This window comes from Bubalus kerabau, unplaced genomic scaffold (genome assembly GCF_029407905.1).
Source record: "Bubalus kerabau isolate K-KA32 ecotype Philippines breed swamp buffalo unplaced genomic scaffold, PCC_UOA_SB_1v2 scaffold_42, whole genome shotgun sequence".
Taxonomy (NCBI): domain Eukaryota; kingdom Metazoa; phylum Chordata; class Mammalia; order Artiodactyla; family Bovidae; genus Bubalus; species Bubalus kerabau.
This window is the reverse complement of record NW_026577896.1, coordinates 2103619-2175043: the sequence shown is the minus strand read 5'-3', so window position 1 is coordinate 2175043 and position 71425 is coordinate 2103619.

The following is a 71425-nucleotide window of genomic DNA, read 5'->3' as shown; positions in this document are numbered from 1 at the left end:
GAAAGATGTCCTGACCTAGGAGGGCCATGAGAGTCTATAGATCCAAACAAAATTGGGTACCAAGGAAACTTTTTTCCTTGGAACCCGGAAAGCTGGTTCTTTGCATATGCAATGACCAACAATTAGCTTGTTACCCAAGCCTGCCTCGCTGCCACCCACACTCCCCCCCCCCCACTCCCCAGGAAAACGGCTCAAAGAAATATTTTAAATCTCAGGCGGAAAACTGGAAGATGTCTTGTCTGTCTGTCTGGATTAAGGTATGTGTCAGTGTGAGCCTTGTGTTTTTTGATAATATTGCTCAAGTTCTGAGTTCTGATTTCAATGGTCTCAAGACAAGGCAGCCCTTCCAAATCAAACTGCTGGAAATACAAGAAAACATTGACCTAAATGAATGTCAGAGTCCCGTGAACTGGGAACTAGTCAATATTAAATATCTAGTATTTTTGGTTTTGCTCCTCCACTATAGACATGTCTAAGAGTCAACAACATTAAGCACAACATGTTCATAGTGCCTAGGTTTCTTTTGAGGTAGAAATTGCTCTATTGTTATATGTGTCACAAGCTTGTCAGCAAGAAAGTACCTGGAAACAGCAACAACCAATGTAAAAAATGTAAATGTGATATGAGCTTTTAGATAAACTCTTAACAATAATTATACTCTAAAATATCCGCCTCTCATAGTCTTGATTGAAGGCAGAGGAGAAGGGGATGACAGAGGATAAGATGGTTGGATGGCATCACTGACTCAATGGACATGAGTTTGAGCAAGCCCCTGGACTTGGTGATGGACACGGAAGCCTGGCGTCCTGCAGGCCACGGGGTCCCAAAGAGTCAGACTCGACTGAGCAACTGAACTGAACTGAACTTACAATCGTTCCTCCAGGTGTTTTGGTTACCTGAGTTTCTATCCTGGTGCTAAACTAAGTGACGACAGTGTATTGAATAGCTAGGTCACTTCCAAATAAATGAAACTTCTTAAACATTCACGACTTGAAAGGACCTCCCTTTTACACAGAAACAAAAGAGATTTTTGACTCTGCATGAATAGTGACTGGCACCATCCGAACATATTAAATGTAAGAAAGCAATTTTTTTGTTTTGTTTTGTTCTGTTCTTGCAGGAAGCGGGGTGGGCGCTATTATCACTGATAGGTATGCTCACCAATCTATCAAATGCCAATATAAGAGTGAGTTCTTGGTTGCTGAAGGGAAATGTATGACTTGTTATTACAAGAATGTATGGAATGCAATCACACTTTAAGAAGGAAAACGAAGTAGTTCTGTCTTAGAGGTGGCATTTTCAGGACGGGAGAAGCAAAGGAATGGGTACAGAATGGGATAAGGAGGTTGTAGGGAAAGTAGGCCCCCAGAAAAGAGTTTTGTGCCTAGCACAAGTTTTCTTGAGATGTTGAACTGCCTTTGCTAATGGAGTTTAAGTTTCTTTACCTCTTAAGTGATCTCTTCTAGGTTGACCTAGAACAGAAATCTTTTGTTAGCTTTGGCTAAGAGGAGAAGTATTGTTTCACGGTGACATATGTGATCCTACCTGACTGTTCTCATCCCCTTTGATATCTATGCACTGCTGCTGCTGCTGCTGCAGCTGCTAAGTGGTTCAGTTGAGGCCGACCCTGTGCGACGCCATAGATGGCAGCCCACCAGGCCCCGCAGTCCCTGGGGTTCTCTAGGCAAGAACACTGGAGTGGGTTGCCATTTCCTCCTCCTATGCATGAAAGTGAAAAGTGAAAATGAAGTCGCTCAGTGGTGTCCGACTCTTAGCCACCCCATGGACTGCAGCCTACCAGGCTCCTCCGTCCTTGGGATTTTCCAGGAGTGGGGTGCCATTGCCTTCTCCCATATCTATGCACAAGCCTGCCTAAATAATTGACTTCTAGCCAACTTTGGGATGCCCATGACCACCCACCCTTACCAGGCAACAGAGAAGAGAAAAACACTTACCACAGGAGGTTCTGATAAGGAACAAGGAACTAACAAGCTCCCACCTACCAGGAATCTGCAGAGGTCAACAAGAGGTCAGCAAGAGATGAGAGACTGCAGTCCAGAGGTCCTAGCTACTTCCATCTAGCAACAAACACCCAGCATAGTCAAAACGATTTCAATGTTAAAGAATAAATAAATAAATAAATAAAAGGACAGAAGTTCTTTGAACACATGTCTGAATTTAGGGGTGAGGCATTACATATGTGTCCCAGGATAATCTTAAAGTGTCAGAAAGTAAAGAAATTAAAGACAACTATCAAGCTGTCCAAACTGATAAAAATGAATGATTACACAGTTTTATCTGTATACATTAGCAGATAATAATCTGAAAAGGAATTTTAAAAAATTCCCTTTCAATAATATCAACATGAATAAAACACTTTGCCATGGATGTAACGAGGATGACAAGACTGGCACACTGGAAATTATACACCCTGGCTGAAAACTATCCTGAATACATGGACAGATATTCCATAACGATGGAAAGACTTAAGATGGCAATACCATGGAATGCATCTTTAATCTGAAATGAAGATTTGATATGATTTGATCGCTCAGAGCTTTTGTGTCATCAAGTGTTATTAAAGTATTAAAGAGATAGAGAAAGCTGCTGACTTAGACTCGAGGCGGTGTGGGGGGGGTAGTAAGAGTACCCCCTGCTGGTCTTTAGCCAGATATTCTACAGGCACTAGCAGTCAGCTAAGGAAAGAAAGGAACTGTTTCAGGGAATGGCACCAGGCCCTTCCCCCACGACATGCATTGAGATAATATTGGCAGCAGGTGAGTCATCCCGGGCCAAAACTTGATTGACATGAATCTTGAAGAAAGGCAGTATTGCAGGCAAATATATCATTTCCTTAACATAGATAAGGAGAACAAGCTAGGAGGAAAACATGCTGTTTTGTTCAAATCACTTCTGAGCCTTTTGGGGGAACCGACCTGAAGCCAGAGTCTAGTGGAAATACATAGGATATTTACATCGCTTAAGACAAACATTTTCTTAGGAAAAAATGCATTGCTTAGCTCAAGGTTTGTCTGCGAAATTCTTACACATCAGGAGATGGCTCCGAGCTGGGTTTCCACACACAAGAACATCCATGCAAAGGACAAGCCTGCACAGCCCATCTGCCCTGCTCCCGCACAGCCAGCAGCATTTCCAAGTGACCTCCTAAGGCCTTCCCCAAAATACAGGGGCACTTCTGGGTTTCCTGTTTCCCTCACTTCGAACACTTTTCTTAAAAAAAAAAAAAATCCTGCACACTTCTTGATAGAATGCCACAGTGCAAGGAATACAGTCCTTCAATATTTAAACCTCCATTTGCAAAACACTTGGAGCTTGGTTTTGTTTTGTTTTGTTTTTTAATTACACCACCACATAATTTAAAGCTTTTACACGTTCTAATTATTCAGTTCCAAAACACCAAACTTTTATTGCACAGGGTCCTCATGAAAAGGCCCACGCAGCTGGACAACCACAGATTCTGCCATGAAAGGGCAGCAAGGTGCCCACCCCCTTCTTTGCTGCCTGGGCGGCCACCAGGGTTTGAAATCCATGCACCCTACTAAGTTTCTAGGGTGCAATTCGTGGACCCTTCCCTTTCCCATCCCAGCAGGTGCTCAAGGGCCCGCTGGCTTACAAAGTGCCAGAAGCAGGGCTGGGCCAGCCGGCCAGAGTTCAGGGTTCTGTCCCTTGGACTTCCAGCGGAGACTAGGCTGCTTGGAAAAACCGCACAGACTCTGAGATTTTTCAGCAGAGGGGTGGAGCGGTAAAGGCCTTGACCCCAAAGGCAAGGCTTTTCTGTGACCGCCAGGTTGGGGAGCTCCGAGAATGTGCCAACAGACGGCGGAATACTTGGTTCCCTGCTCCACGGAGTCCCAGTTCCCTTACCTGTGGTCTGCAGCCCTCCGCTGCACCCACGGGATGGCGATCCTTGGGGACCCAGGAGCGGACGAAATGGGCGTTCCCAGCCGCAGTTGCAACCCCCGAGAGCACAACTGGGAACCCCTCCCCATCCCCCCCATGAGCCGACCCCCGCCCCGCACCGCCAGGGTTAGCCCCGCCCCTGCCGCGCTCCCTGCGCGTTCCCAGCCGCAGTGGCGACCCCCGGGAGCACAACTGGGACCGACCCCCACCTAAAGCCATCGGAATCTCGACCCACGCAGCCCGGGTTTACCCAGTCCCGGGTGCGCTCCCGGGGCGTTTTCAGCCTCAGTGTCCACCTCCGAGAGCACAACTGGGAAGCCCGCCCCCACCCCCGCCAGAAGCCGACCCCCGCCCCACGCCGCCCGCGTTCGCCCCGCCCCTGCACGGTCCAGGTACCTTCCCAGCTTCTAGCGTTCACGCCCGGGTAGGAGCAGGATGTAGGAGTATGGGAGATGTGTCTGGAGCCTGACAGCCTCAGCTCCGCTCTGGCCTGCCCTTTGGACCTAGGAGCCAGGCCAACTTGCAGAGGGCTTAGGGCCCCATTGTATGCAAACTACCAAGGCCTACCGCAAGGAGAGCTCTGTCCGAGGGAATGGAAGCGCCCCAGGCTGCATTCCCAAGCTGTTGTTTAGCCGCCCAGACTCAGCGCTGCACAGGGGTAATCAGGCTCTCTGTGCCCGCAGCTTCACACACAGGTGTGTCTCCGTAGGAATCAAGAAAGATCCTGACAGAGTGAGGTTCATTAGAGCTATACTAAAGAGCAAAGGCTTGTCCATGTGGTCTTGCCTTCCCCTGTGCCTTTGGCTCTCCAGGCTCGGCCCCAGCTCCGTGGAAACAACCCCTGAGAAAATATCTTCAAGATCCACTTTTCCCAGTGTCTGGGAACCGGGGTTCATAGGAGGAGAGAAAAGCACGCCTCCATAGGGAACGAAAAGGCAGCCCACCTGCCTGTGTTTTGAAGCCTCTATTTGGAAGGAATGGGTTAGCTTCTCCTAAAGGAGACCTCCAGATCTGCTCAGAAGTCGGTAATTCCAGAGGCAGGGTACTGGTTCCTGACTGCCCTTTGCTAGCCTTGCAAAGATATTCCTAGATTCTAGAGTTATTTTCCATGAAGGAGCAGGCTTCGGGAATGTGTCAGACGGGACTGGCTCCTTATTGACCTCAGCTCAGCTATTGCCTTTCCATTCAAACTAGGGCAAGGCCCTACTTTATGAAGGGTAAGGGTCTTCTTCTTTGCAAACTGCCAAGGGCTACAGCAATGAGACCTCTGTCAAGGTGAGGGAAGCCTAAGAGGATGGATTCTCAAGCAGGTGCTTTGCCACAAAGCATCAGCACCCCACGGAGAGAATCAAGCTCCCTGTGCACCAATGTTGGGAGTGTAGCTTCACACACAGAGTTGTCTCTATAGGAGCCAAGAATGTTCCTGAGAGATTAGGTTCACTAAACCTCTCCTACAGAGCATAGACCTGTCCATGTGGTTTTGCCTTCCCCTGTGAGTTGGGTCCTCGAGGTCCGCCACACCTCCGGGGAAACTGTCCCTGAGAAAAGATCTCCAGGAACCGCTTCGCTAAGGCTGGGAAATGCTGTTCACATGAAGTAAGGCAAGCGAATCTCCTGCAGAGAAAAAGAGGCCTTACAGTCCCTGGAGGAGCAGGCTGCCAGAATGTGTGAAACCTGACTGTTGCCTTACTGGCCTCAGCTCCACCATTGCCTGTTCATCCGAGCTAGCACCCAGGCCTACTTGGAAAAGCGTTTGGGTGCAGATTTCTACAAAGTGCCAAGGGCTACAGCAGTGAGAATTATCTCGGTGGTAAGGGAGAGCATTTTATGGATTCTCAAGCTGTTTTCTGAATGACAGCGTCAAAATGAACAGAGAGAATCAGGCTCTCTCTGCCCCTATGTTAGGTACACAGCTTCACACACAGAGGTGTCTCTGTAGGAGCCAAGAATGCTCCTGAGAGATGAGGTTCACTAGAGGTCTGCTACAGAGCATAGACCTGTCCATGTGGTCTTGCCTTCACCTGTGCCTTTGGGCCCCGGGCTCGGCCCCAGCTCCGTGGAAACAACCCCTGAGAAAATATCTTCAAGATACGCTTTTCCCAGAGGCTGGGAACTGGGGTTCATAGGAGGAGAGAAAAGCAAGCCTCCTTCGGGCACGAAAGGCAGCCAACCTGCCTGTGTTTTGAAGCCTCTATTTGGAAGGAATGGGTTAGCTTCTCCTAAAGGAGACCTCCAGATCTGCTCAGAAGTCGGTAATTCCAGAGGCAGGGTGCTGGTTCCTGATTGCCCTTTGCCAGCCTTGCAAAGACATTCCAACATTCTAGAGTTATATTCCATGAAGGAGCAGGCTTCGGGAATGTGTCAGAGGGGACTGGATCCTTATTGGCCTCAGCTCAGCTATTGCCTTTCCATTCAAACTAGGACAAGGGCCTACTTTATGAAGGGTAAGGGTCTTCTTCTTTGAAACTGCCAAAGGCTACAGCAATGAGACCTCTGTCAAAGCGAGGGAAGCCTAAGAGGATGGATTCTCAAGCAGGTGCTTTACTACAAAGCATCAGCACCGCACGGAGAGAACCAAGATCCCTGTTCCCCAATGTTGGGAGTGTAGCTTCACACATAGAGTTGTCTCTATAGGAGCCAAGAATGTTCCTGAGAGATTAGGTTCACTAAACCTCTCCTACAGAGCATAGACCTGTCCATGTGGTTTTTCCTTCCCCTGTGAGTTGGGTCCCCGAGGTCCGCCACACCTCCGGGGAAACTGTCCCTGAGAAAAGATCTCCAGGAACCGCTTCGCTGAGGCTGGGAAACGCTGTTCACAGAAAGTAAGGCAAGCGAATCTCCTGCAGAGAAAAAGAGGCCTTACTGTCCCTGGAGGAGCAGGCTGCCAGAGTGTGTGAAACCTGACTGTTGCCTTACTGGCCTCAGTTCCACCATTGCCTGTTCCTCCGAACTAGGACCCAGGCCTATTTGGAGAAGCGTTTGGGTGCGGATTTCTACAAAGTGCCAAGGGCTACAGCAGTGAGAATTCTCTCAGCGGTAAGGGAGAGCATTTTATGGATTCTCAAGCTGTTTTCTGAACGACAGGGTCAAAATGAACTGAGAGAATCAGGCTCTCTGTGCCCCTATGTTAGGTACGCAGCTTCACACACAGAAGTGTCTCTATAGGAGCCAAGAATGTTCCTGAGAGATGAGGTTCACTAGAAGTCTGCTACAGAGCATAGACCTGTCCATATGGTTTTGCCTTGCCCTGTGAGTTGGGTCCCTGAGGTCCGCCCCAGCTCAGGGGAAGGAGCCCCTGAGAAAAGATCTCCAGGGACCGCTATTCCCCCAGGCTGGCAAACGCAGTTCACAGGAGGTAACACAAGCGAGCCTCCTGCAAGGCACAACAGGCCTTAGTCTCCCTGGAGGATCAGGCTGCCAGAGTGTGTGAGACCTGACTGGTGCCTTACTGGCCTCAGCTCCGCCATTGCGTGCTTCTCCGAACTAGGACCCAGGCCTACTAGGAGAAGGGTTTGGGTATGGATTTCTAAATACTGCCAAGGGGTATAGCAATGAGAACTGTGTCACGTGTAAGGAAGAGCATTGTATGGATTTTCAAGCTGTTGTTTGAACGACAGCTTCAAAGCTGCACAGAGAGAATCAGACTCTGTGTCTCCATGTTCGGTACACAGCTTCACAGACAGGGGTGTCTCCATAGGAAACAAGAACGTTCCTGACAGAGTGAAGTTCACTAGAGCTCTCCTAGAGAGCAAAGACTTGTCCATGTGGTTTTTCTTCCCCTGTGCGTTTGGGGCTCCAGGCTCGGCCCCAGCTCCGTGGAAACAACCCCTGAGAAAAGATCTTCAAGATCCGCTTTTCCCAGAGGCTGGGATGTGGGGCTCATAGGAGGCGGGAAAAGCAGGCCTCCTTCAGAGAGCAAGAGGCAGCCAAGCGGCCTGCGTTTGGAAGCCTCAATTTGGAAGAATGGGTTAGCTTCCCCTAAGGGAGACCTCCAGATCTGTTCAGAAGTCGGTAATTCCAGAGGCAGGGTTCAGGCTCCTGACTGCCCTTTGCCAGCCTTGCAGAGACATTCCTAGATTACAGCGTTATTTTCCATGAAGGAGCAGGCTTCGGGAATATGTCAGACTTGACTGGCGCCTTATTGGCCTCAGCTCAGCTCTTGCCTTTCCTTTCAAACTAGGACAAGGGCCCACTTTATGAAAGGTAAGGGTCCTCTTCTTTCCAAACTGCCAAGGGCTACAGCAATGAGACCTCTGTCAAGGCGAGGGAAGCGTAAGCTGATGGATTCTCAAGCAGGTGCTTTGCCACAAAGCATCAGCACCCCACGGAAAGAATCTGGCTCCCTTTGCCCCTACGTTGCGTGTGTAGCTACACGCACAGAGGTGTCTCGATAGGAGCCAAGAATGTTCCTGAGAGAGGAGGTTCACTGTTGGGGGCCAGAGTGAGGCACTCCGCCCATGGCAAAGGTCATGAGGAAGGAGGCTCGACATACGCAAAGGTGGGATCGAGCCTCAGGAGTCCCCCTGGAAATCCTCGAGCATCTACCCCCATAACCAGAGCCTGCCTACCTTACTACTTTGTGCTCTCACCTACACCTCTGACTTTACGGGGGGCTGTCCCCCACCACCTCTTTCGGAGAAGGAGTTAACCTAGAGCTCCAGTTGATAAAAACCCCTGGGTGTGACAAGAGTGTTTTAACCTACAAACTCCTCTGAAGGTTCTCTAGCCTGCCTGACAGACTTGTCCGGCCACATGTGATTGCTCACATCCTCCCAACCATGAGAGGCACGAGATGCTTTAAACCTTCTAAAAACAGGTTCCTTAGAAAAGTTAGAAAATTATTAGTAAAAGTATAATGGGCTGATTAGAAATCATATTGGTGAAGGGTTTTTCATTTGTTGAGCTGATGTTTACTGCTAAGTCTCCACATCCCCTGCCCTTATACACATTAATGAATATATAGAAGAAATAAGTATTAACCTTTGATATAAATCACGTTAGACCTTAGGCTAAGTAAATTCTTTCCTTAACTAAAACCCACTACACCCTCACCCTATAGGAATGTAACTTTATTTGGGTGGCGTCTGTTTTAAGAATAATCACCCCTGGAGAAATAAGTGTCCTGGTTGACTGACCGCTGTCACAAGGATAGGGTCGTAAATTGTCAGCAGGCCCCCCGGCCAGAAGATGATGTAACACCCCTAAGACCTCTGTATACTTTTGTATGAAGCACCTGACTTTGATAAAAGTCAGGACTGCTGACCCCACGTGACTTTTGCATAACATCTCAGTGTATAAAAGTAGACCATGGAAAATAAAGAATTGGGATCAGTTTCTCGAAATACTGGTCTCCCCATGTCTCTCTCTCTCTCTCACTCTGGTTGAGTCTCCATCTGGAGCGCGGAACCCACCAAGCTTACTAATTTTGCCTGGGCTTCTAAGATCCGACCGGGGAGGCCTCAGTGTCTCCTCTCCTTCGGGAGAACGGAAGGACGCCTGCGGCCTACGTAAGTGGTGCAAGCTTCTTGTCTTGAAGTTTTATTGGTCCCCCGCGTAAACCAAGCTACTCAGCCTCTTTTCTCCACTGAATTTTCCTACTGAGCTATCCTCATTTTATTACTCTTTATATCCTTAATTAACGTTTAATTAAGCAGTTGTTCCCTGACCCTCGCCTACGCCGTCTCTGCTTCGAATACCCTGGATCAGCTGGGGCTGGACCCCGGCAGTTCACTAGAGATCTCCTACAGAGCATAGACCTGTCCATTTGGTTTTGCCTTCCCCTGTGAGTTGGGTCCCCGAGGTCCGCCCCAACTCCGGGGAAACAGCCCCTGAGAAAAGATCTCCAGGAACTGCTTTCCGCCCAGGCTGGGAAACGCTGTTCACAGGAAGTAAGGCAAGCGAGCCTCCTGAAGGGAAATAGAGGCCTTACTGTCCCTGGAGGAGCAGGCTGCCAGAGTGTGTGACACCTGACTGGTGCCTTACTGGCCTCAGCTCCGCTATTGCATGTTCATCTGAACTTGAACCCAGGCCTACTTGGAGAAGTGTTTGTGTGCCAATTTCCAGAAACTGCGAAGGGCTACAGCAATGATAACTCTCTCAGTGGTAAGGGAGAGCATTGTGTGGATTCTCAATTTGTTGTTTGAACGACAGCGTCAAAGCTGCACAGAGAGAATCAGGTCTCTGTGTCTCTATGTTGGCAATGCAGCTTCCCACACAGAGATGTCCCCATTGGAGCCAAGAACATTCCGCATAGACTGAGGTTCACTAGAGCACTCCTAGAGAGCAAAGACTTATCCATGTGGTTTTCCCTTCCCCTGTGCGTGTGGGTCTCTGGGATCAGCCCCTGTTCCTTGGAAACAGCCTCTGAGAAAAGATCTCCAAGAACCTCTTATCACCCAGGCTGGGAAGTGGAGTTCACAGGAGGTGGGATAAGCAAGCTTCCTTCGGCAAGAAGAGACAGCCAACCGGCCTGTGTTGGGAAGCCTATATTTGCAAGGAATGGGTTAGTTTCTCCTGACCGAGACCGCCAGATGTGCTGAGAAGATAGAAATTCCAGAGGCAGGGTCGAGGTTCCTGACTGCCCTGTGCCAGCCTTGCAAAGACATTCCCAGATTCTAACTTTATTTTCCATGAAGGAGCAGGCATCGGGAATATGTCAGACTTGACTGGCGCCTTACTGGCCTCAGCTCAGCTACTGCCTTTCCATTCAAACAAGGACAAGGGCCTACTTGGTGAAGGGTAAGGGTCTGCTTCTTTCCAAACTGCCAAAGACTACAGCAATGAGACCTCTGTCAAGGTGAGGGAAGCCTATGCGGATGGATTCTTAGCAGGTGCTTTGCCACAAAGCATCAGCACCCACGGAGAGAATCAGACTCCCTTTGCCACTATGTTGGGTGTGTAGCTTCATGCACAGAGGTGTCTCTGTAGAAGCCAAGAATGTTCCTGAGAGATGAGGTTCACTAGAGCTCTCCTACAGAGCATAGACCTATCCATGTGGTTTTGTCTTCCCCTGTGAGTTGGGCCCCCGAGGTCCGACCCAGCTCCAGGGAAACAGCCCCTGAGAAAAAATCTCCAGGAACAGCTTTGCGCCCAGGCTGGGAAATGCAGTTCACAGGAGGCAAGGCAAGCGAGCTTCCTACAGGGAAAAAGAGGCCTTACTGCTCCTGGACGATCAGGCTGCAAGAGTGTGTGAGACCTCACTTGTGCCTTACTGGCCTCAGCTCCGCCGTTGCCTGTTATTCCGAGCTAGGACCCAGGCCTACTTGGAGAAGGGTTAGGGTGCGGATTTCTACAAACTGTCAAGGACGACAGCAATGAGAATTCTCTTAGCAGTAAGGGAGAGCATTGTATGGATTCTCAAGCTGTTGTTGGAATGACAGCTTCAAAGCTACACAGAGAGAATCAGGCTCTCTGTTCCCCTATTTTGGCTGTGCAGCTTCACACACAGAATTTGACTCTGTTGGAGCCAGAAATATTCCTGAAAGACTTAGGCTCACCAAAGCTGTCCTCCAGAGCAAAGACATTGGATGTGGTTTTGCCTTCCCTTGTCAGTATGGGTCCCCTAGCTTGGCCCCAGCTCCAGGGATACAGCCTCTGAAAAAAATCTTCCAAGAAGCGATTTTCCTCCAGGCTGTTAAGCGAAATTCGCAGTTTGCAAGTTAAGGAAGCCTGCTTCGTGGAAGAGCAAGCAGCCAACTGGACCTGTGTTAGGAAGCCTGTATTTGAAAGGAATGGGTTAGCTTCTACAGCGGGAGAACCTCAGATCTGCTCAGGGGACTGAAATACTAGAGTCAGGGTCGAGGTTCTCCCTTGTCCTTTGCGCACCTTGCAAAGACATTCCTAGCTTCTAGCGTTAGTGTCCCTGTAGTAGCAGGCTGCAGGAGCGTGTGATAAATGACTGCCGCGTTCCTGTCCTCAGCTCCACTATTGACTTTCTATTCGAACTAGAACCCAGGCCTACTTTGAGAGGGGTTAGGGTCCAGTGTTTTCAAACTGCCAAGGGCTACAGCAATGCGAGCTCTGTCAGAGGTAAGAAAAGAGCAATTGGTTGGATTCTTCAGCTGCTGCGTGGCTGCACAGCTTCCACGCCGCATGGAGAGCATGAGGCTCCTTGTGGCCCTATTTTGGGTATGCAGCAACATGCACACAGAATGTCTGTGTTCAATTATGTACAGGCTTATGAACACTAGAGCTCTCCTACAGAGCAAAGACCACGCAGTGGGCTCCAAGAGATACCTGTCGCGACTCGAGAAGAGAGTGGAGTCCTTTGCTTCCCCTCGAGATGAGGCCTGACTCCCCGGGTGAGTATGGAATGCAACCCCAAATCCCTGTCGCCTATGGAGAGGAACATTAAGTCCTGGATACAAGCCTAGATGAGGTCTAGTTTGCCCTTCAGTGAATGGAGCCCAATCCCCAGCTCTCCCTGGCAACTCGAATGGAAGATTAGACTTCCTGGGCCAACACAAGAGGAAGCCTGAATTCCCCGTCGTAACTCGAGAATCCCACCGAAACTCGAGAAAAACCACGTGCTTCCCTCGTCATCGCAAGATGAGGCCCTTTGTCCGCTACAGCATCTCAAGAGAAGTCCCACGTTCCATCCTGAAGTGGGAAACGGTACTTGGCACCCTTGATGCGACCCCAAAAGTTCCGCGACATACCAGACTCACTCAAGGGGAACACCGAGGTTCCCGGAACCACTTCATCTGAGCCCCTTCTCCTCTCCTGATTGCGACAGGAGGGTCGACTCCCCTTCTCTGTCTGCAAGGGGTTCCCGACCTTCCGGGCGCACCTCAGGATGAGGCCGGTCTCATGAGGAAGTTCGAGACATAGCCTCGTGGGTGGTGCCACATGTCGAAAAACCCCAATTTCACGGTCCACTCTTGAAAAGAACCCGATGCCAGCACACCTCTTTGAAGGAAAACCTGTGGATGAAGGCACAACACGAAGGGGCACTGACACCCGCGTGCATCGTCCAGAAAAACCCGCAGGTCCCACAGACATTTCGACAAGTGGCCTGTCACCCTGTAAACAACTCGAAAGGCAAACGAAGGTCCATTCCTCAACAGAACACTAGGTGTGACTCTCTTGTCCCTATTCTGCAGGGACCATGGGATCCGAGTCAGAAACGGAGAGCAAGCCTGAGGTTCCTGCGTCCACTCGAGATGAAGCCCTCTTCCATTGCACCACAACCAGTGGAGTCCCGAGAGGCCCCTACCAACTCCACAGTATCCCTGAGTTCTCAGAGGCACAAAAAGAAGCTCCCTGAGGTCACAGGCACAAGTCGAGGGACCCCTGGGTTTTCTGCCATGACTCGAGAAAGACCTTGAGAGTGCTTCAAAATGTGTTGAGTCGCGATTCCACTACCATGACTCGAGAGCCATGACACGCTACCCCTCGCCAGGCGCATGGAGACCTGACTAACCTGGCACTGCACGAGAGGCTCCATGAGTTCCTCATCGTACCTCGTGAGGAAACCCACACTGGCGCGGCAGCTCGAGGAAACACATGAGACACCCCCGTCCTCGCGAGCTGAGGGCCTTCTTTTCCTGCATGGCATGGAGACCAATCACGAGTCCTCTCTCCAAACTGAAGAGGAGGCTGGACTCCCTTGAAGCCGCTCAGGGGGCTTCAAGAGATCCGCGTCACGACTCGAGAGGAGAGCGGAGTCCTTGGATTCCCCTCGAGACGAGGCCTGACTCCCCGGGGGAGCCTGGAATGCAACCCCGAGATCCCCGCCTATCCTGGAGAGGAATATTAGGTCCCGGACACACGCCTAGGTGAGGTCTCTTGGCCCCGCAATGACTCGAGCGCAACCCCCAGCTTTCCCTCGCAACTCGAGGGGAAGATTGGGCTTCCCAGGGCCAACCCAAGAGGAAGGCTGAGATCCCCATCGTAACTCGAGAATCCCGCTGCAACTCGAGAAAAACCAGGTGGTTCCCACCTCTTGGCAAGATGAGGCCCTTGCCCGTGACGGCGTCTCAAGGGAAGTCCCCTGTTCTGCCCTGAAGGGTGAAACGGTCCTTGACAGCCTACCTGCGACACCCAAAAGTTCCTCGACACGCCGTGTTCCCTCGAGGGGAACACCGAGTGTCCCGGCACTGCTTCATCTGAGACCCTTCTCCCCTCCGGAACGCGACAGGACAGTCGATTCCCCTGCGTGGTCTGGAAGGGGTTCCCGGCCTTCCCGGCACACCTCAGGATGAGGCCGGTCTCACGAGGAAATTCGAGACGAGCCACGTGGGTGGTGACACATGCCGAATGCCCCCGATTCCCCGGTCCGCTCTTGAGAAGGACCCGAGGCCAAGACCCCTCTTCGAAGGCAACCCTGTGGGTGAAGGCACAACACGAAGGGGCACTGCCACCCCCGTGCATCGTCCGCAAAGACCCGCGGGTTCCACACACAGCTCGACGAGGGGCCTGAGACCCCCTGAGCAACTGGAGAGGCCAGCGGGGTTCCCTTCCTCAGACAAGACGAGGCCTGACTCTTGTGTCCCAACTCTGCAGGGACGCTGCGGTCGGAGTCCGAAACGGAGAGGAAGCCTGAGGTTCCTGCCTCCCCTCGAGGTGAGGCCCTCTTCCGTTGCGCCAGACCCAGCGGAGTCCCGAGGGGCCCCGCCACCTCCACAGGATCCCTCGCCTCTCAGAGGCACCCTGGGAAGTTCCCTAAGGTCCCCAGCAGAAGGCGAGGGAAACGAGGGATTCCCGCCGCCCCCCGAGAAAGACCTCGAGAGTGCTTCTTCAACGCGTCTCGAGGCCCTAGTCCCCTCCCGTGACTCGAGAGCCAGGACGCGCTCCCCCTCGCCACGCGCATGGAGACCTGACTTCCCTGGCGCCGCACGAGAGGCTCCCTGAGATCCTCGTCATGCCTCGGGAGAAAACCCCCACGGGCGCTGAAGCTCGAGGAAACCCCTGAGACGCCCCCGCCCTCGCGAGCTGAGGGCCTTCATTTCCTGCATGGCCTGGAGAGCAATCCCGGGTCCTCTCTCCAAACGGAAGAGGAGGCTGGACTCCCTTGAGGCCGCTCAGGGGGCTCCAAGAGACCCGCGTCGCGACTCGAGAGGAGAGCGGAGTCCTTGGCTTCCCCTCGAGACGAGGCCTGACTCCCCGGGGGAGCCTGGAATGCAACCCCGAGATCCCTGCCTTCCCTGGAGAGGAATATTAGGTCCCGAACACACGCCTAGGTGAGGTCTCTTCGGCCCTGCAGTGACTCGAGCGCAACCCCCAGCTTTCCCTCGCAACCCGAGGGGAAGATTGGGCTTCCCAGGGCCAACCCAAGGGGAAGGCTGAGATCCCCGTCGTAACTCGAGAATGCCGCCGCAACTCGAGAAAAACCACGTGGTTCCCACCTCTTGGCAAGATGAGGCCCTTGCCCGCGATGGCGTCTCAATGAAAGTCCCCTGTTGCGCACTGAAGGGCGAAACGGTCCCTGACAGCCTTCCTGCGACCCCCAAAAGTCCCCCGACACGCCGGGTTCCCCCGAGGGGAACACCGAGGGTCCCGGCACCGCTTCCTCTGAGCCCCTTCTCCCCTCCTGATCGCGACAGGAGAGGCGATTCCCCTGCGTGATCTGGAAGGGGTTCCCGGCCTTCCCGGCGCACCTCAGGATGAGGCTGGTCTCACGAGGAAATTCGAGACGAGCCACGTGGGTGGTGCCACATGCCGAACGCCCCCGATTCCCCGGTCCGCCCTTGAGAAGGACCCGAGGCCCGGACCCCTCTTCGAAGGCAACCCTGTGGGTGAAGGCACAACACGAAGGGGCACTGCCACCCCCGTGCATCGTCCGCAAAGACCCGTGGGTTCCACACACAGCTCGACGAGGGGCCTGAGACCCCCTGAGCAACTCGAGAGGCCAGCGGGGCTCCCTTCCTCAGACAAGACGAGGCCTGACTCTCCCGTCCCAACTCTGCAGGGACCCTGCGGTCGGAGTCCGAAACGGAGAGGAAGCCTGGGCTTCCTTCCTCCCCTTGAGGTGAGGCCCTCATCCATTGCGCAGACCAGCGGAGTCCCGAGGGGCCCCGCCACCTCCACAGGATCCCTCGCCTCTAAGAGGCACCCTGGGAAGTTCCCTAAGGTACCCGGCAGAAGGCGAGGGAAACGAGGTTTCCTGCCGCCCTCCGAGAAAGACCTCGAGAGTCCTTCTTCAACGCGTCTCGAGGCCCTAGTCCCCTCCCGTGACTCGAGAGCCAGGACGCGCTCCCCCTCGCCACGTGCATGGAGACCTGACTTCCCTGGCGCTGCACCAGAGGCTCCCTGAGATCCTCGTCGTGCCTCGGGAGAAAACCCCCACGGGCGGCGCAGCTCGAGGAAACCCCTGAGACGCCCCCGTCCTCGCGAGCTGAGGGCCTTCTTTTCCTGCATGGCCTGGAGAGCAATCCCGGGTCCTGTCTCCAAACTGAAGAGCAGGCTGGACTCCCTTGAGGCCGCTCAGGGTGCTCCCAGAGACCCGCGTCGCGACTCGAGAGGAGGGCGGAGTCCTTGGCTTCCCCTCGAGACGAGGCCTGACTCCCCAGGGGAGCCTGGAATGCAACCCCGAGATCCCTGCCTTCCCTGGAGAGGAATATTAGGTTCCGGACACACGCCTAAGTGAGGTGTCTTTGGCCCTGCGGTGACTCGCGCGCAACCCCCAGCTTTCCCTCTCACTCGAGGGGAAGATTGGGCTTCCCAGGGCCAACCCAAGAGGAAGCCTGAGATCCCCGTCGTAACTCGAGAATCCCGCCGCAACTGGAGGAAAACCACGTGGTTCCAACGTCTTTGCAAGATGAGCCTCTTGCCCGCTATGGCGTCTCAAGGGAAGTCCCAGTTTCAGTCCTGAAGTGCAAAACAGTACCTGACACCTTTCATGCGACCCCCAGAAGTTCCCCGACACACCGGGTTCCCTCTAGGGAAACACTGAGGGTCCCGACACCACTTCATCTGAGCCCCTTCTCCCCTCCTGATGGCGACAGGAGTGTCGATTCCCCTGCGTGGTCTGGAAGGGATTCCCGGCCTTCCCGGCGCATCTCAGGATGAGGCCGTCCGCACGAGGAAATTCGAGATGAGCCACGGGGGTGGTGCCACATGCCTATCGACCTCGATTTCCCGGTCCCCTCTGAGAAGAACCCATTGCACGGACACCTCTTCGAAGGCAACCCTGTGGGTGAAGGCACAACACGATGGGGCACTGACACTCCCGTGCATCGTCCAGAAACACCCGTGGGTTCCACACACAGCTCGAAGAGGGGCCTGAGACCCCCTGAGCAACTCGAGAGGCAAGCGGAGTTCCCTTCCTCAGACAAGACGAGGCCTAACTCTCCGCTCCCATCTCTGCAGGGACCCTGAGGTCGGAGGGTCGGAGTCAGAAACAGAGAGGAAGCCTGAGGTTCCTGCCTCCCCTCGAGATGAGGCCCTCTTCCATTGCGCCAACCACAGCGGAGTCCCGAGAGGCCCCTGCTGATCCAGGGTATTCGAAGGAGAGACGGCTAGGCGAAGGTCAGGGAATAACTGCTTAATTACACTTAATTAAGGATACAAAGAGTAATAGAATAAGGATAGCTCAGTGAGGAAATTCAGTGGAGAAAAGTGGCTGAAATAAGGATAGCTCAGTAGGAAAATTCAGTGGAGAAAAAAAGCTGAGTGGCTTGGTTTACGCGGAAAATCAATATAACCCGTGACACCAGGTTAGCTCTGACCACGGAGGCCGCAGGCGCCCTCTCAAATAGCGGAAGGTGCCCCACCTTAGACACCCTCTCGAGTGGGTCTTAGAAGCCCAGGCAAATAAATGGTCGCAGAGGACATCTGCGCTCCAGATGGAGGCTCAGCTGGAATTTGGGAGAGAGAGTGACATGGGGAGACCAAGTTTCAGTGAACAAGGCCCGCACTTTATTTTCCAAAGTAGTTTTTATACCTTAAGGTATGCATAGAGGATAATGGGGGAAGGGGTAGAGTCATGCAGCAAGCCAGGCTTTCTTCCTGCAAACTTATCATATGCAAAAGTTCAGGTGATTGACATCATCTTCTGGCCCGGAGGCCTGTTAACATTTTAAGAAACTTATCTTTCTCTAAAGGTGATTATTCCAAAGTCAGGCGCCAGCCTTCCAAAAAGCATTGGACAAAGCTGCATTTTACATTTCTATACACCCATTATATCAATCAATACACTGCCAAGGACACAGTAGGTAAGGAGTATGAAGACTTAGCAGCAAACTGGCTCAACAAGTGAAAAAACCGTTCACCAATACAATTTCTAATTAATCTTTTAACTACTCAAAGGAATCTGTGTTTAGGCAGTTTAGAACATCTCCTGCCTCTCACAGTTGGGAGGCTCTGAACAATCACATGTGGCCGGAAAAACCCATTCAGGCAGGCTAGAGGATTTCCAAAGGAGTTTGTAGGTTAAACACTGTCACACCCAGGAATTATTAACTGGAGCTGTAAGCTAACTCTTTTTCCAGAGAGAGGTAGTGGGAGACAGCCCCCCGTAAAGTCAGAGGTGTAGGTGAAAGCACAAAGCAGAAAGTAGGCAGACTCTGGTTTGGGGGTAGATGCTCGAGAATTTCCAGGGGGACTCCTGAGGCTCGATCCCGCCTTTGCGTATGCCGAGCCTCCTTCCTCATGACCTTTGTCATGGGCGGAGTGCCTCACGCAGGCTCCCAGCAGTGATAGAATTCCAGTTGAGCTATTCCAGATCCTCACTCAATATGCAATATGCCGGCTCCCAGCATCTCCCCCTTTTTTATTTCTTAAAACAGCCAGATGCAGCTCAGTCGCGAGCTTCTGAATGTTCTGCCGAAGAATCCTGACAACACAAGGAAGAATGATTATGAGAAGATTAGACAGAATGTTTTTTCCAGAAATAAAAGTTAGAGAAGGTGTGAAAAAAGTCATTAGCTGCTCCAGCGGCGGTAAAATCCAGTCGAGAGTGTTTCAGGGTCTGGATTTGATTACGAAGTTTCCCTAAGTCCAGGCCAATGTCAGAGCTGTTCCAAACACCTGAGATATGATTTTTGATTTTTTCCCATTCATAATCTGTCTCATTTACCTTTAAAGATGTCACGCATATCCACCGGTAATCAGCGTGGCAAGACAAAGCCATTTTCAGTTTTAAAGCCTGTAAATCAGTCCCAATATGCATTATTGCCTCTTCTAAGGCGTCTACTCTCATCTCTAATTTCTTATCTATAGCTTCCTGTGTTGTTAGAGTTAGTGAAACATTTTTAGACATGGTATCAACATATTGGGCAGTATGCACTTGTTGAGTCAATGATATTGCTGCCACAGTAACAGAAGTAATTGCGGTTATTAAAGCTGATATTCCTAAAATAAGTAAGCCCACAAATCGTCGCAATCGCATTAAATCCTGAAGTTGTTGTAACACGGCAAGACTATAGTTATATCAATAAGTGGTTACATTATAAGATAAGGTGGACGTTGTAACACTTACAAAGGAGCAAACATTATATTGAGGGTTTAAACAAGATGAGAGCATACATTATTCACAGGTCACTACATTGGGTCCACCAGTGGCCCCGCTAACTCCACAGCATCCCTCACCTCTCAGGGGCACCCTGGGAAGTTCCCTCAGGTCCCCTGCAGAAGTCGAGGGAAATGAGGGTTTCCTGCCACCACTCGAGAAAGACCTCGATAGTCCTTCTTCAAAGTGTCTTGAGGCCCTTGTCCCCTCTCTGGACTAGAGAGCAATGATGCGCTCCCCCTCACCTCGCGCATGCAGACCTGGCTTCCCTGGCGCCGCACGAGAGGCTCCCTGAGGTCCTCGTCGTGCCTCGGGAGAAAACCCCCACGGGCGCCGCAGCTCGAGGAAACCCCTGAGACGCCCCCGTCCTCGCGAGCTGAGGGACTTCTTTTCCTGCCTGGCCTGGAGAGCAATCCCGAGTCCTCTCTCCAAACTGAAGAGTAGGATGGATTCCCTTGAGGCGACTCAGTGGGCTCCAAGAGATCTGCGTCGCGGCTCGAGAGGAGAGCGCAGTCCTTTGCTTCCCCTCGAGGCGAGGCCTGACTCCCCGGGGGAGTCTGGAGTGCAATCCCGAGATCCTTGTCTTCCCTTGAGAGGACTATTAGGTCCTGGACACACGCCTAGATGAGGTCTCTTTGGCCTTGCAGTGATTCGAGCACAACACCCAGCTTTCCCTCGCAACTCGAAGGGAAGTTTGGGCTTCCCAGGGCTAACACAAGAGGAAGCCTGAGATCCACGTCGTAACTCGAGAATCCCGCCGCAACTCGAGAAAAACCACGTGGTTCCATCGTCTTTGCAGCATGAGGCCCTTGCCCGCCACAGCGTCTCAAAAGAAGTCCCACGTTCCTACTGAAGTGCAAAACGGTACTTGGCACCCATGATGGCACCCCCAAAGTTCCCCAACATACAGGCCTCACTCGAGGGTAACACCCATGTTCCCCGCACCACCTCATTTGAGCCCCTTCTCCCCTCCTGATCGCGACAGGAGAGTCGATTCCCCTGCTTTGTCTGGAAGGGGTTCCCGGCCTTCCTGGCGCACCTCAGGATGAGGCCGGTCTCAGGAGGAAATTTGAGACTAGCCATGTGTGAGGTGCCACGTGCCGAACGACTCCGATTTTCCGGTCCGCTCTTGATAAGAACCCGATGCCCGGACACCTCTTCGAAGGCAACCCTGTGGGTGAAGGCACAACACGAGGGGGCACTGACACCCCCGTGCATCATCCGGAAAAACCCGCAGGGTCTACACACAGCTCGACAAGGGGCCTGAGACTCCCGGAACAACTCGAGAGGCAACCAGAATTCCATTCCTCAGACAAGACGAGGCATGTCTCTCCTGTCCCAACACTGCAGGGACCGTGCAGTCGGAGTCCGAATCCGAGAGGAAGCCTGAGGTTCCTAACTCCCCTCGAGATGAGGCCCTCTTCCATTGCGCCGAACCCAGCAGAGTCCCGAGAGGCCCTGCCAACTCCACAGCATCCCTCACCTCTCAGAGGCACCCTGGGAAGTTCCCTAAGGTCCCCTGCAGAAGTCGAGGGAAACGAGGGTTTCCCGCCGCAACCCAAGAAAGACCTCGAGAGTCCTTCTTCAACGCCTCTTGAGGACCTAGCCGTTTCCCATGACTCGAGAGTGATGACCAGCTCCCCCTCGCCATGCGCATGGAGACCTGACTTGCCTGGCGCCGCACTAGAGGCTCCCGGAGGTCCTCGTCATGCCTCGTGAGAAAACCCCCATGGGCGCAGCAGCCTGAGGAAACCCATGCGACGACCCCGTCATCGCGAGATGAGGGCCTTCTTTTCTTGCCTGGCCTGGAGAGCAATCCCGAGTCCTCTCTCCAAACTGAAGAGGAGGCTCGACACCCTTGAGTCCACTCAGTGGGCTCCAAGAGATCCGTGTCGCGACTTGAGAGGAAAGCGGAGTCTTTGCTTCCCCTCCAGGCGAGACCTGACCCCCCGGGGGAGTCTGGAATGGAAACCCATGATCCCTGTCTTCCCTTGAGAGGAATATTAGGTCCTGGACACACGCCTCGACGAGGTCTCTTTGGCCCTGTAGTGACACGAGCAGAACCCCCAGCTTTCCATCGCAACTCGAATTGAAGATTGGGCTTCCCAGGGCCAACCCAAGAGGAAGCCTGAAATTCCTGTCGTTTTTGAGAATCCCAATGCAACTCGAGAAAAACGACGTGGTTCCAACCTCTTCACAGGATGAGGCCCATGCCCACTACAGCGTCTCCAGGGAAGTCCCATGTTCCGTCCTGAAGTGGGAAACGGTACTTGGCTCCCTTGATGCGACCCCTAAAGTTCCCTGAAACGCCGGGTTCCCTCGAGTGGAACACCGAGGGTCCCGGCACCACTTCATCTGAGCCCCATCTCCCCTCCTGATCGCGACAGGAGAATCGATTCCCCTGCTTTGTGTGGAAGGTGTTCCCGGCCTTCCCGGCGCACCTCAGGATGATGCTGGTCTCACGAGGAAATTCGAGATGAGCCACGTGGGTGGTGCCACATGCCGAATGACCCCGATTTCCGGTCCGCTCTTGAAATGAACCCGATGCCCGGACACCTCTTTGAAGGAAACCCTGTGGGGGAAGGCACCAAACGAAGGGGCACTGACACCCCCATGCATCTTCTGGAAACACCCGCAGGTTCCACTAACAGCTTGTCAAGGGCCCTGAGACCCCCTGAACGACTCGAGAGGCAAGCAGAGTTCCGTTACTCAGACAAGACGAGGCCTGACTCTCCTGTCCCAACTCTGCAGGGACCCTGCGGTCGGAGTCAGAAATGGAGAGGAAGCCTGAGGTTCCTGCCTCCAATCGAGATGAGGCCCTCTTTCATTTCGTCAAACCTAGTGGAGTCCCGAGAGGCCCCTCTAACTCCTCAGTATCCCTCACCTCTCAGAGGCACCTGGGAAGTTCCCTAAGGTCCCCTTAGAGGTCGATGGAAACGAGTGTTTCCCGCCCCAACCCAAGAAAGACCTTGAGAGTCCTTCTTAAATGCCTCTTGAGGCCCTAGTCCCTCCCATGACTCCAGAGCAATGACGCGATCTGCCTGGCCACACGCATGGAGTCAGGCTTCTCTGGCGCCGCACGAGAGGCTCCCTGAACTCCCCATCATATCTCGTGAGAAACCCCACACTGGCGCCGCAGCTCGAGAAAACCCATGAGACGCCCCCGTCATCACGAGAGGAGGGCCATCTTTAACTGCATGGTATGCAGATCAAGCGTGAACCTTCTGTCCAAGCTACACAGGACGCTTGACTCCCTTTAGGCCACACATTGGGCTCCAAGAGTTACGCGTCCCGACTCGAGAGGATAGTGGAGTCCTTTGCTTCCACTCGAGACGAGGCGTGACCCACCGGGTGAGACTGGAATGCGACCCCGATATCCCTGTCGCCCCTGGAGAGGAACATTACGTCCTGGACCCAAGCCTAGATGAGGACTCTTTGCCCTGAAGTGACTCGAGAGCAACCCCCAGCTCTCTCTGGCAAGTTGAAGGGAAGATTGGACTTCCTGGGCCAACACAAGAGGAAGCCTGAATTCCCCATTGTAACTCGAGAATCCCGCCTCAACTCGAGAAAAACCACGTGTTTCCCTCGTCATCGCAATATGAGGCCCTTGCCCGCTACAGCATCTCCAGAGAATTCCCACGTTCCGTCTTGAAGTGCGAAACTGTACTTGGCACCCTTGATGCGACCTCAAAAGTGCCGTGACATACCGGTCTCACTCGAGGGGACCACCGAGGTTCCCGGCACCACTTCATCTGAGCCCCTTCTCCCCTTCTGATTGCGACCGGTGGGTCGATTCCCCTGCTTTGTCTGCAAGGGGTTCCCGAGCTTCCTGGCGCACCTCAGGATGAGGCCGGTCTCCCGAGGAAATTCGAGACGTAGCCTCGTGGGTGGTACCACATGCTGAAAGACCCCAATTTTCCGGTACGCTCTTGAAAAGAACCCGATGCCCGGAAACCTCTTTGAAGGCAACCCTGTGGATGAAGGCACAACACGAAGGGGCACTGACACCCCCGTGCATCATCCGGAAAAACCCGCAGGTTCCACACTCAGCTCAACAAGTGGCCTGTCACTCCGTGAACAACTCGAAAGGCAAGGGGAAATCCATTCCTCCACAGAAGACGAGGCGTGACTCTCTTGTCCATACTCTGCAGGTACCCTGCGACCCGAGTCAGATATGGAGAGGACCCCTGAGGTTCCTGCCTCCATTCGAGATGAGGCCCTCTTCGATTGCACCAAACCCAGTTGAGTAACGAAAGGCCCCTCCCAAATCCACAGTGTGCCTGACTTCTCAGAGGCACCCTTAGAAGTTGCCTGAGGTCACCGACACAAATCAAGGGAACCCAGGGTTCCCTGCCCCAACCTGAGAAAGACCTCAAGAGTCCTTCTTCAATGCGTCTTGAGGCCCGATTCGCCTACTATGACTCGAGAGCAATCACGCACTCCCCTTCACCACACTCACGGAGACCTGACGTCCCTAGCACCACACGAGAGGCTCTCTGAGCTCCCCGTTGTACCTCGTGAGAAATCTGATACTGGCGCCGCAGCTGGAGAAAACCCACGAGATGCCCCCGTCATCGCGAGATGAGGGCCTTTTTTCCTGCATGGCCAGGAAAACAATCCCGAGTCATCTCCAAACTCCATAGGAGGCTTCACTCCCTTTACGCCACGCAGTGGGCTCCAAGAGATACCTGTCGCGACTCGACAGGAGAGCGGAGTCCTTTTTTTCCCCTCAAGACGAGGCCTGACTCTCCGGGTGAGTCGAGAATGCAACCCTGAGATCCCTGTTGGCCCAGTAGTGGAACACTAGGTCCTGGACACAAGCGTAGATGAGGTCTATTTTGCCCTGCAGTGACTGGAGAGCAATCCCCAGTTCTAACTTGCAACTCGAATGGAATACTGGATTTTCCTGGCGCCATACAAGAGGCTCTCTGAGATCCCTGTGGTACTTCATGAGACACCCCACACTGGCGCCGCAGCTCGAGAAAACCCACGAGACGCCACAGTCATCTCGAGATGAGGGCCTTCTTTTCCTGCATGGCCTGGAGTCCAATCCCGAGTCCTCTCTCCAAACTCCACATGAGGCTTGACTCCCTTTAGTACACACAGTGGGCTCCAAGAGATACCCATCGCGACTCGAGACGAGAGCGGGATTCTTTGCTTACCCTCGAGGTGAGAACTGACTCCCCGGATGAGTCTGGAATGCAAACCCGAGATCCCTGTCGCCCCTGGAGAGCAACGTTAGATCCTGGACACAAGCCTCGATTAGGTCTCTTTTGCCCTGCAGTGACTCTAGCGCAATCCCCAGCTCCCCCTCGCAACCCGAATGGAAGATTGGATTTCAAGGCCAACAAGAGGAAGCCTAAATTCCCGGTCATAACTCGAGAATCCCGCCGCAACTCGAGCAAAACCACGTGGTTCTCCCGTCATCGCAAGATGAGGCCCTTGCCCGCTACAGCGTTTCAAAAGATGTCCCAGGTTCCGTCTTGAAATGCGAAACGGTACTTGGCACCCTTGATGCGACCCCAAAAGTCCCCCAACACGCCGGTCTCACTCAAGGGGAACACCGAGGTTCCCGGCACCACTTCATTTAAGCCCCTTCTCCCCTCCTGATCGTGACCGGTGGGTCGATTCCCTTGCTTTGTCTGCAAGGGGGCCCGACCTTCCCTGCACAACTCAGGATGAGGCTGGTCTCATGGGGAAATTCGATACGTAGCTTTGTGGGTGGTGCCACTTGCTGAAAGACTCCAATTTCCCGGTCTGCTCTTGATAAGAATCCGATGCTCGGACACCTCTTGGAAGGCAGCCTTGAGTATGAAGGTACAACACGAAGGGGCACTAACACACCTGTGCATCATCCGGAAAAACGGGCAGGTTACACACACAGCTCGACAAGTGGCCTGTCACCTCGAGAACAACTCGAGAGGCAAGAGGAGTCCCATCCTCCAGAAAAGACGAGGCCTGACTCTCCTGTACCAACATGCAGGGACCTTGCGATCTGAGTCAGAAATGGAGAGGAACACTGAGGTTCCTGCTTCAACTCGAGATGAGTCCCTCTTACATTCCACCAAATGCAGAGGAGTCTCGAGAGGCCCCTCCAAACTGCACAGTATCCCTGACTTCTCAGAGGCACTCTGAGAAGCTCCCTGAGGTCGCAGGCACAAGTCAAGGGAACCCTGGGTTTTATGCAGTGACCCGAGAAAGACCTCGAGAGTCCTTCTTCAACCCGTCTTGAGGCCTGATTACCCTACCATGACTCGAGAGCAATGACGAGCTCCCCCTAGCCATCTCATGGGGACCTGACTTCCCTGGCGCCATACGAGAGGCTCCCTGAGCTCCCTCTCGTACCACGTCAGAAACCCGGCACTAGCGCGGCAGTCCAGAAAACCCACAAGACGCCGCCATCATCGCTAGATGAGGGCCTTCTTTTCCTGCATGGCCTGGACAGGAATCCCGAGTCCTCTATCCAAACACCACAGGAGGCTTGACTCCCTTTAGGGCACACAGTGGGCTCCAAGAGATACCCATCGCGACTCAAAAGGACAGCGGAGTTGTTTGCTTCCCCTCGAGACGAGGCCTGATTCCCCGGGTGAGTCTGGTATGCAACCCCAAGATCCCTGTCGCCCCTAGGGACGAGCATTAAGTCCTGGACACAAGCCTAGATGAGGTCTATTTTGCCCTGCAGTGACTCGAGAGCAATCCCCAGCTCTCCCTTTAAACTCGAATGGAAGATAGGACTTCCCTGGCCCAACACATGAGGAAGACTGTATTCCCCGTCGAAACTCGAGAATCCCGCCACAACTCGAGAAACGCCACGTGGTTCCCCCGTCATCCCAAGATGAGGCCCTTGCCCCCTACAGCGCCTCAAGAGAAGTCCCACGTTCCGTCTTGAAGTGCGAAACGGTATTGGCAACCTTGATGCGCCCTCAAATGTTCCTCGACACACCAGTCTGACTCGAGGAGAACACCGAGGTTCCCGGCACCACTACATCTGGGCCCCTTCTCCCCTCCTGATCGCGACAGGAGGGTCGATTCCCCTGTTTTGTCTTGAAGGGGTTCCCACCTTTCCCGGTGCATCTCAGGATGAGGCCGGTCTCACGAGGATATTCGAGACATAGCCACGTGGATGGTGACACATGCCGAAAGACCCCGATTTCCCGGTCCGCTCTTGATAAGATCCTGATGCCTGGACACCTCTTTGAAGATAACCCTTTTGATGAAGGCACAACACTTAGGGGCACTGACACCCCTGGGTATCGTCCGGAGAAACCCGCAGGTACCACACACAGCTCAAGAAGTGACCTGTCACCCCGTGAACAACTGGAGAGGCAAGCAGAGTTCCATTCCTCCACACAAGACGAGGCCTGACTCTCCTGTTCGAACTCTGCAGCGAAACTGCGATCCGAGTCAGATCTGGCCCAGGGGAAGTCAGGAGAGGAAACATGAGTTTCCTGCCTCCACTCGAGATGAGGCCCTCTTCCATTGCACCGAACCCAGTGGAGTCCCGAGAGACCCCTCCCAACTGCACAGTATCCCTGACTTCTCAGAGGCACCCTTAGACCTTCCTGAGATCACCGGCACAAGTCGAGGGAACCAAGGGTTTCCTGCCCCAACCCGTAAAAGACCTCGAGAGTCCTTCTTCAACGCGTCTTGAGGTGCGATTCCCCTACCATGACTCGAGAGCAATGACGCGCTCCCCCTAGCCACGCGCATAGAAACCTGACTTCACTGGCGCCACAGGAGAGGCTCCCTGAGCTCCAATTATACCTCCTGAGCAACACCACACTGGAGCCCCAGCTCGAGAATACCCACGAGATGCCCCAGTCCTCACGAGATGAGGGCCTTCTTTTGCTGTATGGCCTGGAGAGCAATCCTGAGTCCTCTCTCCAAACTTCACAGGAGGCTTGACTCATTTTAGGCCACACAGTGAGCTCCAAGATATACCCGTCGCGACTTGACAGGAGAGCGGTGTCCTTGGCTTCCCCTCGAGCCGGGTGAGTCGAGAATGCAATGCTGAGATCGCTTTCGCCCCAGCAGAGGAACATTAGGTCCTGGACACAAGCCTAGATGAGGTCTATTTGGCCCTGCAGTGTCTCGAGAGCAATCCCCAGTTCTAACTCACAATTCGAATGAAAACTGGACTTCCCTGGGCCAGTTGAAGAGGAAGCCTGAATTCCCCGTTGTAACTCGAGAATCCCACCCCAACTCAAGAAAAACCACGTGGTTCCCCCGTCATCGAAAGATGAGGCCCTTGCCCGCTACAGTGTCTCAAGAGAAGTCCCACGTTCCGTATTGAAGAGCGAAAAGTTACTTGGAACCCTTGATGCGACCCCAAAAGTTCCCCGACATACCAGTCTCACTTGAGGAGAACACCGAGGTTCCCGGCACCACTTCATCTGAGACTCTTCGCCCCTCTTGATCGCGACAGGAGGTTCGATTCCCCTGCTTTGTCTGGAAGGTGTTCCCGACCTTCCTGGCGCACATCAAGATGAGGCCAGTCTCACGAGGAAATTCGAGACATAGCCTCGTGGGTGGTGCGGCATGCCAAAAGACCCCAATTCCCTGGTCCGCTCTTGATAAGAACCCGATGGCAGAACCCAACTCGAAGGCAATCCTGTGGAACAAGGCACAACACGAAGGGGCAGTGACACCCCAGTGCATCGTCCAGAAAAACCCGCAAGTTCCACATACAAATCGACAAGTGGCCTGTCACCCCATGAACAACGCGAGAGTCAAGCGGAGTTCCATTCCTCCACACAAGACGAGGCCTGACTCTCCTGTCCCAACTCTGCAGGGACTCTGCGATCCGAGTCAGATCCGGCGCATTCGAAGCCAGGAGAGGAACCCTGTGGTTCCTGCCTCAACTTGTCATGAGGCCCTCTTCCATTGCACCAAACCCAGTGGAGTTCCGAGAGGCCCCTCCCAACTCCACAGTGACCCTGACTTCTCAGAGGCACGCTCAGAAGCTTCCTGAGGTCACTGGCACAAGTCGATGGAACCCAGGGTTTCCTGCTGCAACGCAAGAAAGACCTCGAGAGTTCTTCTTTAACACGTTTTCAGGCCCAATTCCCCTACCATGACTCGAGAACAATGACGGGCTCCCTCTCACCACGTGCATAGAGACCTGACTGCCCTGGCACCACATGAGAGGCTCACTGAGCTCCCAGTCTTACTTCGTGAGAAACCCCACACTAGCGCCACAGCTCGAGAAAACCTACGAGACGCCCCAGTCATCGGGAGATGAGGGCCTTCATTTCATGCATTGCCTGGAGAGCAATCCCGTGTCCTCCCTCCAAACACCAGAGGAGGTTTGACTCCCTTTAAGCCACTCAGTGGGCTCCAAGACATACCCGTCCGACTCGAGAGGAGAGCAGAGTCCTTTGCTTCCCCTCGAGACGAGGCCTGACTCCAGGGTGAGTCTGGAATGCAACCCCGAGATTCCTGTCGCCCCTTGACATGAACATTAGGTCCTGCACACAAGCCTTGGTGGGGTCTCTTTTGCCTTCAGTGACTAGAGCGCACCTCCAGCTCTTCCTCGAATCTCGAATGGAAGATAAGACTTTTGTGGGCCAACACAAGAGGAAGCATGAATTCCCTGTGGTAACTCAAATATCCCACCGCAACTAGAGAAAAACCAAGTGGTTCCCCAGTCATTCCAAGATGAGGCCCTTGCCCGCTGGAGCACCCCAAGAGAAGTCCCACGTTCCAATTTGAAGAGCGAAACGGTACTTGGAACGCGTTATGCGACCCCAAAAGTTACCCGACATACCTGTCTCACTTGAGGGAAACACCGAGGTTCCCAGCAGCACTTCATCTGAGCCACGTCTCCCCTCCTGATCGCCACAGGAGGGTCGATTCCTCTGCTTTGTCTGGAAGGGTTTCATGACCTTCGCGGCACACCTCAGGATGAGGCCGGTTTCATGAGGAAATTCGAGACTAGCCACGTGGGTGGTGCCAAATGCTGAACGACCCCGATTTCCCAGGCCGCTCTTCATAAGAACACGATGCCCGGACACCTCTTCGAAGGCAACCCTGTGGATGAAGACACAAAACGAAGGGTCACTGACACCCCCATGCATCGTCTGGAAAAACCTGCAGATTCCACACACAGTTTGACAAGGGGCCTGAAACCCTATGAACAACTCGAGAAGCAAGCGGATTTCCATTCCTCAGAAAAGACATAGCCTGACTCTCCTGTCCCAACTCTGCAGGGACACTACGATCAGAGTCAGAATTGGAGAGGAAGCCTGAGGTTCCTGCCTCCACTCGAGATGAGGCCCTCTTCCATTGCGACAAACCCAGTGGAGTACCAAGAGGCCCCGCCAAATCCACAGCGTCCCTCACCTCTCAGAGGCACCCTGGGAAGTTTCCTCAGGTCCCCGGCAGAAGTCGGGGGAAACGAGGGTTTCCCGCTGCAACCCGAGAAAGACCTCGAGAGTCCTTCTTCAACGCGTCTCGAGGCCCTGGTCCCCTCCCATGACTCGAGAACAATGACGCGCTCCTTCTCGCCACGTGCATGGAGACATGACTTCCCTGGGGCCGCACGAGAGGCTCCCTGAGATCCTCGTCGTGCCTCGGGAGAAAACCCCCACGGGTGCCGCAGCTCGAGGAAACCCCTGAGATGCGCCCGTCCTCGCGAGGTGAGGGCCTTCTTTTCCTGCCGGGCCTGGAGAGTAATCACGAGTCCTCTCTCAGAAGTGAAGAGGAGGCTGGACTCCCTTGAGGCCACTCAGGGGGCACCAAGATATCCGCGTCGCGACTCTGGAGGAGAGCAGAATCCTTTGCTTCCCCTCGAGGCGAGGCCTGACTCCCCGGGGGAGCATGGAATGCAACCCCGAGATCCTTGTCTTCCATGCAGAGGATCACTAGGTCCTGGACACACGCCTAGATGAGGTCTCTTTGGCCCTGCAGTGACTCGAGCGCAACCCCCAGCTTTCCCTCGCAACCCGAGGGGAAGTTTGGGCTTCCCAGGGCCAACCCAAGGGGAAGGCTGAGATCCCCGTCGTAACTCGAGAATCCCGCCGCAACTCGAGAAAAGCCACGTGGTTCCCACCTCTTGGCAAGATGAGGCCCTTGCCCGCCACGGCGTCTCAAGGGAAGACCCCTGTTCCACCCTGAAGGGCGAAACGGTCCCTGACAGCCTTCCTGCGACCCCCAAGAGTCCCCCGACACGCCGGGTTCCTCCGAGGGGAACACCGAGGGTCCCGGCACCGCATCCTCTGAGCCCCATCTCCCCTCCTGATCGCGACAGGAGAGGCGATTCCCCTGCGTGGTCTGGAAGGGGTTCCCGGCCTTCCCGGCGCACCTCAGGATGAGGCCGGTCTCACGAGGAAATTCGAGACGAGCCACGTGGGTGGGGCCACATGCCGAACTCCCCCGATTCCCCGGTCCGCTCTTGAGAAGGACCCGAGGCCCGGACCCCTCTTCGAAGGCAACCCTGTGGGGGAAGGCACAACACGAAGGGGCACTGCCACCCCCGTGCATCGTCCGCAAAGACCCGCGGGTTCCACACACAGCTCGACGAGGGGCCTGAGACCCCCTGAGCAACTCGAGAGGCCAGCGGGGTTCCCTTCCTCAGACAAGACGAGGCCTGACTCTCCTGTCCCAACTCTGATTGGGACCCTGCGGCTGGAGTCTGAAACGGAGAGGAAGCCTGAGGTTCCTGCCTCCCCTCGAGGTGAGGCCCTCTTCCGTTGCGCCAGACCCAGCGGAGTCCCGAGGGGCCCCGCCACCTCCACAGGATCCCTCGCTTCTCAGAGGCACCCTGGGAAGTTCCCTAAGGTCCCCTGCAGAAGGCGAGGGACACGAGGGTTTCCCGCCGCCCCCCAACAAAGACCACGAGAGTCCTTCTTCAACGCGTCTCGAGGCCCTAGTCCCCTCCCGTGACTCGAGAGCCAGGACGCGCTCCCCCTCGCCACGCGCATGGAGACCTGACTTCCATGGCGCAGCACGAGAGGCTCCCTGAGATCCTCGTCGTGCCTCGGGAGAAAACCCCCACGGGCGCCGCAGCTCTAGGAAACCCCTGAGATGCGCCCGTCCTCGCGAGGTGAGGGCCTTCTTTTCCTGCCGGGCCTGGAGAGTAATCACGAGTCCTCTCTCAGAAGTGAAGAGGAGGCTGGACTCCCTTGAGGCCACTCAGGGGGAACCAAGATATCCGCGTCGCGACTCTGGAGGAGAGCGGAATCCTTTGCTTCCCCTCGAGGCGAGGCCTGACTCCCCGGGGGAGCATGGAATGCAACCCCGAGATCCTTGTCTTCCATGCAGAGGATCACTAGGTCCTGGACACACGCCTAGATGAGGTCTCTTTGGCCCTGCAGTGACTCGAGCGCAACCCCCAGCTTTCACTCGCAACCTGAGGGGAAGTTTGGGCTTCCCAGGGCCAACCCAAGGGGAAGGCTGTGATCCCAGTCGTAAATCGAGAATCCCACCGCAACTCGAGAAAAGCCACGTGGTTCCCACCTCTTGGCAAGATGAGGCCCTTGCCCGCGACGGCGTCTCAAGGGAAGACCCCTGTTCCACCCTGAAGGGCGAAACGGTCCATGACAGCCTTCCTGCGACCCCCAAGAGTCCCCCGACACGCCGGGTGCCTCCGAGGGGAACACCGAGGGTCCCGGCACCGCATCCTCTGACCCCATCTCCCCTCCTGATCGCGACAGGAGAGGCGATTCCCCTGCGTGGTCTGGAAGGTGTTCCCGGCCTTCCCGGCGCACCTCAGGATGAGGCCGGTCTCACGAGGAAATTCGAGACGAGCCACGTGGGTGGGGCCACATGCCGAACGCCCCCGCTTCCCCGGTCCGCCCTTGAGAAGGACCCGAGGCCCGGACCCCTCTTCGAAGGCAACCCTGTGGGGGAAGGCACAACACGAAGGGGCACTGCCACCCCCGTGCAGCGTCCGCAAAGACCCGCGGGTTCCACACACAGCTCGACGAGGGGCCTGAGACCCCCTGAGCAACTCGAGAGGCCAGCGGGGTTCCCTTCCTCAGACAAGACGAGGCCTGACTCTCCTGTCCCAACTCTGCAGGGACCCTGCGGTCGGAGTCCGAAACGGAGAGGAAGCCTGAGGTTCCTGCCTCCCCTCGAGGTGAGGCCCTCTTCCGTTGAGCCAGACCCAGCGGAGTCCCGAGGGGCCCCGCCACCTCCACAGGATCCCTCGCTTCTCAGAGGCACCCTGGGAAGTTCCCTAAGGTCCCCTGCAGAAGGCGAGGGACACGAGGGTTTCCCGCCGCCCCCCAACAAAGACCACGAGAGTCCTTCTTCAACGCGTCTCGAGGCCCTAGTCCCCTCCCGTGACTCGAGAGCCATGACGCGCTCCCCCTCGCCACGCGCATGGAGACCTGATTTCCATGGCGCAGCACGAGAGGCTCCCTGAGATCCTCGTCGTGCCTCGGGAGAAAACCCCCACGGGCGCCGCAGCTCGAGGAAACCCCTGAGACGCCCCCGTCCTCGCGAGCTGAGGGCCTTCTTTTCCTGCATGGCCTGGAGAGCAATCCCGGGTCCTCTCTCCAAACGGAAGAGGAGGCTGGACTCCCTTGAGGCCGCTCAGGGAGCCCAAGAGACCCGCGTGGCGACTGGAGAGGAGAGCGGAGTCCTTGGCTTCCCCTCGAGACGAGGACTGACTCCCCGGGGGAGCCTGGAATGCAACCCCGAGATCCCTGCCTTCCCTGGAGAGGAATATTAGGTCCCGGACACACGCCTAGGTGAGGTCTCTTCGGCCCTACAGTGACTTGAGCGCAACCCCCAGCTTTCCCTCGCAACCCGAGGGGAAGATTGGGCTTCCCAGGGCCAACCCAAGGGGAAGGCTGAGATCCCCGTCGTAACTCGAGAATGCCGCCGCAACTCGAGAAAAACCACGTGGTTCCCACCTCTTAGCAAGATGAGGCCCTTGCCCGCGACGGCGTCTCAAGGGAAGTCCCCTGTTCCGCCCTGAAGGGCGAAACGGTCCATGACAGCCTTCCTGCGACCCCCAAAAGTCCCCCGACACGCCGGGGTCCCCGGAGGGGAACACCGTGGGTCCCGGCACCGCTTCCTCTGAGCCCCTTCTCCGCTCCTGATCGCGACAGGAGAGGCGATTCCCCTGCGTGGTCTGGAAGGGGTTCCCGGGGTTCCCGGAGCACCTCAGGATGAGGCCGGTCTCACGAGGAAATTCGAGACGAGCCACGTCGGTGGGGCCACATGTCGAACGCCCCGGATTCCCCGGTCCGCACTTGAGAAGGACCCGAGGCCCGGACCCCTCTTCGAAGGCCACCCTGTGGGTGAAGGCACAACACGAAGGGGCACTGCCACCCCCGTGCAGCGTCCGCAAAGACCCGCGGGTTCCACACACAGCTCGACGAGGGGCCTGAGACCCCCTGAGCAACTCGAGAGGCCAGCGGGGTTCCCTTCCTCAGACAAGACGAGGCCTGACTCTCCTGTCCCAACTCTGCAGGGACCCTGCGGTCGGAGTCCGAAACGGAGAGGAAGCCTGAGGTTCCTGCCTCCCCTCGAGGTGAGGCCCTCTTCCGTTGAGCCAGACCCAGCGGAGTCCCGATGGGCCCCGCCACCTCCACAGGATCCCTCGCCACTCAGAGGCACCCTGGGAAGTTCCCTAAGGTCCCCGGCCGAAGGCGAGGGAAACGGGGGTTTCACGCCGCCCCCCGACAAAGACCTCGAGAGTCCTTCTTCAACGCGTCTCGAGGCCCTAGTCCCCTCCCGTGACTCGAGAGCCAGGACGCGCTCCCCCTCGTGAACGCGCATGGAGACCTGACTTCCCTGGCGCCGCACGAGAGGCTCCCTGAGATCCTCGTCGTGCCTCGGGAGAAAACCCCCACGGGCGCCGCAGCTCGAGGAAACCCCTGAGACGCCCCCGTCCTCGCGAGCTGAGGGCCTTCTTTTCCTGCATGGCCTGGAGAGCAATCCCGGGTCCTCTCTCCAAACGGAAGAGGAGGCTGGACTCCCTTGAGGCGGCTCAGGGGGCTCCAAGAGACCCGCGTCGCGACTCGAGAGAAGAGCAGAGTCCTTGGCTTCCCCTCGAGACGAGGCCTGACTCCCGGGGGAGCCTGGAATGCAACCCCGAGATCCCTGCCTTCTCTGGAGAGGAATATTAGGTCCCGGACACACGCCTAGGTGAGGTCTCTTCGGCCCTGCAGTGACCCGAGCGCAACCCCCAGCTTTCCAACGCAACGCGAGGGGAAGATTGGGCTTCCCAGGGCCAACCCAAGGGGAAGGCTGAGATCCCCGTCGTAAGTCGAGAATCCCGCCGCAACTCGAGAAAAACCACGTGGTTCCATCGTCTTCGCAGCATGAGGCCCTTGCCCGCCACAGCGTCTCAAAAGAAGTCCCACGTTCCTACTGAAGTGCAAAACGGTACTTGGCAGCCATGATGGCACCCCCAAAGTTCCCCAACTTACAGGCCTCACTCGAGGGTAACACCCATGTTCCCCGCACCACCTCATTTGAGCCCCTTCTCCCCTCCTGATTGCTACAGGAGTGTCTTTTCTCCTGCTTTGTGTGGAAGGGGTTACCGATCTTCCCAGCGCACATCAGGATGAGGCCTGTCTCACGAGGAAATTGGAGATGTAGCCTCGTGGGTGGTGCCACATGCGGAAAGACCCCATTTCCCGGTCAGCTATTAATAAGAACCCGATGCCCGTACACTTCTTGGAATGCATCCCGTAGGATGAAGGCACAACAAGGAGGGACCCTGAACACCCGTGCATCTTTTGGAAAATTCTGCAGGTTCCACATACAGCTCGACAAGTGACCTGTTACCTCGTGAACAACTCGAGAGGCAAGCTAAGTTTCATTTCTCCACAGAATACGAGGCCTGACTCTCCTGTCCCAACTCTGCAGGAATCCTGAGATCGGAGTCTGAAATGGAGAGGAACCCTGAGGTTCCATCCTCAACACGAGATGAGGCCCTCTTGTATTATACCACACCCAGTGGAGTCCCTAGAGGCCCCTCCTAACTCCACAGTATCAGTGTCTTCTCAGAGGCACCCTGAGCAACTCCCTGAGGTCACCGGCACAAGTCGAGGGAACACAGGGTATCCTGCCGCAACCCGAGAAAGACCTCAAGAGTCCGTCTTCAACGCGTCTTGAGGACGGATTCCCCTACCATGACTCGAGAGCAATGACACGCTCCCCCTCGCCATGCGCATGGACACCTGACTTCCCTGGCGCCACATGAGAGGCTCCCTGAGCTCCCCGTCATACCTCGTGAGAAACCCCACACTGGCGCCGCAGCTCGGGAAAACCCACCGTCATCGCGAGATTGGGGACTTCTTTTCCTGCCTGACCTGGAGAGCAATTCCTGGTCTTTTCTCCAAACTTCACAGGAGGCTTTACTCCCTTTAGGCCACTCAATGGGCTCCAAGAGATACCTGTCGCGACTTGAGAGGAGAGCAGAGTACTTTGTTTCCCCTCGAGATGAGGCCTTACCTCGGGTGAGTCTGGAATGCAACCCCGAGATCCCTGTTGCCCCTGGAGAGGAACACTATGACCTGGACAAAAGCCTAGATGAGGTCTATTTTGCCCTACAGTGACTCGAGAGCAACACCCATCTCTCCCTCGCAATTCGAATGGAAGATTGGTCTTCATTGGGCCAACACAAGAGGAAGACTGAATTTCCCATTGTAAGTCGAGAATCCCACCGCAACTCTTAAAAACCACGTGGTTCCCCATTCATCGCAATAAGAGGCCTTTGCCCGCTACAGAGTCCAAGAGAAGTTCCATGTTTCGTCATAAAGTTCGAAATGCTACTTGGCACCCTTGATGCGACCCCAAAAGTTCCCCAATATACCGGTCTCACTCCATGGGAACACCGAAGTTCCTGGCACCACTTCATTTGAGCCCCTTCTCCGCTCCTGATCACGGCAGGAAGGTCGATCCCCCTGCTTTGTCTAGAAGGGGTTCCCGACCTTCATGGCGCACCTCAGGATGCGGCCAGTCTCACGAAGAAATTCGAGACGTAGCCTCGTGTTGGTGCCACGTGCCGAAAGACCCCGATTTCTCGGTCTTGCTCTTGATAAGAACCTGATGCCCGGACACCTCTTCTAAGGCAACCCTGTGGATGAAGGCACTACACGAGGGGGCACTGGCAACCCTGTTCATCGTCCGGAAAACCCCGCAGGATCCACATACAGCTCCACAACTGGCCTGTCACCCCTTAAACAATGAGAGAGGAAAGCGGAGTTCCCTTCCTCAGACAAGACGAGGCCTGAGTATCCAATCCCAACTCTGCAGGCACGCTTCGATCTGAGTCAGAAATGGAGAGGAAACCTGAGGTTCCTGCCTCAACCCGAGATGAGACCCTCTTCCATTAAAACAAACCCAGTGGAGTCCCGAAAGGCCCCTCCCATCTCCACAGAATCCCTGACTTCTCATAGGCAAGAGAAGCTCCTTGAGGCCACCGGCAAAAGTCGAGGGAAATAAGGGTTTTCTGCCACAACCGAAGAAAGACCTCGAGAGTCCTTCTTCAATGTGTCTTGGGGTCAGATTCCCCTACCATAGCTCGAGAGCAATAATGCGCTCCCCCTCGCCACGCACATGGAGACCTGAATTCCCTGGCGCCACACGAGAGGCTCCCTGAGCTCCCCGTCGTACCTCGTGTGAAACCCCACACTGGCGCCGCAGCTCGAGAAAACCCACAAGATCCCTCCGTCATCGCGAGATGAGGGCCATCTTTTCCTGCATGGCCTGGAGAGCAGTCTCAAGTCCTCTCTCCAAACTTCACAGGAGGCTTGACTCCCTTTAGGCCACAAAGTGGCTCCAAGAGGTGCCCGTCGCGACTCGAAAGGAGAGCAGAGTCCTTTGCTTCCCTTCGACATGAGGCCTGACTCCCTGGGTGAGTCTGGAATGCAAACCTGAGATCCCTGTGGCCCTTGGAGAGGAACATTGGGTCCTGGACACAAGCCTAGATGAGGTCTCCTTTGCCCTGCAATGACTCGAGCGCAACCCCCAGCTCTCCCTCGCAACTCGAATGGATGATTGGACTTCCCTGGCCCAACACAAGAGGAAGCCTGAAATCCCCGTCGTAACTCGAGAATCCCGCCGCAACTCGAGAAAAACCACGTGGCTCCCCCGTCATCGCAAGATGAGCCCCTTGGCCGCTACAGCGTATCAAGAGAAGTCCCACGTTCCATCCTGAAGTACAAAACGGTACTTGGCACCCTTGATGCGACCCCCAAAGTTCCCTGACATACCGGTCTCACTCGAGGGAAACACCAAAGTTCACGGCACCACTTCCTGTGAGCCCCTTCACCCCTCCTGATCGCGACAGAAGGGTCGATTCCCATGTTTTGTCTGCAAGGGGTTCCCGACGTTCCCCGCGAACCTCCGGATGAGGCCGGTCTCATGAGGAAATTCGAAAAGTAGCCTCATGCTTGGTGCCATATGCTGAAAGATCCCGAATTCCCGGTCCACTCTAGATAAGAACCTGACGCCCGGACATCTCTTCGAAGGCAACCCTGTGGATGAAGGCACAACACGAAGGGACACTGACATCCCCATGCATCGTCTGGAAAAACCCGCAGATTCCACTCACAGCTCCAAATGTGGACTGTCACCCCGTGAACAACTCGAGAGGCAAGTGAAGTTGCATTCCTTCACACATGACGAGGCCTTACTCTCCTGTCCCAACTCTTCAGGGACCCTGCAATTGGAGTCAGAAATGGAGAGGAACCCTGAGGTTCCTGCCTCAACTAGAGAAGAGGCCCTCTTCCATTGAACCAAACTCAGTGGTGTCCCGAGAGGCCCCTCCCAACACCACAGTATCCCTGAATTCTCAGAGGCTCCCTGAGAAGCTACCTGAGGTCACTGGCACAAGTCGAGGGAACCCAGAGTTTCCTGAAGTAACCCGAGAAAGACTTGGAGAGTCCTTTTTCAACGTCTCTTGATGCCCGATTCCCCTACCATGACTCCAGAGCAAGGACGCGCTCCCCTCGCCACAAGCAGGAAAACTGACTTCCCTAGTACCACACAAGAGGCTCCCTGAGTACTCCATCGTACCTCGTGAGAAAACCCACACTGGCGCCGCAGTTCGAGAAAAACCACAAGATGCCCCCGTCAAGGAGAGATGGGGGCCTTCTTTTCCTGCCTGACCTGGAGAGCAATCCCTGGTCCTCTCTCCAAACTTCACAGGAGGATTGACTCCCTTTAGGCCACTCAGTTGGGTCCAAGAAATACCCGGTGCGACTCGAGAGGAGAGCGGAGTCCTTTGCTTCCCTGGAGACGAGGCCTGACTCCCCGGGTGAGTTTGGAATGCAACCCCGAGATCCATGTCACCCCTGGAGTGGAACATTATGTCCTAGACACAAGCCTAGATGAGGTCTATTTTGCCCTACAGTGACTCGAGAGCAACCTCCATCTCTCCCTCACAATTTGAATGGAAGATTGGTCTTCCCACGGTCAACACAAGAGGAAGTCTGAATTTCCCATCGTAATTCGAGAATTCAGCCTCAAGTCTTAAAAACCATGTGGTTCCCCCTTCATCGCAATATGAGGCCCTTGCCAGCTAGAGTCTCAAGAGAAGTCCCACGTTCCATCTTAAAGTTCGAAATGCTACTTGGCACCCTTGATGCGACCCCAAAGTTCCCCAACATACCGGTCTCACTCCAGGGGAACACCGAAGTTCCCGGTGTCTCCAGGGAAGTCCCATGTTCCGCCTTGAAGGGCGAAACGGTACTTGACACCCTTGATGCGACCGCAAAAGTTCCCCGACACGCTGGGTTCCCTCGAGGGGAACACCGAGGGTCCAGGCACCACTTCATCTGAGCCCCTTCTCCCCTCCTGATCGCGACAGGAGAGTCGATTCCCCTGCTTTGTCTGGAAGGGGTTCCCGACCTTCCTGGCGCACCTCAGGATGAGGCCGGTCTCAGGAGGAAATTCGAGACTAGCCACGTGTGAGGTGCCACGTGCCGAACGACTCCGATTTTCCGGTCTGCTCTTGATAAGAACCCGATGCCAGGACACGTCTTCGAAGGCAACCCTGTGAGTGAAGGCACAACACGAAGGGGCACTGACACCCCCGTGCATCATCCGGAAAAACCCGCAGGGTCTACACACAGCTCGACAAGGGGCCTGAGACTCCCGGAACAACTCGAGAGGCAACCAGAATTCCATTCCTCAGACAAGACGAGGCATGACTCTCCTGTCCCAACCCTGCAGGGACCGTGCAGTCGGAGTCCGAAACCGAGAGGAAGCCTGAGGTTCCTGCCTCCCCTCGAGATGAGGCCCTCTTCCATTGCGCCGAACCCAGCAGAGTCCCGAGAGGCCCTGCCAACTACACAGCATCCCTCACCTCTCAGAGGCACCGTGGGAAGTTCACTAAGGTCCCCTGCAGAAGTCGAGGGAAACGAGGGTTTCCCGCCGCAACCCGAGAAAGACCTCGAGAGTCCTTCTTCAACGCCTCTTGAGGACCTAGCCGTTTCCCATGACTCGAGAGTGATGACCAGCTCCCCCTAGCCATGCGCATGGGGACCTGACTTCCCTGGCGCCGCACGAGAGGCTCCCTGAGGTCCTCGTCGTGCCTCGTGAGAAAACCCCCATGGGCGCAGCAGCCTGAGGAAACCCATGAGACTCCCCCGTCATCGCGAGATGAGGCCCTTCTTTTCCTGCCTGGCCTGGAGAGCAATCCCGTGTCCTCTCTCCAAACTGAAGAGGAGGCTCGACACCCTTGAGTCCACTCAGTGGGCTCCAAGAGAACCGTGTCGCGACTTGAGAGGAAAGCGGAGTCCTTTGCTTCCCCTCCAGGCGAGTCCTGACCCCCCGGGGGAGTCTGGAATGGAAACCCGTGATCCCTGTCTTCCCTTGAGAGGAATATTAGGTCCCGGACACACGCCTCGATGAGGTCTCTTTGGCCCTGTAGTGACTCGAGCAGAACCCCCAGCTTTCCATCGCAACTCGAATTGAAGATTGGGCTTCCCAGGGCCAACCCAAGAGGAAGCCTGAAATTCCTGTCGTTTTCGAGAATCCCGATGCAACTCGAGAAAAACGACGTGGTTCCAACGTCTTCACAGGATGAGGCTCTTGCCCGCTATAGCGTCTCCAGGGAAGTCCCATGTTCCGTCCTGAAGTGGGAAACGGTACTTGGCTCCCTTGATGCGACCCCTAAAGTTCCCTGAAACGCCGGGTTCCCTCGAGTGGAACACCGAGGGTCCCGGCACCACTTCATCTGAGCCCCATCTCCCCTCCTGATCGCGACAGGAGAATCGATTCCCCTACTTTGTGTGGAAGGTGTTCCCGGCCTTCCCGGCGCACCTCAGGATGATGCTGGTCTCACGAGGAAATTCGAGATGAGCCACGTGGGTGGTGCCACATGCCGAATGACCCCGATTTCCCGGTCCGCTCTTGAAATGAACCCGATGCCCGGACACCTCTTTGAAGGAAACCCTGTGGGGGAAGGCACCAAACGAAGGGGCACTGACACCCCCATGCATCTTCTGGAAACACCCGCAGGTTCCACTAACAGCTTGTCAAGGGCCCTGAGACCCCCTGAACGACTCGAGAGGCAAGCAGAGTTCCGTTACTCAGACAAGACGAGGCCTGACTCTCCTGTCCCAACTCTGCAGGGACCCTGCGGTCGGAGTCAGAAATGGAGAGGAAGCCTGAGGTTCCTGCCTCCAATCGAGATGAGGCCCTCTTTCATTTCGTCAAACCTAGTGGAGTCCCGAGAGGCCCCTCTAACTCCTCAGTATCCCTCGCCTCTCAGAGGCACCTGGGAAGTTCCCTAAGGTCCCCTTAGAGGTCGATGGAAACGAGTGTTTCCCGCCCCAACCCAAGAAAGACCTTGAGAGTCCTTCTTAAATGCCTCTTGAGGCCCTAGTCCCTCCCATGACTCGAGAGCAATGACGCGATCTGCCTGGCCACACGCATGGAGTCAGGCTTCTCTGGCGCCGCACGAGAGGCTCCCTGAACTCCCCATCATATCTCGTGAGAAACCCCACACTGGCGCCGCAGCTCGAGAAAACCCATGAGACGCCCCCGTCATCACGAGAGGAGGGCCATCTTTAACTGTATGGTATGCAGATCAAGCGTGAACCTTCTGTCCAAGCTACACAGGACGCTTGACTCCCTTTAGGCCACTCATTGGGCTCCAAGAGTTACGCGTCCCGACTCGAGAGGATAGTGGAGTCCTTTGCTTCCACTCGAGACGAGGCGTGACCCACCGGGTGAGACTGGAATGCGACCCCGATATCCCTGTCGCCCCTGGAGAGGAACATTACGTCCTGGACCCAAGCCTAGATGAGGACTCTTTGCCCTGAAGTGACTCGAGAGCAACCCCCAGCTCTCTCTGGCAAGTTGAATGGAAGATTGGACTTCCTGGGCCAACACAAGAGGAAGCCTGAATTCCCCATTGTAACTCGAGAATCCCGCCTCAACTCGAGAAAAACCACGTGTTTCCCTCGTCATCGCAATATGAGGCCCTTGCCCGCTACAGCATCTCCAGAGAATTCCCACGTTCCGTCTTGAAGTGCGAAACTGTACTTGGCACCCTTGATGCGACCTCAAAAGTGCCGTGACATACCGGTCTCACTCGAGGGGACCACCGAGGTTCCCGGCACCACTTCATCTGAGCCCCTTCTCCCCTTCTGATTGCGACCGGTGGGTCGATTCCCCTGCTTTGTCTGCAAGGGGTTCCCGAGCTTCCTGGCGCACCTCAGGATGAGGCCGGTCTCCCGAGGAAATTCGAGACGTAGCCTCGTGGGTGGTACCACATGCTGAAAGACCCCAATTTTCCGGTACGCTCTTGAAAAGAACCCGATGCCCGGAAACCTCTTTGAAGGCAACCCTGTGGATGAAGGCACAACACGAAGGGGCACTGACACCCCCGTGCATCATCCGGAAAAACCCGCAGGTTCCACACTCAGCTCAACAAGTGGCCTGTCACTCCGTGAACAACTCGAAAGGCAAGGGGAAATCCATTCCTCCACAGAAGACGAGGCGTGACTCTCTTGTCCATACTCTGCAGGTACCCTGCGACCCAAGTCAGATATGGAGAGGACCCCTGAGGTTCCTGCCTCCATTCGAGATGAGGCCCTCTTCGATTGCACCAAACCCAGTTGAGTAACGAAAGGCCCCTCCCAAATCCACAGTGTGCCTGACTTCTCAGAGGCACCCTTAGAAGTTGCCTGAGGTCACCGACACAAATCAAGGGAACCCAGGGTTCCCTGCCCCAACCTGAGAAAGACCTCAAGAGTCCTTCTTCAATGCGTCTTGAGGCCCGATTCGCCTACTATGACTCGAGAGCAATCACGCACTCCCCTTCACCACACGCACGGAGACCTGACGTCCCTAGCACCACACGAGAGGCTCTCTGAGCTCCCCGTTGTACCTCGTGAGAAATCTGATACTGGCGCCGCAGCTGGAGAAAACCCACGAGATGCCCCCGTCATCGCGAGATGAGGGCCTTTTTTCCTGCATGGCCAGGAAAACAATCCCGAGTCATCTCCAAACTCCATAGGAGGCTTCACTCCCTTTACGCCACGCAGTGGGCTCCAAGAGATACCTGTCGCGACTCGACAGGAGAGCGGAGTCCTTTTTTTCCCCTCAAGACGAGGCCTGACTCTCCGGGTGAGTCGAGAATGCAACCCTGAGATCCCTGTTGGCCCAGTAGTGGAACACTAGGTCCTGGACACAAGCGTAGATGAGGTCTATTTTGCCCTGCAGTGACTGGAGAGCAATCCCCAGTTCTAACTTGCAACTCGAATGGAATACTGGATTTTCCTGGCGCCATACAAGAGGCTCTCTGAGATCCCTGTGGTACTTCATGAGACACCCCACACTGGCGCCGCAGCTCGAGAAAACCCACGAGACGCCACCGTCATCTCGAGATGAGGGCCTTCTTTTCCTGCATGGCCTGGAGTCCAATCCCGAGTCCTCTCTCCAAACTCCACAGGAGGCTTGGCTCCCTTTAGTACACACAGTGGGCTCCAAGAGATACCCATCGCGACTCGAGACGAGAGCGGGATTCTTTGCTTACCCTCGAGGTGAGAACTGACTCCCCGGATGAGTCTGGAATGCAAACCCGAGATCCCTGTCGCCCCTGGAGAGCAACGTTAGATCCTGGACACAAGCCTAGATTAGGTCTCTTTTGCCCTGCAGTGACTCTAGCGCAATCCCCAGCTCCCCCTCGCAACCCGAATGGAAGATTGGATTTCAAGGCCAACAAAAGGAAGCCTAAATTCCCGGTCATAACTCGAGAATCCCACCGCAACTCGAGCAAAACCACGTGGTTCTCCCGTCATCGCAATAATAGGCCTTTGCCCGCTACAGAGTCTCAAGAGAAGTCCCATCTTTCGTCATAAAGTTCGAAATGCTACTTGGCACCCTTGATGCGACCCCAAAAGTTCCCCAATATACCAGTCTCACTCCAAGGGAACACCGAAGTTCCTGGCACCACTTCATTTGAGCCCCTTCTCCGCTCCTGATCACGGCAGGAAGGTCGATCCCTCTGCTTTGTCTAGAAGGGGTTCCCGACCTTCATGGCGCACCTCAGGATGAGGCCAGTCTCACGAAGAAATTCGAGACGTAGCCTCGTGTTGGTGCCACGTGCCGAAAGACCCCGATTTCTCGGTCTTGCTCTTGATAAGAACCTGATGCCCGGACACCTCTTCTAAGGCAACCCTGTGGATGAAGGCACTACACGAGGGGGCACTGGCAACCCTGTTCATCGTCCGGAAAACCCCGCAGGATCCACATACAGCTCCACAACTGGCCTGTCACCCCTTAAACAATGAGAGAGGAAAGCGGAGTTCCCTTCCTCAGACAAGACGAGGCCTGAGTATCCAATCCCAACTCTGCAGGCACGCTTCGATCTGAGTCAGAAATGGAGAGGAAACCTGAGGTTCCTGCCTCAACCCGAGATGAGACCCTCTTCCATTAAAACAAACCCAGTGGAGTCCCGAGAGGCCCCTCCCATCTCCACAGTATCCCTGACTTCTCATAGGCATTCTGAGAAGCTCCTTGAGGCCACCGGCAAAAGTCGAGGGAAATAAGGGTTTCCTGCCACAACCGAAGAAAGACCTCGAGAGTCCTTCTTCAATGTGTCTTGGGGTCAGATTCCCCTACCATAGATCGAGAGCAATAATGCGCTCCCCCTCGCCACGCACATGGAGACCTGAATTCCCTGGCGCCACACGAGAGGCTCCCTGAGCTCCCCGTCGTACCTCGTGTGAAACCCCACACTGGCGCCGCAGCTCGAGAAAACCCACAAGATCCCTCCGTCATCGCGAGATGAGGGCCATCTTTTCCTGCATGGCCTGGAGAGCAGTCTCAAGTCCTCTCTCCAAACTTCACAGGAGGCTTGACTCCCTTTAGGCCACAAAGTGGGCTCCAAGAGGTGCCCGTCGCGACTCGAAAGGAGAGCGGAGTCCTTTGCTTCCCTTCGACATGAGGCCTGACTCCCTGGGTGAGTCTGGAATGCAAACCTGAGATCCCTGTGGCCCTTGGAGAGGAACATTAGGTCCTGGACACAAGCCTAGATGAGGTCTCCTTTGCCCTGCAGTGACTCGAGCGCAACCCCCAGCTCTCCCTCGCAACTCGAATGGATGATTGGACTTCCCTGGCCCAACACAAGAGGAAGCCTGAAATCCCCGTCATAACTCAAGAATCCCGCCGCAACTCGAGAAAAACCACGTGGCTCCCCCGTCATCGCAAGATGAGCCCCTTGGCCGCTACAGCGTATCAAGAGAAGTCCCACGTTCCATCCTGAAGTACAAAACGGTACTTGGCACCCTTGATGCGACCCCCAAAGTTCCCTGACATACCGGTCTCACTCGAGGGAAACACCAAAGTTCACGGCACCACTTCCTGTGAGCCCCTTCACCCCTCCTGATCGCGACAGAAGGGTCGATTCCCATGTTTTGTCTGCAAGGGGTTCCCGACGTTCCCCGCGAACCTCCAGATGAGGCCGGTCTCATGAGGAAATTCGAAAAGTAGCCTCATGCTTGGTGCCATATGCTGAAAGATCCCGAATTCCCGGTCCACTCTAGATAAGAACCTGACGCCCGGACATCTCTTCGAAGGCAACCCTGTGGATGAAGGCACAACACGAAGGGACACTGACATCCCCATACATCGTCTGGAAAAACCCGCAGATTCCACTCACAGCTCCAAATGTGGACTGTCACCCCGTGAACAACTCGAGAGGCAAGTGAAGTTGCATTCCTTCACACATGACGAGGCCTTACTCTCCTGTCCCAACTCTTCAGGGACCCTGCAATTGGAGTCAGAAATGGAGAGGAACCCTGAGGTTCCTGCCTCAACTAGAGAAGAGGCCCTCTTCCATTGAACCAAACTCAGTGGTGTCCCGAGAGGCCCCTCCCAACACCACAGTATCCCTGAATTCTCAGAGGCTCCCTGAGAAGCTACCTGAGGTCACTGGCACAAGTCGAGGGAACCCAGAGTTTCCTGAAGTAACCCGAGAAAGACTTGGAGAGTCCTTTTTCAACGTCTCTTGATGCCCGATTCCCCTACCATGACTCCAGAGCAAGGACGCGCTCCCCTCGCCACAAGCAGGAAAACTGACTTCCCTAGTACCACACAAGAGGCTCCCTGAGTACTCCATCGTACCTCGTGAGAAAACCCACACTGGCGCCGCAGTTCGAGAAAAACCACAAGATGCCCCCGTCAAGGAGAGATGGGGGCCTTCTTTTCCTGCCTGACCTGGAGAGCAATCCCTGGTCCTCTCTCCAAACTTCACAGGAGGATTGACTCCCTTTAGGCCACTCAGTTGGGTCCAAGAAATACCCGGTGCGACTCGAGAGGAGAGCGGAGTCCTTTGCTTCCCTGGAGACGAGGCCTGACTCCCCGGGTGAGTTTGGAATGCAACCCCGAGATCCATGTCACCCCTGGAGTGGAACATTATGTCCTAGACACAAGCCTAGATGAGGTCTATTTTGCCCTACAGTGACTCGAGAGCAACCTCCATCTCTCCCTCACAATTTGAATGGAAGATTGGTCTTCCCACGGTCAACACAAGAGGAAGTCTGAATTTCCCATCGTAATTCGAGAATTCAGCCTCAAGTCTTAAAAACCATGTGGTTCCCCCTTCATCGCAATATGAGGCCCTTGCCAGCTAGAGTCTCAAGAGAAGTCCCACGTTCCATCTTAAAGTTCGAAATGCTACTTGGCACCCTTGATGCGACCCCAAAGTTCCCCAACATACCGGTCTCACTCCAGGGGAACACCGAAGTTCCCGGTGTCTCCAGGGAAGTCCCATGTTCCGCCTTGAAGGGCGAAACGGTACTTGACACCCTTGATGCGACCGCAAAAGTTCCCCGACACACTGGGTTCCCTCGAGGGGAACACCGAGGGTCCAGGCACCACTTCATCTGAGCCCCTTCTCCCCTCCTGATCGCGACAGGAGAGTCGATTCCCCTGCTTTGTCTGGAAGGGGTTCCCGGCCTTCCTGGCGCACCTCAGGATGAGGCCGGTCTCAGGAGGAAATTCGAGACTAGCCACGTGTGAGGTGCCACGTGCCGAACGACTCCGATTTTCCGGTCTGCTCTTGATAAGAACCCGATGCCAGGACACGTCTTCGAAGGCAACCCTGTGAGTGAAGGCACAACACGAAGGGGCACTGAAACCCCCGTGCATCATCCGGAAAAACCCGCAGGGTCTACACACAGCTCGACAAGGGGCCTGAGACTCCCGGAACAACTCGAGAGGCAACCAGAATTCCATTCCTCAGACAAGACGAGGCATGACTCTCCTGTCCCAACCCTGCAGGGACCGTGCAGTCGGAGTCCGAAACCGAGAGGAAGACTGAGGTTCCTGCCTCCCCTCGAGATGAGGCCCTCTTCCATTGTGCCGAACCCAGCAGAGTCCCGAGAGGCCCTGCCAACTACACAGCATCCCTCACCTCTCAGAGGCACCGTGGGAAGTTCACTAAGGTCCCCTGCAGAAGTCGAGGGAAACGAGGGTTTCCCGCCGCAACCCGAGAAAGACCTCGAGAGTCCTTCTTCAACGCCTCTTGAGGACCTAGCCGTTTCCCATGACTCGAGAGTGATGACCAGCTCCCCCTCGCCATGCGCATGGGGACCTGACTTCCCTGGCGCCGCACGAGAGGCTCCCTGAGGTCCTCGTCGTGCCTCGTGAGAAAACCCCCATGGGCGCAGCAGCCTGAGGAAACCCATGAGACTCCCCCGTCATCGCGAGATGAGGGCCTTCTTTTCCTGCCTGGCCTGGAGAGCAATCCCGGGTCCTCTCTCCAAACTGAAGAGGAGGCTCGACACCCTTGAGTCCACTCAGTGGGCTCCAAGAGAACCGTGTCGCGACTTGAGAGGAAAGCGGAGTCCTTTGCTTCCCCTCCAGGCGAGTCCTGACCCCCCGGGGGAGTCTGGAATGGAAACCCGTGATCCCTGTCTTCCCTTGAGAGGAATATTAGGTCCTGGACACACGCCTCGATGAGGTCTCTTTGGCCCTGTAGTGACTCGAGCAGAACCCCCAGCTTTCCATCGCAACTCGAATTGAAGATTAGGCTTCCCAGGGCCAACCCAAGAGGAAGCCTGAAATTCCTGTCGTTTTCGAGAATCCCGATGCAACTCGAGAAAAACGACGTGGTTCCAACGTCTTCACAGGATGAGGACCTTGCCCTCTATAGCGTCTCCAGGGAAGTCCCATGTTCCGTCCTGAAGTGGGAAACGGTACTTGGCTCCCTTGATGCGACCCCTAAAGTTCCCTGAAACGCCGGGTTCCCTCGAGTGGAACACCGAGGGTCCCGGCACCACTTCATCTGAGCCCCATCTCCCCTCCTGATCGCGACAGGAGAATCGATTCCCCTACTTTGTGTGGAAGGTGTTCCCGGCCTTCCCGGCGCACCTCAGGATGATGCTGGTCTCACGAGGAAATTCGAGATGAGCCACGTGGGTGGTGCCACATGCCGAATGACCCCGATTTCCCGGTCCGCTCTTGAAATGAACCCGATGCCCGGACACCTCTTTGAAGGAAACCCTGTGGGGGAAGGCACAAAACGAAGGGGCACTGACACCCCCATGCATCTTCTGGAAACACCCGCAGGTTCCACTAACAGCTTGTCAAGGGCCCTGAGACCCCCTGAACGACTCGAGAGGCAAGCAGAGTTCCGTTACTCAGACAAGACGAGGCCTGACTCTCCTGTCCCAACTCTGCAGGGACCCTGCGGTCGGAGTCAGAAATGGAGAGGAAGCCTGAGGTTCCTGCCTCCAATCGAGATGAGGCCCTCTTTCATTTCGTCAAACCTAGTGGAGTCCCGAGAGGCCCCTCTAACTCCTCAGTATCCCTCACCTCTCAGAGGCACCTGGGAAGTTCCCTAAGGTCCCCTTAGAGGTCGATGGAAACGAGTGTTTCCCGCCCCAACCCAAGAAAGACCTTGAGAGTCCTTCTTAAATGCCTCTTGAGGCCCTAGTCCCTCCCATGACTCGAGAGCAATGACGCGATCTGCCTGGCCACACGCATGGAGTCAGGCTTCTCTGGCGCCGCACGAGAGGCTCCCTGAACTCCCCATCATATCTCGTGAGAAACCCCACACTGGCGCCGCAGCTCGAGAAAACCCATGAGACGCCCCCGTCATCACGAGAGGAGGGCCATCTTTAACTGCATGGTATGCAGATCAAGCGTGAACCTTCTGTCCAAGCTACACAGGACGCTTGACTCCCTTTAGGCCACTCATTGGGCTCCAAGAGTTACGCGTCCCGACTCGAGAGGATAGTGGAGTCCTTTGCTTCCACTCGAGACGAGGCGTGACCCACTGGGTGAGACTGGAATGCGACCCCGATATCCCTGTCGCCCCTGGAGAGGAACATTACGTCCTGGACCCAAGCCTAGATGAGGACTCTTTGCCCTGAAGTGACTCGAGAGCAACCCCCAGCTCTCTCTGGCAAGTTGAATGGAAGATTGGACTTCCTGGGCCAACACAAGAGGAAGCCTGAATTCCCCATTGTAACTCGAGAATCCCGCCTCAACTCGAGAAAAACCACGTGTTTCCCTCATCATCGCAATATGAGGCCCTTGCCCGCTACAGCATCTCCAGAGAATTCCCACGTTCCGTCTTGAAGTGCGAAACTGTACTTGGCACCCTTGATGCGACCTCAAAAGTGCCGTGACATACCGGTCTCACTCGAGGGGACCACCGAGGTTCCCGGCACCACTTCATCTGAGCCCCTTCTCCCCTTCTGATTGCGACCGGTGGGACGATTCCCCTGCTTTGTCTGCAAGGGGTTCCCGAGCTTCCTGGCGCACCTCAGGATGAGGCCAGTCTCCCGAGGAAATTCGAGACGTAGCCTCGTGGGTGGTACCACATGCTGAAAGACCCCAATTTTCCGGTACGCTCTTGAAAAGAACCCGATGCCCGGAAACCTCTTTGAAGGCAACCCTGTGGATGAAGGCACAACACGAAGGGGCACTGACACCCCCGTGCATCATCCGGAAAAACCCGCAGGTTCCACACTCAGCTCAACAAGTGGCCTGTCACTCCATGAACAACTCGAAAGGCAAGGGGAAATCCATTCCTCCACAGAAGACGAGGCGTGACTCTCTTGTCCATACTCTGCAGGTACCCTGCGACCCAAGTCAGATATGGAGAGGACCCCTGAGGTTCCTGCCTCCATTCGAGATGAGGCCCTCTTCGATTGCACCAAACCCAGTTGAGTAACGAAAGGCCCCTCCCAAATCCACAGTGTGCCTGACTTCTCAGAGGCACCCTTAGAAGTTGCCTGAGGTCACCGACACAAATCAAGGGAACCCAGGGTTCCCTGCCCCAACCTGAGAAAGACCTCAAGAGTCCTTCTTCAATGCGTCTTGAGGCCCGATTCGCCTACTATGACTCGAGAGCAATCACGCACTCCCCTTCACCACACGCACGGAGACCTGACGTCCCTAGCACCACACGAGAGGCTCTCTGAGCTCCCCGTTGTACCTCGTGAGAAATCTGATACTGGCGCCGCAGCTGGAGAAAACCCACGAGATGCCCCCGTCATCGCGAGATGAGGGCCTTTTTTCCTGCATGGCCAGGAAAACAATCCCGAGTCATCTCCAAACTCCATAGGAGGCTTCACTCCCTTTACGCCACGCAGTGGGCTCCAAGAGATACCTGTCGCGACTCGACAGGAGAGCGGAGTCCTTTTTTTCCCCTCAAGACGAGGCCTGACTCTCCAGGTGAGTCGAGAATGCAACCCTGAGATCCCTGTTGGCCCAGTAGTGGAACACTAGGTCCTGGACACAAGCGTAGATGAGGTCTATTTTGCCCTGCAGTGACTGGAGAGCAATCCCCAGTTCTAACTTGCACCTCGAATGGAATACTGGATTTTCCTGGCGCCATACAAGAGGCTCCCTGAGATCCCCGTGGTACTTCATGAGACACCCCACACTGGCGCCGAAGCTCGAGAAAACCCACGAGACGCCACCGTCATCTCGAGATGAGGGCCTTCTTTTCCTGCATGGCCTGGAGTCCAATCCCGAGTCCTCTCTCCAAACTCCACAGGAGGCTTGACTCCCTTTAGTACACACAGTGGGCTCCAAGAGATACCCATCGCGACTCGAGACGAGAGCGGGATTCTTTGCTTACCCTCGAGGTGAGAACTGACTCCCCGGATGAGTCTGGAATGCAAACCCGAGATCCCTGTCGCCCCTGGAGAGCAACGTTAGATCCTGGACACAAGCCTAGATTAGGTCTCTTTTGCCCTGCAGTGACTCTAGCGCAATCCCCAGCTCCCCCTCGCAACCCGAATGGAAGATTGGATTTCAAGGCCAACAAAAGGAAGCCTAAATTCCCGGTCATAACTCGAGAATCCCGCCGCAACTCGAGCAAAACCACGTGGTTCTCCCGTCATCGCAAGATGAGGCCCTTGCCCGCTACAGTGTTTCAAAAGATGTCCCAGGTTCCGTCTTGAAATGCGAAACGGTACTTGGCACCCTTGATGCGACCCCAAAAGTCCCCCAACACGCCGGTCTCACTCAAGGGGAACACCGAGGTTCCCGGCACCACTTCATTTAAGCCCCTTCTCCCCTCCTGATCATGACCGGTGGGTCGATTCCCCTGCTTTGTCTGCAAGGGGGCCCGACCTTCCCTGCACAACTCAGGATGAGGCTGGTCTCATGGGGAAATTCGATACGTAGCTTTGTGGGTGGTGCCACTTGCTGAAAGACTCCAATTTCCCGGTCTGCTCTTGATAAGAATCCGATGCTCGGACACCTCTTGGAAGGCAGCCTTGAGTATGAAGGTACAACACGAAGGGGCACTAACACACCTGTGCATCATCCGGAAAAACGGGCAGGTTACACACACAGCTCGACAAGTGGCCTGTCACCTCGAGAACAACTCGAGAGGCAAGAGGAGTCCCATCCTCCAGAAAAGACGAGGCCTGACTCTTCTGTACCAACATGCAGGGACCTTGCGATCTGAGTCAGAAATGGAGAGGAACACTGAGGTTCCTGCTTCAACTCGAGATGAGTCCCTCTTACATTCCACCAAATGCAGAGGAGTCTCGAGAGGCCCCTCCAAACTGCACAGTATCCCTGACTTCTCAGAGGCACTCTGAGAAGCTCCCTGAGGTCGCAGGCACAAGTCAAGGGAACCCTGGGTTTTATGCAGTGACCCGAGAAAGACCTCGAGAGTCCTTCTTCAACCCGTCTTGAGGCCTGATTACCCTACCATGACTCGAGAGCAATGACGAGCTCCCCCTAGCCATCTCATGGGGACCTGACTTCCCTGGCGCCACACGAGAGGCTCCCTGAGCTCCCTCTCGTACCTCGTCAGAAACCCGGCACTAGCGCGGCAGTCCAGAAAACCCACAAGACGCCGCCATCATCGCGAGATAAGGGCCTTCTTTTCCTGCATGGCCTGGACAGGAATCCCGAGTCCTCTATCCAAACACCACAGGAGGCTTGACTCCCTTTAGGGCACACAGTGGGCTCCAAGAGATACCCATCGCGACTCAAAAGGACAGCGGAGTTCTTTGCTTCCCTTCGAGACAGGCCTGATTCCCCGGGTGAGTCTGGTATGCAACCCCAAGATCCCTGTCGCCCCTAGGGACGAGCATTAAGTCCTGGACACAAGCCTAGATGAGGTCTATTTTGCCCTGCAGTGACTCGAGAGCAATCCCCAGCTCTCCCTTTAAACTCGAATGGAAGATAGGACTTCCCTGGCCCAACACATGAGGAAGACTGTATTCCCCGTCGAAACTCGAGAATCCCGCCACAACTCGAGAAACGCCACGTGGTTCCCCCGTCATCCCAAGATGAGGCCCTTGCCCCCTACAGCGTCTCAAGAGAAGTCCCACGTTCCGTCTTGAAGTGCGAAATGGTATTGGCACCCTTGATGCGCCCTCAAAAGTTCCTCGACACACCAGTCTGACTCGAGGAGAACACCGAGGTTCCCAGCACCACTACATCTGGGCCCCTTCTCCCCTCCTGATCGCGACAGGAGGGTCGATTCCCCTGTTTTGTCTTGAAGGGGTTCCCGCCTTTCCCGGTGCCTCTCAGGATGAGGCCGGTCTCACGAGGATATTCGAGATATAGCCACGTGGATGGTGACACATGCCGAAAGACCCCGATTTCCCGGTCCACTCTTGATAAGATCCTGATGCCCGGACACCTCTTTGAAGATAACCCTTTTGATGAAGGCACAACACTTAGGGGCACTGACACCCCTGGGTATCATCCAGAGAACCCCGCAGGTACCACACACAGCTCGAGAAGTGACCTGTCACCCCGTGAACAACTGGAGAGGCAAGCAGAGTTCCATTCCTCCACACAAGACGAGGCCTGACTCTCCTGTTCGAACTCTGCAGCGAAACTGCGATCCGAGTCAGATCTGGCCCAGGGGAAGTCAGGAGAGGAAACATGAGTTTCCTGCCTCCACTCGAGATGAGGCCCTCTTCCATTGCACCGAACCCAGTGGAGTCCCGAGAGACCCCTCCCAACTGCTCAGTATCCCTGACTTCTCAGAGGCACCCTTAGACCTTCCTGAGATCACCGGCACAAGTCGAGGGAACCAAGGGTTTCCTGCCCCAACCCGTAAAAGACCTCGAGAGTCCTTCTTCAACGCGTCTTGAGGTGCGATTCCCCTACCATGACTCGAGAGCAATGACGCGCTCCCCCTAGCCACGCGCATAGAAACCTGACTTCCCTGGCGCCACAGGAGAGGCTCCCTGAGCTCCCCATTATACCTCGTGAGCAACACCACACTGGAGCCGCAGCTCGAGAATACCCACGAGACGCCCCAGTCCTCACGAGATGAGGGCCTTCTTTTGCTGTATGGCCTGGAGAGCAATCCTGAGTCCTCTCTCCAAACTCCACAGGAGGCTTGACTCATTTTAGGCCACACAGTGAGCTCCAAGATATACCCGTCGCGACTTGACAGGAGAGCGGTGTCCTTGGCTTCCCCTCGAGACGAGGCCTGACTCCCCGGGTGAGTCGAGAATGCAATGCCGAGATCGCTGTCGCCCCAGCAGAGGAACATTAGGTCCTGGACACAAGCCTAGATGAGGTCTATTTGGCCCTGCAGTGTCTCGAGAGCAATCCCCAGTTCTAACTCACAATTCGAATGAAAACTGGACTTCCCTGGGCCAGTTGAAGAGGAAGCCTGAATTCCCGGTTGTAACTCGAGAATCCCGCCCCAACTCAAGAAAAACCACGTGGTTCCCCCGTCATCGAAAGATGAGGCCCTTGCCCGCTACAGCGTCTCAAGAGAAGTCCCACGTTCCGTATTGAAGAGCGAAAAGTTACTTGGAACCCTTGATGCGACCCCAAAAGTTCCCCGACATACCAGTCTCACTTGAGGAGAACACCGAGGTTCCCGGCACCACTTCATCTGAGACTCTTCTCCCCTCTTGATCGCGACAGGAGGTTCGATTCCCCTGCTTTGTCTGGAAGGCGTTCCCGACCTTCCTGGCGCACATCAAGATGAGGCCAGTCTCACGAGGAAATTCGAGACATAGCCTCGTGGGTGGTGCGGCATGCCAAAAGACCCCAATTCCCTGGTCCGCTCTTGATAAGAACCCGATGGCAGAACCCAACTCGAAGGCAATCCTGTGGAACAAGGCACAACACGAAGGGGCAGTGACACCCCAGTGCATCGTCCAGAAAAACCCGCAAGTTCCACATACAAATCGACAAGTGGCCTGTCACCCCATGAACAACGCGAGAGTCAAGCGGAGTTCCATTCCTCCACACAAGACGAGGCCTGACTCTCCTGTCCCAACTCTGCAGGGACTCTGCGATCCGAGTCAGATCCGGCGCATTCGAAGCCAGGAGAGGAACCCTGTGGTTCCTGCCTCAACTTGTCATGAGGCCCTCTTCCATTGCACCAAACCCAGTGGAGTTCCGAGAGGCCCCTCCCAACTCCACAGTGACCCTGACTTCTCAGAGGCACGCTCAGAAGCTTCCTGAGGTCACTGGCACAAGTCGATGGAACCCAGGGTTTCCTGCTGCAACCCAAGAAAGACCTCGAGAGTCCTTCTTTAACACCTCTTCAGGCCCAATTCCCCTACCATGACTCGAGAACAATGACGGGCTCCCTCTCACCACGTGCATAGAGACCTGACTGCCCTGGCACCACATGAGAGGCTCACTGAGCTCCCAGTCTTACTTCGTGAGAAACCCCACACTAGCGCCACAGCTCGAGAAAACCTACGAGACGCCCCAGTCATCGGGAGATGAGGGCCTTCATTTCCTGCATTGCCTGGAGAGCAATCCCGTGTCCTCCCTCCAAACACCAGAGGAGGTTTGACTCCCTTTAAGCCACTCAGTGGGCTCCAAGACATACCCGTCCGACTCGAGAGGAGAGCAGAGTCCTTTGCTTCCCCTCGAGACGAGGCCTGACTCCAGGGTGAGTCTGGAATGCAACCCCGAGATTCCTGTCGCCCCTTGACATGAACATTAGGTCCTGCACACAAGCCTTGGTGGGGTCTCTTTTGCCTTCAGTGACTAGAGCGCACCTCCAGCTCTTCCTCGAATCTCGAATGGAAGATAAGACTTTTGTGGGCCAACACAAGAGGAAGCATGAATTCCCTGTGGTAACTCAAATATCCCACCGCAACTAGAGAAAAACCAAGTGGTTCCCCAGTCATTCCAAGATGAGGCCCTTGCCCGCTGGAGCACCCCAAGAGAAGTCCCACGTTCCAATTTGAAGAGCGAAACGGTACTTGGAACGCGTTATGCGACCCCAAAAGTTACCCGACATACCTGTCTCACTTGAGGGAAACACCGAGGTTCCCAGCAGCACTTCATCTGAGCCACTTCTCCCCTCCTGATCGCCACAGGAGGGTCGATTCCTCTGCTTTGTCTGGAAGGGTTTCATGACCTTCGCGGCACACCTCAGGATGAGGCCGGTTTCATGAGGAAATTCGAGACTAGCCACGTGGGTGGTGCCAAATGCTGAACGACCCCGATTTCCCAGGCCGCTCTTCATAAGAACACGATGCCCGGACACCTCTTCGAAGGCAACCCTGTGGATGAAGACACAAAACGAAGGGTCACTGACACCCCCATGCATCGTCTGGAAAAACCTGCAGATTCCACACACAGTTTGACAAGGGGCCTGAAACCCTATGAACAACTCGAGAGGCAAGCGGAGTTCCATTCCTCAGAAAAGACATAGCCTGACTCTCCTGTCCCAACTCTGCAGGGACACTACGGTCAGAGTCAGAATTGGAGAGGAAGCCTGAGGTTCCTGCCTCCACTCGAGATGAGGCCCTCTTCCATTGCGACAAACCCAGTGGAGTACCAAGAGGCCCCGCCAAATTCACAGCGTCCCTCACCTCTCAGAGGCACCCTGGGAAGTTTCCTCAGGTCCCCGGCAGAAGTCGGGGTTAACGAGGGTTTCCCGCTGCAACCCGAGAAAGACCTCGAGAGTCCTTCTTCAACGCGTCTCGAGGCCCTGGTCCCCTCACATGACTCGAGAACAATGACGCGCTCCTTCTCGCCACGTGCATGGAGACATGATTTCCCTGGGGCCGCACGAGAGGCTCCCTGAGATCCTCGTCGTGCCTCAGGAGAAAACCCCCACGGGTGCCGCAGCTCGAGGAAATCCCTGAGATGCCCCCGTCCTCGCGAGGTGAGGGCCTTCTTTTCCTGCCGGGCCTGGAGAGTAATCACGAGTCCTCTCTCAGAAGTGAAGAGGAGGCTGGACTCCCTTGAGGCCACTCAGGGGGAACCAAGATATCTGAGTCGCGACTCGGGAGGAGAGAGGAATCCTTTGCTTCCCTTCGAGGCGAGTCCTGACTCCCCGGGGGAGCCTGGAATGCAACCCCGAGATCCTTGTCTTCCCTGGAGAGGATCACTAGGTCCTGGACACACGCCTAGATGAGGTGTCTTTGGCCCTGCAGTGACTCGAGCGCAACCCCCAGCTTTCCCTCGCAACCCGAGGGGAGATTGGGCTTCCCAGGGCCAACCCAAGGGGAAGGCTGAGATCCCCGTCGTAACTCGAGAATCCCGCCGCAACTCGAGAAAAACCACGTGGTTCCCACCTCTTGGCAAGATGAGGCCCTTGCCCGCCACGGCGTCTCAAGGGAAGTCCCCTGTTCTGCCCTGAAGGGCGAAACGGTCCCTGACAGCCTTCCTGCTACCCCCAAGAGTCCCCGACAAGCCGGGTTCCCCCGAGGGGAACACCGAGGGTCCCGGCACCGCTTCCTCTGAGCCCCTTCTCCCCTCCTGATCGCGACAGGAGAGGCGATTCCCCTGCGTGGTCTGGAAGGGGTTCCCGGCCTTCCCGGCGCACCTCAGGATGAGGCCGGTCTCACGAGGAAATTCGAGAAGAGCCACGTGGGTGGGGCCACATGCCGAACGTCCCCGATTCCCCGGTCCGCTCTTGAGAAGGACCCGAGGCCCGGACCCCTCTTCGAAGGCAACCCTGTGGGTGAATGCAAAACACGAAGTGGCGCTGCCACCCCCGTGCATCGTCCGCAAAGACCCGCGGGTTCCACACACAGCTCGACGAGGGGCCTGAGACCCCCTGAGCAACTCGAGAGGCCAGCGGGGTTCCCTTCCTCAGACAAGACGAGGCCTGACTCTCCTGTCCCAACTCCGCAGGGACCCTGCGGTCGGAGTCCGAAACGGAGAGGAAGCCTGAGGTTCATGCCTCCCCTCGAGGTGAGGCCCTCTTCCGTAGCGCCAGACCCAGCTGAGTCCCGAGGTGCCCCGCCAACTCCACAGGATCCCTCGCCTCTCAGAGGCACCCTGGGAAGTTCCCTAAGGTCCCCAGCAGAAGGCGAGGGAAACGAGGGTTTCCAGCCGCCCCCTGAGAAAGACCTCGAGAGTCCTTCTTCAACGCGTCTCGAGGCCCTAGTCCCCTCCCGTGACTCGAGAGCCATGACGCGCTCCCCCTCGCCACGCGCATGGAGACCTGACTTCCCTGGAGCCGCACGAGAGGCTCCCTGAGATCCTCGTCGTGCCCCGGGAGAAAACCCCCACGGGCGCCGCAGCTCGAGGAAACCCCTGAGACGCCCCCGTCCTCGCGAGCTGAGAGCCTTCTTTTCCTGCATGGCCCGGAGAGCAATCCCGGGTCCTCTCTCCAAACGGAAGAGGAGGCTGGACTACCTTGAGGCCGCTCAGGGGGCTCCAAGAGACCCGCTTCGCAACTCGAGAGGAGAGCGGAGTGCTTGGCTTCCCCTCGAGACGAGGCCTGACTCCCCGGGGGAGCCTGGAATGCAACCCCGAGATCCCTGCCTTCCCTGGAGAGGAATATTAGGTCCCGGACACACGCCTAGGTGAGGTCTCTTCGGCCCTGCAGTGACTCGAGCGCAACTGCCAGCTTTCCATCACAACCCGAGGGGAAGATTGGGCTTCCCAGGGCCAACCCAAGGGGAAGGCTGAGATCCCCGTCGTAACTCGAGAATCCCGCCGCAACTCGAGAAAACCCACGTGGTTCCCACCTCTTAGCAAGATGAGGCCCTTGCCCGCGACGGCGTCTCAAGGGAAGTCCCCTGTTCCGCCCTGAAGGGCGAAACGGTCCCTGACAGCCTTCCTGCGACCCCCAAAAGTCCCCCGACACGCCGGGTTCCCTCGATGGGAACACCGAGGGTCCCGGCACCGCTTCCTCTGAGCCCCTTCTCCCCTCCTTATCGCGACAGGAGAGGCGATTCCCCTGCGTGGTCTGGAAGGGGTTCCCGGCCTTCCTGGCGCACCTCAGGATGAGGCCGGTCTCACGAGGAAATTCGAGACGAGCCACGTGGGTGAGGCCACATGCCGAACGCCCCTGATTCCCCGGTCCGCCCTTGAGAAGGACCCGAGGCCCGGACCCCTCTTCGAAGGCAACCCTGTGGGTGAAGGCACAACACGAAGGGGCGCTGCCACCCTCGTGCATCGTCCGCAAAGACCCGCGGGTTCCACACACAGCTCGACGAGGGGCCTGAGACCCCCTGAGCAACTCGAGAGGCCAGCGGGGTTCCCTTCCTCAGACAAGACGAGGCCTGACTCTCCTGTCCCAGCTCTGCAGGGAACCTGCGGTCGGAGTCCGAAACGGAGAGGAAGCCTGAGGTTCCTGCCTCCTCTCGAGGTGAGGCCCTCTTCCGTTGCGCCAGACCCAGCGGAGTCCCGAGGGGCCCCGCCACCTCCACAGGATCCCTCGCCTCTCAGAGGCACCCTGGGAAGTTCCCTAAAGTCCCCGGCAGAAGGCGAGGGAAACGAGGGTTTCCCGCCGCCCCCCGAGAAAGACCTCGAGAGTCCTTCTTCAACGCGTCTCGAGGCCCTAGTCCCCTCCCGTGACTCGAGAGCCAGGACGCGCTCCCCCTCGCCACGCGCATGGAGACCTGACTTCCCTGGCGCCGCACGAGAGGCTCCCTGAGATCCTCGTCGTGCCTCGGGAGAAAACCCCCACGGGCGCCGCAGCTCAAGGAAACCCCTGAGACGCCCCCGTCCTCGCGAGCTGAGGGCCTTCTTTTCCTGCATGGCCTGGAGAGCAATCCCGGGTCCTCTCTCCAAACGGAAGAGGAGGCTGGACTCCCCTGAGGCCGCTCAGGTGGCTCCAAGATACCCACGTCGCGACTTGAGAGGAGAGCGGAGTCCTTGGCTTCCCCTCGAGACGAGGCCTGACTCCCCGGGGGAGCCTGGAATGCAACCCCGAGATCCCTGCCCTCCCTGGAGAGGAATATTAGGTCCCGGACACACGCCTAGGTGATGTCTCTTCGGCCCTGCAGTGACTCGAGCGCAACCCCCAGCTTTCCCTCGCAACCCGAGGGGAAGATTGGGCTTCCCAGGGCCAACCCAAGGGGAAGGCTGAGATCCCCGTTGTAACTCGAGAATCCCGCCGCAACTCGAGAAAAACCACGTGGTTCCCACCTCTTGGCAAGATGAGGCACTTGCCCGCCACGGCGTCTCAAGGGAAGTGCCCTGTTCTGCCCTGAAGGGCGAAACGGTCCCTGACAACCTTCCTGCGACCCCCAAAAGTCCCCCGACAAGCCGGGGTCCCCCGAGGGGAACACCGAGGGTCCCGGCACCGCTTCCTCTGAGCCCCTTCTCCCCTCCTGATCGCGACAGGAGAGTCGATTCCCCCGCGTGGTCTGGAAGGGGTTCCCGGCCTTCCCGGCGCACCTCAGGATGAGGCCGGTCTCACGAAGAAATTCGAGACGAGCCACGTGGGTGGTGCCACATGCCGAACGCCCCCGATTCCCCGGTCCGCTATTGAGAAGGACCCGAGGCCCGGACCCCTCTTCGAAGGCAACCCTGTGGGTGAAGGCACAACACGAAGGGGCACTGCCACCCCCGTGCATCGTCCGCAAAGACCCGCGGGTTCCACACACAGCTCGACGAGGGGCCTGAGACCCCCTGAGCAACTCGAGAGGCCAGCGGGGTTCCCTTCCTCAGACAAGACGAGGCCTGACTCTCCTGTCCCAACTCTGCAGGGCCCCTGCGGTCGGAGTCCGAAACGGAGAGGAATCCTGAGGTTCCTGTGTCCCCTCGAGGTGAGGCCCTCCTCCATTGAACCAAACCCAGATGAGTCGCGAGAGGCCCCTCCCAACTCCACAGTATCCCAGAATTCTCAGAGGCACCTTGAGAATCTACCTGAGGTCACCGGCTCAAGTCCAGGGAACCCAGGGTTTCCTGCTGCGACCCGAGAAAGACCTTGAGAGTCCTTTGGCGCGTCTTGAGGCCCTATTCCCTTACCATGACTCGAGAGCAAATACCCGCTCCCCATCGCCATGCGCATGGAGACCTGACTTCCCTGACTGCTGAAGAGAGTCTCCCTGAGCTCCCCGTCGTACCTCTTCGGAATCCCCATTCAGGCACCGCAGCTCGAGAAAACCCACGATACGCCCCCGTCATCACGAGATGAGGGACTTGTTTCCTGCCTGGCATGGAGAGCAAAACCGAGTCCTCTCTCCAGACTCCACAGGAGGCTTGACTCTCTTTAGGCCTCTCAGTGGGCTCCAAGAGATACCTGTCAGGACCTGAAGGGAGAGCAGAGTCCTTTGCTTCCCCTCGAGACGAGGCCTGACTCTCCGTGTGAGTCTGGAATGCAACCCCGAGTTCCTGTCACACCTGGAGAGGAAAACTCTGTCCTGGACACAAGCCTAGATGTGGTCTATTTTGCACTGCAGTTACTAGAGCGCAATCGCCAGCTCTCCCTCGCAAATCGAATTGAAGATTGGACTTCCCTGGGCCAATACAATTGGAAGCCTGAATTCGACATCGTAACTCGAGAATCCCGCCGAAACTCGAGAAAATCCACGTGGTTCCCCTATCAGCGCTAGATGAGGCCCTTGCCCGCTACAGCGACTCAAGAGAAGTCCCACTTTCTGTCTTGAAGTGCGAAACGGTACTTGGCACCCTTGATGCAATCTCAAAATTCCCTGACATACCGGTCTCACTCGAAAGGAACACCGAGGTTCCCGGAACCACTTCATTTGAGCTCCTTCTCCCCTCGTGATCGCGACAGGAGTGTCGATTCCCCTGCTATGTCTGGAAGGGGTTCCCGACCTTTCCAGCGCGCCTAAGGATGAGGCAGGTCTCACGAGGAAATTCGAGACATAGCCTCGTGGGTGGTGCCACAAGCCGAAAGACCCCGATTTCCCGGTCTGCTCTTGATAAGAACGTGATGCCGTGACACCTTTACGAAGGAAAACCTGTGGATGAAAGCACAACACGAAGGGGCACTGACACCGTGCATCGTCCAGAAAAACCCGCAGGTTACAAACACAGTTCAACAAGTGGTCTGTCACCCCGTGAACAACTCGACAGGCAAGTGGAGTTCCATTCCTCCACACAAGACGAGACCTGATTTTCTGTACCAACTCTGCAGGGAAACTGCGATCCGAGTCAGTACCAGCGACAGGAAACCCAGGAGAGGAAACATGAGGTTCCTGCCTCCACTCGAGATGAGGCTCTCATCCATTGCACCAAACCCAGTGGAGTCCAGAGAGGCCCCTCCCAACTCCACAGTACCCCTGACTTCTCAGAGGCACCCGGAGAAGCTCCATGAGGTCACCGGCACATGTCGAGGGAACCCAGGGTTTCCTGCCACAATGGGAAAAAGACCTCGAGAGTCCTACTTCAACGTGTCTTGAAGCCCGACTCTGCTTCCATGGCTCTATAGAAATGACACGCACCCCCTCGCCATGCACATGGAGACCTGACTTCCCTGGCGCCATAAGAGAGGCTCCCTGAGCTCCCTGTCGTACCTCGTGAGAAACCCCACACTGACGCCGCAGCTTGAGAAAACTCACCATACGCCCCTGTCATCGCGAGATGAGGGCCTTCTTTTCCTGCATGGCCTGGAGAGGAATCCCGAATCCTCTTTCCAAACTCCACAGGAGGCTTGACTCCCTTTAGGCCACTTAGTGGGCTCCAAGAGATACCCGTCGCGACTCGAGAGGAGAATTGAGTCCTTTGTTTCCCCTCGAGACAAGGCCTGACTCACCAGGTGGGTCTGGAATGCAACCCCGAGATCCCTGTCTCCCCTGGAGAGGAACATTAGGTCCTGGAAACAAGCCTAGATGAGGTCTCTTTTGCCCTTCTGTAACTCGAGAGCAATCCCCCGCTCTCCCTGACAACTCGAATGGAAGATTGGACTTCCCTGGGCCAACACAAGAGGAAGCCTGAATTCCCCTTCGTAACTCGAGAATCCCGCCGCAACTCGAGAAAAAGCACTTGGTTCCCTCGTCATCACAAGATGAGGCCCTTGCCCGCTACAGCTTCTCAAGAAAAGTCCCACGTTCCGTCTTGAAGTGCAAAACGATACTTGACACCCTTGATGTGACCCCAAAAGTTCCCCGAAATATCAGTCTCACTCGAGGTGAACACCGAGGTTCCCGGCACCAGTTTATCTGAGCCCCTTCTCCCCTCCTGTTCGTGATAGGAGGGTCACTTCCCCTGCTTTGTTTGTAAGGGGTTCCCGACCTTCACGGGGCACTTCAGGATGAGGCCAGTCTCACGAGGAAATTCGAGACGTAGCTCGCGGGTGGTACCACATGCCAAAAGACTATGATTTCCCGGTACGCTCTTGATAAGAACCCGATGCCTGGACACCTCTTTGAAGGCAACCCTGTGGATGAAGGCACAACACAAAGGGGCACTGACACCCTCGTGCATCATCCGGAAAAACCCGCAGGTTCCACATACAGCTCAACAAGTGGCTTGTCACCCTTGAAGAACTCGAGAGGCAAGTGGGGTTTCATTCCTCTACACCAGACGATGCCTGACTCTCCTGTCCCAACTCTGCAGGGACTTTGCAATCCGAATCAGACCAGCGCCAGTGAAGTCACGAGAGGAACGCTGAGGTTCCTGCCTCCACTCGAGATTAGGACCTCTTCCATTGCATGAAACCCAGTGGAGTCCCGAGAGACGCGTCCCAGCTCCACAGTATCCCTGACTTCTCAGAGGCACCCTGAGAAGCTCCCTGAGGTCACCAGCACAATTCGAGTGAACCCAGGGTTTACTGCCGCCACCATAGAAAGAACTCAAGAGTCCTTCTTCAACGCATTTTGAGGCCTGATTCCCCTACCATGACTCGAGGGCAATGACACGCTCCCTCTGCTACACTCATGAAGCCCTGACTTCCCTGGCGCCACACGAGAGGCTCCCTGAGCTCCCCATCATACCTCGTGAGAAACCAAACACTGGCGCCACAGATAGAGAAAACCCACAAGACGCCCCCATTTTCGCGACATGACGGCCTTCTTTTCTAGCATGGCCTGGAGAGCAATCCCGAGTCCTCTCTCCAAACTCCACAGTAGGCTTGACTCCCTTTTGCTCACTCAGTGGACTCCAAGACATACCCGTCGCGACTCGAGAGGAGAGCGGAGTCTTTTCCTTCCCCTCGAGGCGAGGCCTGACTCCTCGGGTGTGTCTGATATGTGAACCGGAGATCCCTGTCGCCCCTGGAGAGAAACATTAGGTCCTGGACACAAGCCTAGATGAGGTCTCTTTTTTCCTGCAGTGACTCGAGAGCAATCCCCAACTCTCCCTCGCAACTCGAATGGAAGACTGGACTTCCCTGGGCCAACAGATGAGGAAGCCTGAATTTCCCGTTGTAACTCAAGAATCCCGCCACAACTCGAGAAAAACCACGTCGTTCCCTCTTCATCGCAAGATGCGGCCATTGCCGCTACAGCGTCTCAAAAGAAGTCTTACGTTCCATCTTGAAGTGCGATACGGTACTTGGCACCTTTGATGCGACCCCAAAAGTTCCCCAACACACTGGTCTCACTGGAGGGGAACACCGAGGTTCCCGGCATCACCTCATCTGTGCCCCTTCTCCCCTCCTGATCGAGACAGGAGGGTCGATTCCCCTGCTTTGTCTGCAAGGGGTTCTGACCTTCCCGGCGCACCTCAGGATGAGGCCGGTCTCACTAGGAAATTCGAGACGTAGCCTGGTGGGTGGTGCCACATGCGGAAAGACCCCGATTTCCCGGTCCGCTCTTAATAAGAACCCGATGCCAGGACACCTCTTCGAAAGCAAACCTGTGGATGAATGCACAACACGAAGGGGTACTGACATCCCCATGCATAGTACGGAAAAACACGCAGATTCCAAACACAGATCGACAAGTGTCCTGTCATCCCTTGAAGAACTAGAGAGGCATGCGGAGTTCCGTTCCTCCACACAAGAGAAGGCCTGACTCTCTTTTCCCAACTCTGCAGGGACCGTGCGATCGGAGTCAGAAATGTAGATGAAACCTGACGTTCCTGCATCAACTCGAAATGAGGCCCTCTTCCATTGCGCCATACCCAGTGGAGTCCCGAGAGGCCCCTAAAACTCCACAGTATCCCTGATTCTCAGAGGCACCCTCAGAAGCTCTCTGCGGTCACTGGCACAAGTCGAGTGAACCCAGGGTTTCCTGCTGCATTCTGAGAAAGACCTCGAGAGTCCTTCTTTACCGCGTCTTGAGGCCCGATACCCTACCATGACTGGAGAGCAATGACGCATTCCCCTCGCCACGCCCATTGAAACCTAACTTCCCTGGCGCCACACGAGAGGCTCCCTGCGCTCCCCGTCCTACCTCATGAAAACCCCACACTGGCACCGCCGCTCGAGAAAACACACGAGACGCCCCCATCATCGTAAGATGAGGGCCTTCTTTTCCTACATGACCTAGAGAGCAATCCCGAGTCCACTCTCCAAACACCACTGGAGGCCTGACTCCCTTTAGGCCACTCAGTAGCCTCCAAGAGATACACTTCGCTACTCTAGAGGAGAGCAGAGTCCGTTGCTTCCCCTCGAGCCGAGGCCTGACTACTTGGGTGAGTCTGGAATGGGATCCCGAGATCCGTGTTGCCCCTGTAGAGGAAAACTCGGTCCTGGACACAAGCCTAAATGAGGTCTTTTTTGTCCTGCATTGACTCAAGTGCAATCCCCAGCTCTCCCTCGCAACTCGAATGGATGATTGGACTTCCCTGGGCCAACACAAGAGGAAGCCTGTATTCCCCATTGTAATTCGAGAATCCCACGGCAACTGGAGAAAAACAACGTGGCTCCTCCGTCATCGAAATATGAGGCCCCTGTCAGCTATAGCTTCTCCAGGGAAGTCCCATGTTCCGTCTTGAAGTGTGAAACGGTACTTGGCACCCTTGATGCGACCCCCAAATTTCCCTGACACCCCGGTCTCACTCGAGGAGAACATGGAGGTTCCCAGCACTGCTTCAGCTGAGCCTCTTCTCCCCTCCTGATGGCGACAGGAGGGTCGATTCCCCTGCTTTGTCTGGAAGGGGTTCCCAGACTTCCCGGCGAACCTCAGGATGAGGCCAGTCTCACGAGGGAAGTCGAGACGTAGCCTCGTGGGTTGTGCCACATGCCGAAAGACCCCGATTTCCTGGTCCGCTATTGATAAGATCCCGATGCCCGGTCACCTCTTCGAAGGTAACCCTGTGGATGAAGGCACAACACGAAGGGGCACTGACACCCCTGTGCATCGTCCCCCAAAACCGCAGGTTCCACATACAACTCGACAGGTGGCCTGTCATCCCGTGAACAACTCGAGAGGCAAGCGGAGTTCCATTACTCCACACAAGACGAGGTCTGACTCTCCTGTCCCAACTCTGCAGGGACCCTGCTATCCGAGTCAGAAATGGAGAGGAACCCTGACGTTACTGCTTCAATCCGAGATTAGGTCCTCTTCAATTGCACCAGTCCCTGTGATGTCCCGAGAAGCCCCTCTCAACTCCACAGTATCCCTGACTTCTCAGAGGAACCCCGCTAAGCTCCCTGAGGTCATGGGCACAAGTCGAGGGAACCCAGGGTTTCCTGCCACACCCCGAGAAAGACCTCGAGAGTTCTTCTTCGAAGCGTCTTGAGGCTTGATTCCCCTACCATGACTCGAGAGCAATGAGGCGCTCCCCCACGCCACGTCCATGGAGACCTGACTTCCGTGGCACCGCAGGAGTCTCCCTGAGCTCCCCGTCCTATCTCGTGAGAAACCCCAACCAGGCACTACACCTTGAGAAAACCCACGAGACGCCCCCGTCATCGCGAGATGAGGGCCTTCTTTTCCTGCATGGCCTAGAGAGCAATCCCGAGTCCTCTCTCCAAACTCCACAGGAGGCTTAACTCCATTTAGGCCACTCTTGGGCTCCAAGGGATACCCGTCGCGACTCGAGAGGAGAGCGGAGTCCATTCATTCCCTTCGAGACGAGGCCTGACTCCCCGGGTGAGTCTGGAATGCAACCCCGAGATCCCTGTCGCCCCTGGAGAGAAAAACTCGTTCCTGGACACAAACCTAGATGAGCTCTATTTTGCCCTGCAGTGACTCGAGAGCAATCTCCAGCTCTCACTTGCAACTCGAATGGAAGATTGGACTTCCCTGGGCCAACACAAGAGGAAACCTGTATTCCCCATCGTAACTCAAGAATCCTGCCACAACTCGAGAAAAAACACGTGGGTCCCCCGTCAGTGCTAGATGAGGCCCTTGCCCACTACAGCATCTCAAGAGAAGTCCCAGGTTCCGTCTTGAAGTGCGAAATGGTACTTGGCACCCTTGATGCAACCAGAAAAGTTACCCGACTTTCACTCAAGGAGAGCACCGAGGTTCCCGGCACTACTTCATCTGAGCCCTTTCTCTCCTCCTGATCCCGAAAGTAGGGTCGATTCCCCTGCTTTGTTTGGAAAGGGTTCCCGGACTTTCCTGCGTGCCTCAGGATGAGGCCGGTCTCACGAGAAAATTCGAGACGTAGCCTAGTGGGTGGTGCAACATGCTGAAAGACCCCAATTTCCCGGTCCGCACTTGAGGAGAACACGATACCCGGACACCTCTTCGAAGGCAACCTTGTGGATGAAGGCACAACAGGAAGGAGCACTGACGCCCCCGTGCATCTCCGAAAAACCCGCAGGTTCCACACACATCACGAAAAGTGGTGTCATCCTTGAACAACTTGAGATGTAAGCGGAGTTCCATTCCTCCGCAGAGCACGAGACCTGACACTCCTGAGCAAACTCAACAGGGACCCTGCGATCTGAGTCACATCCGGCCTCCAGGAAGTCAGGAGCAGAACCCTGAGGTTCCTGCCTCAACTCGAGATGAGGCCCACTTCCATTGCACCAAACCCAAAGGAGTCCCGAGAGGCCTCTCCCAAATCCACAGTATCCCTGACTTCTCAGAGGCACCCTGAGACGCTCCCTGAGGTCACCGGCACAAGTCAAGGGAACCCAGGGTTTCCTGCCGCAACCCTAGAAAGACATCGAGAGTTCTTTTTCAACCCGTCATGAGGCCCGATTCCCCTACCCTGACTTGAGAGCAATGACGCGCTCCCCCTTGCCCCGCCCATGGAGACCTGACTTCCCTGTTGCCACACGAGAGGCTACCTGAACTCCCCATCGTACCTCGTGAGAAACCCCACACTGGCGCCGCAGCTCGAGAAAACCCACGAGATGCCCCCGTCATCTCGAGATGTGGGCCTTCTTTTCCTGCATGGCCTGGAGAGCAATCCCGAGTCCTCTCTCCAAACTGAAGAGGAGGGTTGACTCCCTTTAGACCACTCAGTGGGCTCCAAGAGATACGCGTCGCAACTCGAGAGGATAGCCAAGTCCTTTGCTTCCCCTCGAGACGAGGCCTAACTCCCCGGGTGAGTCTGTAATGCAAACCCGAGATCCCTGTCGCCCTTGGAGAGGATCACTGGGTCCTGAACACAAGGCTAGATGAGGTCGCTTTTGCCCTGCAGTAACTCGAGAGCACTCCCCAGCTTTCCCTCGCAACCCGAATGGAAGATTGGACCTCCCTGGGCCAACACAAGAGGAAGCCTGAATTCCCTGTAGTAATTCGAGAATTCCGCCTCAACTTGAGAAAAACCACGTGGTTCCCCCGTCATTGCAAGATGAGGCCCTTGCCCGCTCCAGAGTCTCAAGAGTAGTCCCACGTTCTGTCTTCAAGTGCGAAATGATATTTGGCACCCTTAATGCTACCCCAAAAGTTCCCCGACATATGGGTCGCACTAGAGGGGAACACCGAGGTTCCTGGCACCACTTCATCTGAGCCCCTTCTCCCCTCCTGATCGCGAAAGGAGGGTCAATTCCCCTGCTTTGTCTGCAAGGGGTTCCCGACCTTCTCCACGCACCTCAGATGAGGCTGTCTCACGAGGAAATTCGAGACATAGCCTCGATGGTGGTGCCACATGCCGAAAGACCGCGATTTCCCGATCCGCTCTTGATAAGAACGCGATGCCCAGACACCTATTCGAAGATAGTGTGGATGAAGGCACAACACGAAGGGGCACTGACACCCCCGTGCATCGTCCGGAAAAGACCGCAGGTTACTCATACAGCTCAACAAGTGCTTGTCACCCAGTGAACAACTAGAGAGGCAAGCGGAGGTCCATTCCTGCACACAAGACAAGGCCTGACTCACCTCTCCCAACTATGCAGGGGGCTGTGATCAGAATCAGAAATGGAGAGGAACCCTGAGGTTCCTGCCTCCCCTCGAGATGAGGCCCCCTTCCATTTCACCAAACCCAGTGGAGTCCCGAGAGGTCTTTCCCAACTCCACAGTATCCCTGACTTCTCAGAGGCACCCGGAGAATCTCCCTGAGGTCACCGGCACAAGTCGAGGGAACCCAGGTATTCTTGCCAAGACCCGAGAGAGATCTTGAGAGTCCTTCAACGCGTCTAGAGGCCTGATTCCCCTACCATGACTCGAGAGCAATGACGCGCTCCCCCTCGCCACACGCATCGAGACCTAACTTCCCTGGCGCCACACAAGAGGCTCACTGAGCTCCCCGTCGTACCTCCTGAGAAACCAACACAGGCGCTGCAGCTCGGTAAAACCACCGAGACCCCCCCCCCCCGTCATCGTGAGATGAGGGCCTTCTTTTCCTGCATGTCCTGGAGTGCAATCCCGAGTCCTCTCTCCAAACTCCAGAGGAGGCTTGACTCCCTTTAGTCCACTCAGTGGGCTCCAAGAAATACCCGTCGCGACTCGAGAAGAGAGAGAAGTCCTTTGTTTCCCCTCGAGAGGACGCCTGACTCCTGGGTGAGTCTAGAATGCAACCCCAAGATCCCAGTCATCCCTTGAGAGGAACATTAGGTCCTAGACACAAGCCTGGATGAGGTTTCTTTTGCCCTGCAGTGACTCGAACGCAACCCCCAGCTCTCCTTCGCAACTCGAATGGAAGATTGGGCTTCCCTGGGCCAACACAAGAGGAAGCCAGAAATCCCCTTCGTAACTCGAGAATCCCGCCGCAACTCGAGAAAAACCACGTGTTTCCAACGTCATCCCAAGATGAGGCCCTTGCTGCTATGGCGTCTCATGAAAAGAACCACGTTCCGTCTTGAAGTGCGAAACGGTACTTTGTACCCTTGATGCGACACCAAATGTTCCCGGACACGCCGGTCTCACTCGACAGGAACACCGAGGTTCCCGCACCACTTCATCTGAGCACCTTCTCCCCTCCTGTTCGAGACAGGAGGGTCTATTCCCCTGCTTTGTTTGGAAGGGGTTTCCCACATTCCCGGCGCATCTAAGGATGAGGCCGGTCTCACGAGTAAATTCGAGACATAGCGTCGTGGGTGGTGTCACATGCCGAAATACCCCGATTTCCCGGCCCACTCTTGAGAAGAACCCGATGCCCGGACACCTCTTCGAAGGCAACCCTGTGGACGAAGGCACAAAACGAAGGGTCACTGACACTCCCGTGCATCATTCGGTAAAAGCCGCAGGTTCCACACACAGCTCGACAAGAGGCCTGTCATCCCATGAACAACTCGAGAGGCAAGCAGAGTTCCATTCCTCCACTCAAGACGAGGCCTGACTCTCCGGTCCCAACTCTGAAGGGACCCTGCGATCGGAGTCCGAAATGGAGAGGAACCCTGAGGTTCCTGACTCCACTCGAGATGAGGCCCTCTTCCATTACACCAAAAACAGTGGAGGCCCGAGAGGCCCCTCCCAAATCCACAGTATCGCGACTTCTCAGAGGCACCCTTAGAAGCTCCCTGAGGTCACCGGCACAAGTCGAGGGAACACAGGGTTTCCTGACGCAACCCGAGAAAGACCTCGAAAATCCTCCTTCAACGCATCTTGAATCCCGATTCCCCTACCATGACTCGAGAGCAATGACGCATTCCCCCTCGCCACTCGCATGGAGACTTGACTTCCCTGGCGCCACACGAGAGGCTCCCTGAGCTCCCCGTCATACCTCGTGAGAAATCCCACACTGGCTCCCCACCTCGAGAAAACCCACGAGACGCCTCCGTCATCGCGAGATGAAGGCCTTCTTTTCCTGCATGGCCTGGAGAGCAATCTCGAGGCCTCTCTTCAAACTCTACAGGAGGCCTGACTCCCTTTAGGCCACTCTGTGGGCTCCAAGAGATACCCGTTGGGACTCGAGAGGAGAGGGGAATTCTTTGCTTCCCCTATATACCAGGCCTGACTCCTCAGGTGAGTCTGGAATGCAACCCCGAGATCCCTGTCGCCCCTGGAGAGGAACATTAGGTCCTAGACACAAGCATAGATGAGGTCTCATTTGCCCTGAAGTTACTCGAGAGCAATCCCCTGCTCTCCCTCGCACCTCGAATGGAAGAATGGACTTCCCTGGGACAACACAAGAGGAAACCTGAATTCCCCGTCGTAATTCGAAAATCCCGCTGCAACTCGAGGAAAACCACGTGGTTCCTCCGTCATCGCAAGATGAGGCCCTTGCCAGCTACAGCGTCTCAGTAGAAGCCCTATGTTCCATCTTGAAGTTTAAAACGATAATTGGCAACCTTGATGTTAGCACAAAAGTTCCCCGACACCCTGGTCTCACTCGAGGGGAACACCAAGGTTCGGTGCACCGCTTGTTCTGAGCCCCTTATCCCCTCCTGATCGCGACGGGAGGGTCGATTACCCTGCTTTGTCTGGAAGGGGTTCCGGACCTTCCCGGCGCACCTCAGGATGAGGCTGGTCTCACGAGGAAATTCGAGACGTAGCCTTGTGGTTGGTGCCACACGCCGAAAGACCCCGATTTCCCTGTCTGCTCTTGATAAGAACCCAATGCTAGGACACCTCTTCGAAGGCAATCCTGTGGACGAAGGCACAAAACGAAGGGGTCTGACACCCTCCTGCATCGTTGGAAAAGCCCGCAAGTTCCACATACAGATCGACAAGTGGCCTGTCACCCAGTGAACAACTCGAGAGGCAAGAGGAGTTAAATTCCTCCACACAAGACGAGGCCTCACTCTCCTGTCCCAACTCTGCATGGACACTGAGA